A 72089-nucleotide genomic window follows, 5' to 3' on the forward strand; every position below is an offset into this window, starting at 1 on the left:
TGAAAAAGATAGGTATTTAGGAGAGATAAAACAAATTGTGCCCCTATACCATCTAAAGTTTCCCAAAGAAGCCTCTAGCTTTCCAATTAATTGATATATTACCAAATAGTTGTCTAATTAGATTCAATAAGTGTCGAGGCAGTGAGTTGTGAGTTCAACTATTGATCAAGAAAGATATTAGGAAGAGAGAAAACGAATTGTGGCCCTATAGATTCTTAAATGTCTCTATGAAGACTCTTGCATTCAAATTAGTGGATACTTCACCAATTTTCTTTCAAATTTGATTCAATAAATACCAAGCTAGTGACTTGCAGGTTTAACGGGTGAAAAAGAAAGGTATTAGTGAGAGATAAAACTAATTGTGGCACTATTCCTTCTAAAATGTCCGAAAGAGGCAACTAGAATTTTAAATAGTGGATACTACACCAATTTTCTTTCAAATTTGATTCAATAAATCACGTCCTTGGAACTAGTTGGTTTAACGGATGAAAAAGAAGGTATTAGGGCGAGATAAAACGTATTGTGGCCTATACATTCTAAAATTTCCTAAACAGGCCATTAGCATTCCAACTAGTGGATATTTTCCAAAATAGTTGTTAAATTATATTCAATAATGAGGCAGTGAGTTGGGTGTTTAACGAATAATCTAGAAGGATATTAGTGACAGATTAAGTGAATCGTGGCACAATACAGTCTTAAATATCCCAAAGAAGCCACAAGCTTTCCAATTAGTGGATACTTCCCAAATTTTCTTTGAAATTTGATTCAATAAATCACGAGCTAGTGAATTGTGGGTTTAAAGAGTGAAAAAGATAAATAATAGGGAGAGAGAAAATGAATTGTGCCCCTATACCTTCTAAGCTTTCCCGAAGAAGCCTCTTTCTTTCCAATTAATGGATATATTGCCAAATAGTTGTCTAATTAGATTCAATAAATGTCGAGGCAGTGAGTTGTGAGTTCAACTATTGATCAAGGAAGACATTACATAGAGAGAAAACGAATCGTGGCCCTATAGATTCCTAAAATTCCCTATGAAGACACTAGCATTCAAATTAGTGGATACTTCACCAATTTTCTTTCAAATTTGATTCAATAAATTCCGAGCTAGTGACTTGTAGGTTTAACGTGTGAAAAATAAAGGTATTAGTGAGAGATAAAACTAATTGTGGCAATTTTCCTTCTAAAATGTCTAAAAGAAGCAACTAGAATTTAAAATAGTGGATACTTCACCAATTTTCTTTCAAATTTGATTCAATAAATCACGTCCTTGGAACTAGTTGGTTTACCGGGTGACAAAAAAGGTATTAGGGCGAGATAAATCGTATTGTGGCCTATACATTCTAAAATTTCCTAAACAGGCCACTAGCATTCCAATTAGTGGATATTTTACAAAATAGTTGTTAAATTATATGCAATAAGTTCCGAGGCAGTAAGTTGTGTGTTTAACGAATTATCCAGAAAGATATTAGTGAGAGATAAAGCGAATCGTGGCACTATACAGTCTTAAATGTCCCAAAGAACCACAAGCTTTCCAATTAGTGGATACTTCACCAACTTTCTTTCAAATTCGATTCAATAAATTCCGAGCTAGCGACTAGTGGGTTTAACCAGTGAAATAGATAGGTATTAGGGAGAGATAAAACGAATTGTGCCCCCATACCTTCTAAAATTTCCCAAAGAAACCTCTAGCTTTCCAATTAATTGATATATTACCAAATAGCTATCTAATTAGATTCAATACATTCTGAGGAAGTGAGTTGTGAGTTCAACTATTGATCAAGGAAGATTTTACGAAGAGAGAAAATGAATCGTGACCCTATAGATTCTTAAATGTCCCTATAAGGAAACCAGCATTCCAATTAGTTGATACTTCACCAATTTTCTTTCAAATTTGATTCAATAAGTTCCGAGCTATTGACTTGTAGGTTTAACGGGTGAAAAATAAAGGTATTAGTGAGAGATAAAACTAATTGTGGCACTAGTCCTTCTAAAATGTCCGAAAGAAGCATCTAGTATTTTAAATACTGGATACTTCACAAATTTTCTTTCAAATTTGATTCAATAAATCACGTCCTTGGAACTAGTTGGTTTACCGGGTGACAAAAAAGGTATTAGGGCGAGATAAATCGTATTGTGGCCTATACATTCTAAAATTTCCTAAACAGGCCACTAGCATTCCAATTAGTGGATATTTTACAAAATAGTTGTTAAATTATATGCAATAAGTTCCGAGGCAGTAAGTTGTGTGTTTAACGAATTATCCAGAAAGATATTAGTGAGAGATAAAGCGAATCGTGGCACTATACAGTCTTAAATGTCCCAAAGAAGCCACTAGCTTTCCATTTAGTGGATACTTCTCCAATTTTCTTTCAAATTTAATTCAATATATTCCGAGCTAGTGACTTGTTGGTTTAACGAGTGAAAAAGATAGGTATTAGGAAGAGATAAAATGAATTGTGCCCTATACCTTCTAAACTTTCCCAAAGAGGACTCTTACATTCCAATTAATTGATATATTACCATATAGTTGTCTAATTAGATTTAATAAGTTCCGAGCCAGTGAGTTCTGAGTTCAACTACTGATCAAGGAAAAAATTACGAAGCGAGAAAATGAATCGTGGCCCTATAGATTCTTAAATGTCCCTAGGAAGACACTAGCATTCGAATTAGTGGATACTTTGCCAATTTTCTTTCAAATTTGATTCAATAAATTTTCAAGCTATTGACTTGTAGGTTTAACGGGTGAAATAGAAAGGTATTAGTGAGAGATAAAACTCATTATGGCACTATTACTTCTAAAATGTCCGGAAGAAGCAACTATAATTTTAAATAAGGGATACTTTACCAATTTTCTTTCAAATGTGATTCAATAAATCACGTCCTTCGAACTAGTTGGTTTAACGGATGACAAGAAAAAACATATTGTGGCCTATACATTCTAAAATGTCCTAAACAAGCCACTAGCATTCGAATTATTGGATATTTTGCAACATAGTTGTTAAGTTGTATTCAATAAGTTCTGAGGCAGTGAGTTGTGTGTTTAACGAATGATCCAGAAATATATTAGTGAGAGATAAAGCGAATCGTGGCTATATACAGTCTTAAATGTCCCAAAGAAGCCACTATCTTTCCAATTAGTGGATATTTCAAAAATTTTATTTCAAATTTGATTCAATAAACTACGAGCTAGTAACTTCTGGGTTTACCGTGTGACAAAGATAGGTATTATAGAGAGATTAAACGAATTGTGCTATACCTTCTAAACTTTCCCGAAGAAGCCTCTAGCATTCCAATTAATTGATATATTACAAAATAGCTATCTAATTCGATTCAATAAGTACCGAGGCAGTGAGTTCTGAGTTCATCTATTGATCAAGGAAGATATTACGAAGAGAGAAAACGAATCGTGGCCCTATAGATTCTTAAATGCCCCTATGAAGACACTAGCATTCAAATTAGTGGATTCTTCACCAATTTTCTCTCAAATTTTATTCAATAAATTTTTGAGCTAGTGACTTGTAGGTTTAACGGGTGAAAGAGAAAGGTATTAGTGACAGATAAAACTAATTATGGCACTATTCCTTCTAAAATGTCCGAAAGAATCATCTAGAATTTTAAATACTGGATACTTCACAAATTTCTTTCAAATTTGATTCAATAAATCACGTCCTTGAAACTAGCAGGTTTAACGGGTGACAAAAAAGGTTTTAGGGCGAGATAAAACGTAATGTGGCCTATACATTCAAAAATGTCCTAAACAAGCCACTAGCATTCCAATTAGTGGACATTTTACAAAATAGTTATTAAATTATATGCAATAAGTTCCGAGGTTGTGAGTTGTGTGTTTAACGAAAGATCCAGAAAGATATTAGTGATGGATAAAGCGAATCGTGGCACTATACAGTCTTAAATGTCCCAAAAAACCACAAGCTTTCCAATTAGTGGATACTTCACCAACTTTCTTTCAAATTCGATTCAATAAATTCAAAGCTAGTGACTAGTGGGTTTAACCAGTGAAATAGATAGGTATTAGGGAGAGATAAAACGAATTGTGCCCCCATACCTTCTAAAATTTCCCAAAGAAACCTCTAGCTTTCCAATTAATTGATATATTACCAAATAGCTGTCTAATTAGATTCAATACATTCTGAGGAAGTGAGTTGTAAGTTCAACTATTGATCAAGGAAGATTATACGAAGAGAGAAAACGAATCGTGACCCTATAGATTCTTAAATGTCCCTATAAGGAAACCATCATTCCAATTAGTTGATACTTCACCAATTTTCTTTCAAATTTGATTCAATAAGTTCCGAGCTATTGACTTGTAGGTTTAACGGGTGAAAAATAAAGGTATTAGTGAGAGATAAAACTAATTGTGGCACTAGTCCTTCTAAAATGTCTGAAAGAAGCATCTAGAATTTTAAATACTAGATACTTCACAAATTTTCTTTCAAATTTGATTCAATAAATCACGTCCTTGGAACTAGTTGGTTTAACGGGTGACAAAAAAGGTATTAGGGCGAGATAAATCGTATTGTGGCCTATACATTCTAAAATTTCCTAAACAAGCCACTAGCATTCCAATTATTTAATAATTTTACAAAATAGTTGTTAAAGTGTAAGCAATAAGTTCTGAGGTAGTAAGTTGTGTGTTTAACGAATGATCCAGAAAGATATTAGTGAGAGATAAAGCGAATCGTGGCACTATACAGTCTTAAATGTCCCAAAGAAGCCACTAGCTTTCCATTTAGTGGATACTTCACCAATCTTCTTTCAAATTTAATTCAATATATTCCAAGCTAGTGACTTGTTGGTTTAACGAGTGAAAAAGATAGGTATTAGGGAGAGATAAAATGAATTGTTCCCTATACCTTCTAAACTTTCCCAAAGAGGCCTCTTGCATTCCAATTAATTGATATATTACCATATAGTTGTCTAATTAGATTCAAGGAAGAAATTACGAAGAGAGAAAACGAATCGTGGCCCTATAGATTCTTAAATGTCCCTAGGAAGACACTAGCATTCGAATTAGTGGATACTTTGCCAATTTTCTTTCAAATTTGATTCAATAAATTTCGAGCTATTGAATTGTAGGTTAAACGGGTGAAAAAGAAAGGTATTAGTGAGAGATAAAACTAATTGTAGCACTATTCCTTCTAAAATATCCGAAAGAAGCAACTATAATTTTAAATAAGGGATACTTCACCCATTTTCTTTCAAATTTGATTCAATAAATCATGTCCTTGGAACTAGTAGGTTTAACGGGTGACAAGAAAGGTATTAGGGCGAGATAAAACGTATAGTATCCTATACATTCTAAAATTTCCTTAACACACCACTAGCATTCCAATTGGTGGACATTTTATAAAATAATTGTAAAATTATATTCAATATTTTCCAAGGCAGTGAGTTGTGTGTGTAACGAATGATCCAGAAGGATATTAGTGAGAGATAATGCGAATCGTGGCACTATACAGTCTTAAATGTCCCAAAGAAGCCACAAACTTTCCAATTAGTGGATACTTCCCCAATTTTCTTTCAAATTCGATTCAATAAATTATGAGCTAGTGACTTGTGGGTTTAACGAGTGAAAAAGATAGGTATTAGGGAGAGATAAAACGAATTGTGCCCTATACCTTCTAAACTTTCCCAAAGAGGCCTCTTGCATTCCAATTAATTGATTTATTACCATATAGTTGTCTAATTAAATTCAATAAGTTCCAAGCCAGTGAGTTCTGAGTTCAACTATTGATCAAGGAAGAAATTACGAAGAGAGAAAACGAATCGTGGCCATATAGATTCTTAAATGTCCCTATGAAGACACTAGCTTTCTAATTAGTGGATACTTCAACAATTTTCTTTCAAATTTGATTCAATAAATTCTGAACTAGTGACTTGTAGGTTTAACGGGTGAAAAAGAAAGGTATTAGTGAGAGATAAAACTCTTTATGGCACTATTCTTTCTAAAATGTCCGAAAGAAGCAACTAGAATTTTAAATAGTGGATACTTGACCAATTTTCTTTCAAATTTGATTCAATAAATCACGTCCTTGGAACTAGTTGGTTTAACGGGTGACAAAAAAGGTATTAGGGCGAGATAAAACGTAATGTGGCCTATACATTCTAAAATGTCCTAAACAAGCCACTAGAATTCGAATTATTGGATATTTTGCAAAATAGTTGTTAAATTGTATTCAATAAGTTCCGAGGCAGTGAGTTGTGTGTTTAACGAATGATCCAGAAAGATGCGAGAGATAAAGCAAATCGTGGCACTATACAGTCTTAAATGTCCCAAAGAAGCCACTATATTTCCAATTAGTGGATATTTCACCAATTTTCTTTCAAATTTGATTCAATAAATTCCGAGCTAGAAACTTGTGGATTTAACGAGTGAAAAAGATAGGTATTATGAAGAGATAAAACGAATTGTGCCCCTATACCTTCTAAGCTTTCCCAAAGAAGCCTCTAGCATTCCAATTAATTGATATATTACCAAATAGATGTCTAATTAGATTCAATAAGTTCCGAGGCAGTGAGTTCTGAATTCAACTATTGATCAAGGAAGATATTATGTAGAGAGAAAACGAATCGTGGTCCTACAGATTCTTAAATGTCCCTACGAAGACACTAACATTCCAATTAGTGGATACTTCGCCAATTTTCTTTCAAATTTGATTCAATAACATCCGAGCTAGTGACTTGTAGGTTTAATGGGTGCAAAAGAAAGGTATTAATGAGAAATTAAACTAATTGTGGCACTATTCCTTCTAAAATGTCCGAAAGAAGCAACTAGAATTTTAAATAGCGGATATTCACCAATTTTCTTTCAAATTTGATTCTATAAATCACATCCTTGGAACTTGTTTGTTTAACGGGTGACAAAAAAGGTATTAGGGCGAGATAAAACGTATTATAGCCTAAACATTCTAAAATGTCCTTAACACACCACTAGCATTCCAATTAGTGGACATTTTACAAAATAATTGTTAAATTATATTCAATATTTTCCGAGGCAGTGAGTTGTCTATTTAATGAATGATCCAGAAGGATATTAGTGAGAGATAATGCTAATCGTGGCACTGTACAGTCTTCAATGTCCGTAAGAAGCCACAAGCTTTCCAATTAGGGGATACTTCGCCAATTTTCATTCAAATTCGATTCGATAAATTCTAAGCTAGTGACTTGTGGTTATAAGGTGTGAAAAAGATCGGTATTAGGGAGAGATAAAACGAATTGTGCCCCTATACCTTCTAAACTTTCCAATTAATTGATATATTTCCATATTGTTGTCTAATTAGATTCAATAAGTTCCGAGGCAGTGAGTTCTGAGTTCAACTATTGATCAAGGAAGATATTACGAAGAGAGAAAACGAATCGTGGCCCTATAGATTCTTAAATGTCCCTACGAAGACACTAGCATTCAAATTAGTGGATACTTCGCCAATTTTCTCTCAAATTTGATTCAATAAATTCCTAGCTAGTGACTTGTAGGTTTAACGGGTGAAAAAGAAAGGTATTAGTGAGAGATAAAACTAATTGTGGCACTATTCCTTCTAAAAAGTCTGAAAGAAGCAACTAGTATTTTAAATAGTGGATACTTCACCAATTTTCTTTCAAATTTGATTCAATAAATCACGTCCTTGGAACTAGTTGGTTTAATGGGTGACAAAAAAGGTATTAGGGCGAGATAAAATGTATTGTGGCCTATACATTCTAAAATGTCCTAAACAAACCACTAGCATTCCAATTAGTGGATATTTTACAAAATAGTTGTTAAATTATATTCAATAATGTCTGAGGCAGTGAGTTGTGTGTTTAATGAATGATCCAGAAAGATATTAATGAGAGATAAAGCGAATCGTGGCACTCTACAGTCTTAAATGTCCCAAAGAACCACAAGCTTTCCAATTAGAGGATACTTCACCAATTTGCTTTCAAATTTGATTCAATAAATACTGAGCTTGTGACTTATGGGTTTAACGAGTGAAATAGATATGTATTAGGGAGGGATAAAATGAATTGTGCCCCTATACCTTCTAAACTTTCCCAAAGAAGCCTCTAGCATAACAATTAATTGATATACTACTAAATAGTTGTTTAATTAGATTCAATAAGTTCTGAGGCAATTAGTTCTGAGTTCAACTATTGATCAAGGAAGAAATTACGAAGAGAGCAGTAACTCTTGTAGTTGAACATTCAATTCCTTCAACTCTGCTGGAGCCATCCTGTACGGTGCCCTGGACATTGGCTCTGTCCCTGGCGCCAGTTCAATCACAAACTCAATCTCCTTTGTTGGAGGTAACCCTGGCAAGTCCTCTGGAAACACATCCAGAAACTCACAGACGAACCGAGTCTATTCTAGTCCCACTGGCATGACCTTAGTGGTATTTACCACAGTAGCTAAGAACCATATGCATCCTCCCTGCAATAGGTCTCTAGCTCTAAGTACTGATATCATAGGTAGACGGGGTCCATGCACAGTGCCAACCAAAAACAAAGGGGTCCTCACCCTCTGGCTCAAAAGTTACCATCTTCTTCTTACAGTCTATGGATGCCCCATACTTCTCTAGCCAATCCATACCAAGAATTATGTCGAAATCAGTCATCTCTAACTTCACCAAGTCAACTGACAACTCCCTGCCATCCACTGTAACTGGTAGTGGCCTAATCTATATCCTAGATACAACTAACTCTCCAGTAGGCAATACCGTACCAAACCCCACAGAAAAGAAGTCACAAGGTTTACACAACTCATCTATAATCTTACTAGCAACAAAGAAGTGTGTAGCACCCGAGTCAATAAGAACAGTGTAAAAGTTCTAGCACTAGAAAGTTGACCTGTAACCACCGAGGGACTAGCCTCGGCCTCTGTCTGAGTCAAAGTGAACACCCGAGCTGACGTCCGACTGTCCACTTTCTTCGGCTCTTCTTTTCTGGCTCTCAGGCAGTCTTTCTTCAGGTGCCCCGTACTACCACAAACAAATCAGGCCTTCACCCGACACTCCCCAACATGACGCCTCCTACACCTAGGACACTATGGGAATCCCCTCCATATCTCACCGCCACCCCGACGGTCCATTTTAATACCCCGTGGCCTCCTATCTGGCCTTGGAACTAAAACTGAGTCTGGGGTCTTCCTCTTCTAATCAATGGGGCCTCAGCCCCTACCAAAACCTGGAAATGGAGGTCCCGGCCTCCTAGAATCCCTTCTGACTGCATTATCATGCTAGATCTTTTTCTCAGCGCTCTCAACTGTAAGCGCCTTCTCCACAGCCTGTGCATAGGTAGTCACTCCCGGCACAGTAGTAGTGCGAACATCCCGGGCTATCATAGGCTGTAGTCCCTGTAAAAATCTCTCTCTTCTGGTTCCATTAGTGGGCACCAAATCCTTGACAAACTTTTCCAGTCTGTCGAATTTCAAGGCACAATCGGTCACTGACATGTAACCCTGAAATAATGTGCTGAACTCCTCAGCCTTCGCAACCTTAACTGCGTCATTGTAGTATTCTTCGTTGAATAAGGTTCTGAATTCTTCCCACTCCATTGTGGCCCTGCTCTGGTCTGGGATACCACCTCCCACCATATTCGGGCACCTCCCGAAACATATAAGTGGCGCAGGCCACTCTCTTACTACCACCTACCCTCATAAAGTCCAGGATAGTGGTTATCATAGTCATCCACTGCTTATCCTTCAATGGATCAGAACCACCCTAAAAAACTGGGGGGTGCTGCTTCCTGAACCTCTCATATAAGGGTTCCCACCTATCTCCCCCTATCTGGGGTTGTACAACTGCTGATACCTCAGGTTTTACCACTGCTGGCACCGCGGCCTGTTGGTTCCCTGTTGCTGTCTCAAGAGGTGTATCTCTTCTTCCTGCCTCTCTAACCTGGCTTGCATGTCAATAAGCACTTGTTGCCAGTTCTCTGGAGCTGGCGGTGGGGCCTGGCCCTGAACATTCCCTTCACTAGCCTGTAACTCTTGGCCAGCCAATCTCTCTGACCTTAGAGGGTTCATTCTGACACTCTATCCACCCTTACAGAGATCAAATCGACCATTAGGTAAGTCATAACTATACCACTTGCCACCTGACGATCCAAGATCATCAGATAACATACATATACAATGCTAATAAGCATGTCATCCCACAATAAATATATTCATTCATAGTGCTAATAAGCACCTCCTGATATCCATCAACAATTAACAATACACATAGGCATATCCAAATATTTTCCACAAACCCAACATAGCTAATAAGCGTGTTCTTTAGTTCCTGCCAGTAATAACAATACTAATAAGCAGTTCCCTTGCATCCACAAGTAGTAACAATGCTAATAAGCACGTTCTTTAACATTCACACAACAGTCAAGGGCCAGTCCCAATCAGATAATCTCATGCTTCCTAAACAAGCATGTAGATAAGGCATTCATATCATGTTTAAGCATTTAAACATATAAACATTTAACAGTTACCGAACCCTGAGTCGAGCTTGTCTTTAGTGGCGAGTGTACATGCCCGGCCAGTCTTCAGGAACCCTTAAACATTGGCAGCTCTGATACCAAGTTGTAACGCCCTCCTAATCCAAGACCGTTACACTGTGTACGTAAAATTGTGTCAAATCTGCTAATCAGGTCATTTGGCTTAAAACGTGTAACTAAGGTTAGTGACAAGGGTTAGGCTTAAAAATCTTGGTCAAAGAACCATTGAATTTTATTCCAAAATTTTTATATAACATGGGATCCCAAAATATTACACACAACTATTAAAAAGGATAAATACATATCAAAAGTTACATCAGTCGGCCTAAGCGGCAAAACAAGGCTATAACCCTAGTTCCTCTAAGATAAACCCCGGCCATGATGGTCGAGCAGCCGCATATGTACACGCCACCACCGAAACTCTCCAACTCATGGCTGGTCAAGATTTCCCTTTCCTTTTCCTACACCACAAAGCACCTGTGAGTCGAGGCTCAGCAAGAAAACAGAACATGTGACAACAGAAAATATAACTTTAAAATAACCATTAACATTAATTCACACGATCATTGGATCAATCTGGGGTCGTCGCCCTATTCAGTCGTCTTTTAAGCCAACTCTCGGGCCTATGCCCTAGCTACGTGACCATAGAGTCACCTGGGGCCTCGCCCTTAGCTCTGTCTCACTAGCCATAGAGCTAGCCAAACCCATGTGGTTCACCTTCGACCTTAGAGTCGATCAACGTAATAGTACATTGCTGGTTTAGGCCAAAGCCTTTCGACCAGCACACAGTGCGCTATTTCCGTCCTTGACTCATAAGTCAAGCCCTGATCCATAATTACATACCTTGCTTATAAGGAACAGATGTGGATAGGCACAACCCGACAATTAAGCACATATTCATGCTAATCATTTAATCCCATTGGGTAATCATTTCCATAGCACTTAAGCATTCATCAACAATCATTTAAAACAATAGCCCAACATAACCAAACCAGGGGCCCAAGCCCTAACCATAATCAAATACAATAAACGGGCCAAGCCTTAATCATAATAACATATAATGAACAGGTCGAGCCCTAATCACACACAACACGTTCTGGGTGCAGTTTTCTTACCTTAGGTCCAAGCAAGTGTAAATAAGAACGACCCTCGAGCACGATCCTGGTTTCGAGCCCTTAGCGATACCCTAAGTCACAACCATAAAATAGGATTCTATCAATATCGAGCGATCAAAGGCTTCCGGACCAAGTCCTAGCCTTCGGGGCCTTGGGTTCCACCAAACTGGGTAGTGAAAACAATCCCGAGCCCTAAAGAAAAAAAGTATTATTTTGGAAACAAACTCCCCAGGAAAAATTGCCCAGGCGGGCCGCGACTTGCCCCACTACGATCGCGGCCCTCTCCCTGTCTAGCCTCATCTTCCTCTCTGTCCATAGGCACGGGCCGCAACTTGGCCAATCAAGTCGAGGCGCGCCCCCCAGGCAGAGGCCTCTCAAGGCACCTGGTTCAAGCTGAGTCGCGACTTATCAAGAACAAAGTCGCGACTTGGCCCCTCGAACCCAGAAAATCCTCCATTTTCAAAATCACCCTAATATCATAATTCAATCATTCCAACAATACTAACATGTTCCCGGCAACAAAACTCAACAAAACTTAGCCTTAAAACTCATCAAAACCACACCTTCAATCTTTGAACTTCAAAGGCTCAAGAACACTTAAAAACCAGCCAAGAAACACAGAATTTTACTGCCCAAAACAATAATTCAAGGCTTACTGATACGAACCACACCAACGATTGTGGTGAAACCTGACACCAAATATGGCAGCCACCAAGAACACACGAAATGGGAATGAAGAACCGCGACCCAATGCTTAGCCAAGCACGAACCTTGGTATGAGGAAGACGCCACAAACGGGGATGGGAATCCGTTCGATAAGTCAGGTTGAACGCCACAAGGAACCCCTTGATAAGTTCTAATAGTTTCTTCAAGAACTCAAGAAGAAAAACTCACAAATTTCATTTCATCATAATCTGCCTTTCCCAAACGTTTACAAGGCCTAATATAGCCGAAAATTACATCAAAGACAAGCCCCTTTGTCTTCCTAATGAAAACCGAAAATTACAAAAAAAAAAGACTATTGGACTCACACAAGTCAAGTGTTTGACTTTTCACAAAATAAACAAAGACTAAATAAAAACGTGATTAAGTGACTGATTAAAATAAAAATACAAGATGCCAAAATCCAATAAAACTCATTACAAGAAGCTAAATATTGATCAAGCTCCTAAACTGGTGTCCTCATCATTCCCCCCCCCCCCCCCCCCCTCTTGACTTGGATCAACTAGAACTTGACTTGGATCAACTGGAACTTGACTTGGATCTTTAGTCTTGGTGTCCTCATCATTCCCCCCCTCTTGAGAAAGATTTGACCTCAAATCGTCACCTGCATCAAAAGGACTCAAATCAGAAACATTAAAAGTAGTACTAATAGTATACTCACCTGGTAAATCGAGTCTGTAGGCATTGTCATTGATCATTTCTAGCACTTGAAACGGCCCATCTCCTCGAGGTAGCAATTTGGAACGTCTTTGTGCTGGGAATCGCTCTTTCCTCATGTGTAACCATACCCAATCACCGGGATCAAAAACCTGCTTGTGACGACCCTTGTTAGCATCAAGTTGGTTAGTGTTTAAAAGAGCCTCCTTGTACATGAGCTTAACCTCACTTTTTTTTGCATAAAAATTATTTTGTTTTCTCTCTAACTTTCCCTCATTGATCGAACTCTTCTCTTTCTTTTCTCTCTCATTTGATTCGACCCTTTTCTCTTTTTGTCTCTCTTTTTTCTCACCCTCATTCATCTTTTCACTCTCCTTCTTTTGCTCACTCAATTTTTTTTTATCACTCAATTTTTGCAACCTCACTTGGTCTTCATATACTTGCTTTGGCGTCAATGGAGCTAGAGTGATAGTTTATTGACGGAACGTGAATGAGTACTTGTTGGTGAAGCCATCATGCTGGACTCGCCGATCAAATAGCCAAGGCCTTCCTAGAAGGAGGTGTCCAGCTTGCATTAGAACCACATCGCACAATACCTCATCCTCATATTTGCCAATTCGAAATGATACCAGGACCTATTTTGTAACCCTCACTTCACCACTATCATTCAACCACTGCAACTTGTATGGACGAGGATGTTTAAGCGTTGGGAGTCCCAGCTTCTCAACCATGGAAGAACTAGCAACGTTAGTAGAACTACCTCCATCAATAATCACACTACATACCTTGGCTTTCACATGACAACGAGTGTGAAATATGTTCTCCCGCTGCACCTCTTCTTCCTCTTCTTTTGCTTGCAAATTTAAGGCTCGTCGTGTGACTAGTGCAAGCATCTCACCAGATTCTGGCCCATATTCTTCATCATCTATAGAAGCATCTTCCAATGGTGGCATGTCAGCAAGATCATCTTCATCTTCAGAATCTACCTCGCCATTTTCTCGAATCACCATAACTCTCTTGTTTGGACATTGGCTAGCTATGTGTCCTCGCCCCTGACATTTGAAACACTTTATCTCACTAGAATGGGATGAAGTAGGGGCTGTTTTACCTTGAGAGGCTGTGGTTGTGGTGGCTGGTTTTGGCTCGGTTTTAGGCTTGGGCGTGAAAGGGTTTTCTTCCTTCTTTGGATAGTTCGACCGCCAAGGTGTTGCACTTGAATTTTGTGGGATTTGTCTCGGATTTGAACTTGTACTACCCCTCTTGAGCTGCCTCTCAACTTTGATTGCCGTATGCACCAAATCTTCTAATTCCACATAATGGTGTAGCTCAATCGGATTAGCAATCTCTCGGTTCAACCCATTCAAAAACCTTGCCATTGTCGCCTCCTGATCCTCTTCCACATTGGCTCTAATCATAGCCATCTCCATCTCTTTGTAATACTCATCAACACTCTTGGAACCTTTGACGAAGACCCTGCAACTTAAGGTATAGATCCCTATAGTAATGAGCTGGTACAAAACGTCGCCTCATCACCCTCTTCATACCATCCCAAGTCTCAATAGGACGATCTCCATTTCGCCTCCTGTTGATGCACAACTGATCCCACCAAACAACAGCATAATCAGTAAATTCAATTGCAGCAAGTTTTACCTTCTTCACTTCGGAGTAGTTGTGACAATCAAAAACCAACTCCATCTTCTTTTCCCACTCAAGGTATGCATTGGGATCACTCTTCCCTTGAAATGCGGGGATTCTCATTTTGATCTTTCCCAAATTATTATCTACCCAGTTCCTACCTTCTCTATCTCGGCCATACCTCCTATAATTTCCCTCTGACATCCTATCATACTCTTCCTCTAAATCTCCCCCTTCAAACTCTCTTTCACCCTCAACATCCCGTTGTTGCACCCTATTCCTCCGAGCCCTCCATGGCGTTCCCTCTTCTACCTTATCCAACCTCTCATGTATCTGCTCACACTCCGCCCTCATCATCCTTCACATCTCCCCAATTAATGCTTGCATTTGTAGATTCGGAACCTCAGGTGGCGGAATATCATTGCTTGCATTTTTCTCTGGATTTTGTGCCATGATGGAAATCTGCAAAAATAAGGTTAGAATAATATGGAGAAAATACCTCACCACACTCCCTCACGTGTCTCGCTCGAACAATATTTTCACTCAAATCCCCTCGTGTTTCACTCAATTTCAATGGCTTTTACCCTCAAATAGGCTCACACCTCTGCCTTTTTCCACTCGTATTCTTCTTTAAGTTCTTTCAAAACTAATCCAACGGTAATATGGAGTATTCAAGCAGCAAATCCAACCAAACAAACCAAACGAACACCGATGAAAACTGGTGAAAAATAACGAAAAAATAATGATTTTTGGAACACTTGTGTGGGGTTTTGGCCAAAAGGCCTCTAGACCATAAGGAACAAGATTAGAACAAAAATTTTTAAGAGAGGTTTCCAGACTTTTTTTTTTTTTTTTTGGGTTCGGATCCTCTTGATTTTTCTTCTTCTTTCTTTCTTTCTTTTTTTGTTTTTTTTTATTTCTCAAATGCAGATACAAGGAACGATTCGAAAACAAAACGAATCAAATTTCACAAGAGAAACAATAGAGACTCAATGCAGATTCGGATTTCGCAAAAAGAAAAGAGAAAACTCAACCCACATTCGGATTTCACAATAAGAATAAGAGAAATTCAATCCCAATTCAGATTTCACAATAAGAACAAGAGAAAACTCAATCCCAATTCAGATTTCACAATAAGAACAAGAGAAACTCAAAGTCCCAACACAAATATGTGATTCAACCAATAAGAACAAAACCAAAATAGTTTGTGGCACTATAACATTCTCGGATTTCACAACAAATAAAGGAACCAATTGACACAAGGAAACAATTGAAACAAGATTTGTGGCTCGGATTTCACAACAAATAAGGAACCAATTGACACAAGGAAACAATTGAAACAAGATTTGTGGCTCGGATTTCACAGCAAATAAGGGAAACAAGGAAATAATTGAAACAAGGAAATAATTGAAACAAGGAAACAATTGAAATAAGGAAATCAACAAGCTCTAGAATAGTTTCGGATTTCACAACAAATAAGGGAAACAAGGAAACAATTGAAACAAGGAAATTAACAAGCTCTAGAATAGAAAAAAAAAAAACACGACTAGATGAACACGAATTGAATATAGGAACACGAATTGATTTTTATTTTATTTATTTTGAGAAACCCTAATATAAGAACACGAATTGAATAGAAAAACAAAAAGGAAAGGATAGGCCAAACCGGATGATCCTAAGCTCTGATACCAACTGATACAAACCACACCAACGATTGTGGTGAAACCCGACACCAAATATGGCAGCCACCAAGAACACACGAAATGGGAATGAAGAACCGCGACCCAATGCTTAGCCAAGCACGAACCTTGGTATGAGGAAGACGCCACAAACGGGGATGGGAATCCGTTTGATAAGTCAGGTTGAACGCCACAAGGAACCCCTTGATAAGTTCTAATAGTTTCTTCAAGAACTCAAGAAGAAAAACTCACAAATTTCATTTCATCATAATCTGCCTTTCCCAAACGTTTACAAGGTCTAATATAGCCGAAAATTACATCAAAGACAAGCCCCTTTGTCTTCCTAATGAAAACCGAAAATTACAAAAAAAAGACTATTGGACTCACACAAGTCAAGTGTTTGACTTTTCACAAAATAAACAAAGACTAAATAAAAACGTGATAAAGTGACTGATTAAAATAAAAATACAAGATGCCAAAATCCAATAAGACTCATTACAAGAAGCTAAATATTGATCAAGCTCCTAAACTGGTGTCCTCATCATTCCCCCCCTCTTGACTTGGATCAACTGGAACTTGACTTGGATCTTTAGTCTTGGTGTCCTCATCACTTACCTCTACTGAAGATTAAATCCCCATGATGCTACTGAGTTAATCCCCAAGATTTAGACTTCAATTATGAGATTCCTAGCCTTAGCTCATCAATGGTTTGTCTTTGAAAAGTCTAGAGTGCTCCAAAAGTGAAAGAGAAGGAAAAGAATCAGTTTTGAGAAAGCTATATGTGTTTCCTACCTCTTGTCTTATCTAACTTGACTAACTTAAGCTTATCCCAAGGCTCAAGGTACCAAAAATGTCCCCGATGGCAAAATAGTAAATTTCCTCAATATTCCCTCCTAAACACTCTAATTCCAAATATATCTCCAAATATTTATTTTCATAACCCGATAATCAATTAAATATCTAATACCCAAAATACCCTTTGACTCGCCCTGAGTCGGGCATCGGATCTCGTTGTGACTTTCCTGCTAACTTGCTCCCTAGGATCGCCTCGTGCCGAGTAACCTAAATAAACCCACATAATAATGTGGTCTCTCACATATATTACATATATGCACACAAATACACACTTATACCCACAACGGGCCAAATTACCAAATTGCCCTTCTAATAAGAAGCGGGCCCACATGCATATTTAATATCCTTAAATATGCGCATTTAATCATATTATCACATAGTCCACATAATTACAATTAATATAACAATTAAACACGTAATTCCATATATTGTCATCCCGACCCCCTAATCAAGGTCCTAAGCCTTATTAGGTAATTTTGGGACGTTACACCTTGGGTTGCCAGAGTAGCCCCCGTGGAGTTAATCATCTCTTGTAGAGCAGCAATATTACCCTCCTGAGTGGCCACCTGGTTGCAGAGTGCCACCACCTCAGGCGTCTCCTTCACGTCCATGGACTGAGGATATTCCTCCTCATAATATTCGTCTTCTATGTCGTCGTAATTGGGATTTTCATCTCAAGGAGGTCCTGGGGTGGTGGAAGGCTAGTTTCTCCTCCCTCAACTCTAGCAGGAAAAGTTGTATCATCTGGTGCGCTTCTCCGAGTAGTCACCATGTTTAAGTTCTTCAAGTTTTCTTCAAACTCTCAACGAAAGCACCAAAATATTGACTGCCTTTTTCGCTACCAACTAAATTAGAGAGCATAAATAAATTAATACAAAAGAACACAAGGGTTTTACATTGTTCAAGCTATAAAAAAGCCCTAGCGAGTTTATGGTATTTAATGAGCTTGAACCTTATTTTAGCAAGCTTCAATGGTGATTCTCAAGCATGGTATACTCTAAGTTACAAAGTTTCTCTATCTAAAATATCGAACCCCCTACAAGATACCCCCAGCCCTATTTATAGAGGTTGAGGTCATTAATGTTAATCATTTATCATTAATACAATTTCCCCCATCCTGGGGTATTAATCTTGAGTTAATATAAAAAGGATTGCACTAAATAAAGACTACGGCCCAGGCAGATTGCACGGGGCCCATTGCAGAAAGCCACGCACCAACTTTATGGGGAACATATCTATGACTGTGAGGGTGCGGCGCACGTTTACCCATGTTAGGCGGTTTTGTGGGAAATTCCAATTGTCAAGTGTACGAACTCGACACCACTAATTGAGGCTCACCAAAAGTTGTCAGACGATCTTCTGGTGGCCTATGCCCACAGTGACTGACACCTGGTAGCCACTCCAGGTCTGAGGACCAGAATCCTACACCGGGGAGATAGGTGAGTAAGAAGAGCCTCTCGGGACGTGGTCTCATACAGAGACATCATCTCCTCGCGAACAGACCTCGGGACATGGCCTCTCTTGGAGACATCTACGATTGGGAGATTAGCTTGGGGCATTCTAGAGATGTGGCCTCACCCGGAGACGTCCTCGCCTCGAGGACAGACCTCAGGGCATGACCTTGCTTGGAGACACCCACGTCTTGGTCAAACTGGGTTGCTTGGAAGAGTTCACACTCCGAGAACCTTACGACTTGCCTTGTCACCAATTACTCCTAATTGACACGTGTCTGATGGTGAAAAACACAGACAACAGAAAGAATTGAGAGAAAAGGAGAAAAAGCTTCTCGAAAGGTGATTGTTAGAATCATCAATCCTGTTTTTCTTCTCTTCTACTCGTTATTACTTTCATGTTTTTAATTTCAAATTTTGATACTCAAGTTTCTATGGAGTAGTTCTTTTCAAGTTAAGCGTTATTTCAATGCCCTAGATATGATTATCATGAATTAATAGTAGTTCGATTTCTTTCATTCTGATTTTTTAAATTGTTCGTATGTTTCTGCAATAATTGTTTATGATTATTACTTGTATCTTGTTTGGACGGCCGCTGAATATGATAGATTTTAAATTGATTGCCATCTTTATTCAATACATTTTAGTAACAAGCTTAATCTCTCTAATCAGATTTATTAATCTCATGTTGGCGAAAAACTGCATCCACCTATCTTTATTGTAAATTTACATAAATATCCTTACTTCCTTACTTTTTATATAAAATAAAACTATATTTCTTTTCCTTTTAAATTAAATTAACTAAATAATCCCCAAAAGCAATCCCCAAAAGCATGCCTCTAACGCACCACACAACCCCAGATCATTTATTACGCATTAAAGATAGTTGACCAATTGTACTTGTATGGCTTATTAGCTAGAAAGGTCTTAATGGCATTATAGTAAATTGCAAACCTTTCCTCCTATAAATCAGATAGGAAAACCCCATTAGGGGAGGATTCTAAGGACTTGTAAGAAAGATGATTTAATCCAAAGGACTTGTAAGAAAGATGATTTAATAATGGGAAATTTCATGCTCTATGCATGATGATATACTTAAATTAAAAAATATGACAACATTATTAGCCATCCCAAAAATATTTTTTTGCTAAATTTTGACTATAGTACCCCTTCTCTCTCTCTTTCTACCAAGGTGGTACCACCACCACCACTACTACCTCACATTGAAGCTTTTTTTTTTCTCTCACAAATTGTCTCTCATTCTTATCTATACCCGCGACCATCCCCTTGGATTGAACCACCATGGCCATTAACACCTCCATTGAATGAATCATCGAAATTGTATATTGTACACACAATATTTAAGATTTTATATGATCCAAACTAGTAGATCTCAAAGAAATACCAAAATTAAAAAAAAAAATCATCTGAAACGAACATTTTAGTAAAAAGATATGAATCACCAAAGTTTTCGGCAAATTTCAGCGTCATACACATCACATTTGCATCATTTTTGGCCAAAAATCAAAGATTTCATGAATGCATGGCAAAAACATCGCATTTGTATCATTTTTGGCCAAAAATCAAAGATTTCATGAATGCACCGCAGAGGCATCGTATTTGTATCGTTTTTTGTCAAAAATCAAGATTTCATGAATGCATCGCAGAAGCATCACATACCCATCATACCTGCATCGCATTTGCATCATTTTTGGCAATGCTTATGCATATGCAATCTTTGATGAATGCGTATTTTTTTGGTCATATCTGCATCGCATACCCATCATATCTGCATCGCACTTGCATCATTTTTGGCAATGCTTATGCATATGCAATGTTTGTGCGATGCTCTGTGCTGACATTTAACAAAAACTTTAGTGATTCATATCTTTTCACTCAAATGTCTGTATCAAATTATTTTATAAAATTTTGGTATTTTTTCGAGATTTACAAGTTTAGATCGTATAAAATCTTAAATTTTGTTTGTACAACATACATTTTTATGATTCATTCAATGGTGGTGTTAATGGCGATGGTGCTTCAATCAAAGGGGATGGTTGTGGGTAGAAATTAGAAGGAGAAAGAATAAGGAGAGACAATTTGTGAGAGAAAAATATAGCTTCAATATGAGGTAGTGGTGGTGGTGCCACCTTGAGAGAGCATGAGAGATAGGTTGTGAGAGAAGAATTAATGACAAGGGTACAATAGTCAAAATTTTAGAAAAAAACCTATTTTTGAGATGCCTAATATTGTTGTCATAATTTTTAATTTGTGTATCATCATTCCTAAATCATACCCACATAGACATCTTTGCATGCTCTTTGGCTTAAATTGTAATCTTCAAAAATTTCAATTTACATAGTAAGAGGTCTGACAAAAAAAAGTTAGTTTTGTGAAATACTACTCGCAAGTCTTCAAATTTTAAAGAAATAATAGTACTAATCATATTACGAGTTCTCATTAGTTATGTTGATTACCAATAGGCAAGTAGTCTAAAAGAACAAAACTTGTGACTGAAGGCAGCACATAGGATAGTACATCTATACATGTTAGGATACACAGATGCCTGCAAGCTCTAGTTGTGCAACCGCAGCATTAATGGCATCTATAACATCCATCTTACCCCTACTCACTGCTTCATCCATTGGAGTTCTCTCATAGCTGCACACATAACCCTTAACAATAATGACTTATGCACATAAATAAACTTCATCAAATTACAAAATACTATACTAAAACTCTGTAATTGATATCAATACCACAGTAACACTCAACCAAAATGTTTATATTAACATCCCTTACAGTCTCGCCATTAAATTTTTATTTAACCAATAATGATGATTTTCTTTTTAACCAAGTATTAGTTGTTTGAGTTGAAGAACATAGCTGAAAGGTAACTTCTCTTTTCTTAGTCATGCCCATTTAGAGATTTTCCATTAAGAATGTCACTGTAATATCAACATTTTACCTTACCACAAGAGCATTTAACACAATTTCCTTTTGAAGTTTAAAATGAAAAAGGCGTACCTATTAAGTGCACTTACGCTAGCTCCTGCCAAGATTAATTTCTTAACCACCTGTGAAGAGGAAAAATTTCAGTCAATGAACTTGAAAATAGGATAATAACTGCTTGTATATTAAATTTGATAATACCTCAACATGCCCATTAAGGCAAGCCCAGTGTAAAGGTGTATTATTCTCCGCATTAGTAGGATTAAGATCCTGCTTAGAAGAAGAATATTATTATTAAACAAAACACACCTATACAAGGAAAAGGAAAAAGACACTATCTTTCTGAACATGTGAAAGAAAATAAATTGGCGTAACTCGCCATTGTGTTGTGAAATTTCTATATCTTCATCTTAATTAAAATATTATACAGTATCACCTCACTGAGGTGACAAAAGACCGTTGCTACATTTAGTTTCCAATAATGGTAGCACAAAAGAATCAGAATATATCACAGAAAAATCTAATTCTTCCTTTCTGTGCTTTTTCTTTTAGGGCCCGTTTGTTTGATGGTAATGGGCTAGAAAGGAAAAGAATGGAATGTTAATGGGTCGGATTCTTTTGTTTGGTTGGAAATAACAAATTTAGAAAAGAATTCCATTGTAATGCTTATCCCTAAAACTAACGGAATAACTTTTCCAATTTTGAGTCAGTGGAATTATAATTCAATTCCACTGCTTATCATCATCTCTCTCCATCATCTGGGTCTTCTTCTTCTTCTCCATCATCTGGGTCTTCTTCTCTTCTTTCTCTCTCTACCAGAAAAAAAATGGGAACACTGAAATTTGATATCACGAATCTCTCCATGGTTTCTCTGCCTCGTTCTCACCGCCGCCGCCGATGAATCCGCCGTTATGTCGAAGCTTTTCGCCGCAATATCTCCGGCTCCGAAGGGCTGGTCGTCCACCGCCGACTACTGCTCCGCCTGGGAAGGCATAAAGTGTAGCTCTGGCCAAGTCACCGCCATCAACTTGAGAGATATGTCTCTCACCGGAACTCTACCTTCCGATCTCGGTACTCTCTCAGCTCACCACCCTCTCTCTCCAAGGCAACCATTTCAAGGGTGCTTTCCCTTCCATGGCCAATCTTTCTCTCCTCGAAACAATCTACCTTGACAGTAACAATTTCACTTCGATTCCTTCTAGTTTTACCTCCGAGTTTCGCTGGATCTGGGATTCGGAATATATGGCTTAATAATCAGCAAATGGGGCTTTCGGGTACCATTGAAGTGTTGGCGAACATGACTAGTTTGTACCAGGTTTGGCTCCATAAGAACCTATTCACTGGTCCAATTCCGGACCTTTCGCATTTGGATACACTATTCGATCTTCAGCTCCGTGATAACTTGTTAACCGGCATTGTTCCGACTAGTTTGTCGTCAATTCCGAGCCTGCGAAACATTACTTTGGCGAACAATAAATTGCAGGGTCCTATGCCTTCGTTCCCTAAGTCTGTCACCAATGTTGAACTCGACGGAACAAACAGTTTCTGTAAGGACACTCCCGGACCTTGTGGTGCTCAGGTGACGGCTTTGCTTGATGTTGCAGGAGATTTGGGCTATCCAACGGTGTTAGCAAATTCACGGAAAACCAATGATGCTTGCTCAGATTGGAGTTTTGTTATCTGTGATTCGAATGGGAATGTTATCGCTGTGAATTTTCAAAAGCAGCGTTTTGTGGGGACGATCTCACCGGCTTTTGCTAATCTTACATCTTTAAAGAATTTGTACCTGAATGATAACAGTTTGACTGGTTCGATTCCGAAGACCTTGACCCTTTTGCCTCAGCTTCAGGTTCTTGATGTTTCTAATAACAATCTTACTGGAGAAATTCCCACTTTTCTCAGCTTCAGCGTTATTATATTGCTTTATTTTTAAAAAATATAAAATAGTGTTTAGTGATAATTAAAGTAAATTGCATTTGACATTAAAAAAATATTTCACAAAAATAAATTCTTATTGATAATTTTAATATTTTGTAGTGTTCAAAAGTGGAATTATTATGCTTAAAAAAAAGTAGGATTATTAAATATTATTTTGTAAAAAAAGAATATGAAAAAAAAAGTAACGCCATTGTTGGTAAATCTATATATATATATATATATTTAGTATGTTTATTTTAATTTATTAATCATATTTTAAGCACTTTAAATTTATTCCATTCCATAGTCAACCAAACATAAGAATAGGTATTCAATCATTGATTCCATTATTCTAACCAAACAACATAATCGCATTACCTTTCTTATTCCTATTCCTATTCCTATTCCTATTCCTATTCCTATTCCATTGTTTTCGTAACCTCCAACCAAACGCCACCTTAGAATTTCATTGTAGTAAACAGATATTCACTTCTTTTATAGTTTGTTCTTACAGCAGGAGGAAGTTGGTTCTTTATACTTGAGTTTCAAAATTAAATAAACAACAGATATGAACATTTATTGGAAACCCAAGGACAGTACCATGCTTTCGCGCAGAGGATCTGGAATGTCTAGTACATCAGTTTTCAAGAACCACAATAGGGCATCATATTTACACCCCAAGAATAAATATAGACACTCCAATTAATTAAAAAAAAAATTTAAAATCATTTTTAACACTTTTTCTCAATATTATTTTTACATTCTTTGATTTCTTTTGTTGTTTATTTCAATAATTTATTCTATCTTGTTTTCATAATTTTTCTTAAATAGTGTATAATTTTTTTGAAAAAAAAACCTCTTACTTTAACAAGATTTTATATTTTGTGTTTTAATTTTTTTTATTTAAAAATTATATTATTTATATGTATTTTTTAGAATATGACAAAAAAAATAGAAAAATGTAAGCATAAGTTGAAAAAAATATATATTATATATTAATTTTTAATAAAAATGAAGTGTTTTAATCAAATTTTGGGATGCAAAGCCAAATATAATGCCCCACCACAATATAATGCTATCGCAGCCAATTGACAGGCTTCAAGGAATCGAACTAAATCAGCCGTGTATAGTAACTTAAACAAATAGCCACATGAAGAAGAAGAAAATAAAATGAATGTTGGTAGGACAAGAATCTCACCACTCTTTTACTGATTAGGTATTCCACAATGTCAAGATATCCATTAGCACAAGCCATATGTAGTGCTGCAAGAAAATGTCAAAGTTACGTTAACTATCAACTTATGAAAACAATCGCTGCACATATCTCACTCTCAATTAATATATTTTCTCTCCCCATTGAAAAATTAATAATAAATAAATTTCTGACGAATTAATAATATGCTGATAAGCATAAATCAGAATCAGCATCACCAAAAAAAGTCAGGACATTCATCCAGACTCTAGAGAGTACAAAAAAAGAACAGAAATAAAGCTAGATACGTGAATTCCCTTTAAGGTGTCAATAAACAAGTTCGAACAGTCGGTCAAAATCATGCACATGCAAAGCTCAACAAAGCATACTTGGCGTAGAAAATATATTTATCCCCTCTATTACTCTTTATGATGTCCTTCATGTCCCAAATCTATCGTGTAATCTCCTTTCGGTCAATAAAGTCACTCGAGATCAGCAAAGTTTTGCCTCTTTCTCACCATTCTGTTGTACTTTTCAGATATGTCTTTGGGGAAGATGATTGGGAGTGCAAAGACATATAGTGGGTTATATTACATTGATCCGATTTCTCCTATGCAAGTCAATAAAACTCTTGTTTCTGGTTGTATTGCTTCTCGTAATAATGATATTATGCAGTGGCATTATTGGCTAGGACACCCTAGTTTTTCCTATTTAAAATATCTCTTTCCTAAGTTATTACAAAATAAAAATTTGAGCTCTTCAAGTGTGACATTTGTCAGTTTGCTAAACATCCACGTGCTATTTTTCGTTCTGTACCTTACAAACCAACCCAGCTCTTTACTCTTATTCATAGTGATATATGAAGACCATCTAGAATAACCAATGCCACATATACTAGATGGTTCTTCACTTTTATTGACGACCACACACGTGTTAGCTAGTTTTCTTCTTAAACAGAAATTTGATGCTGCCACGACATTTATAAACTTCCATTATAATAAAAAATCAGTTCAATGCTAATCTTCATGTATTGCACACAGATAATGGCACTGAATATTTTAATTCCATCTTAGGATTATCTTCTATCTCATGGCATCATTCATAAGAGTTCATGTGTAGGCACACCCCAGTAAAAAAATGGGATTGCCGAGCACAAAAATAGACACGTGTTGGAGGTTGCTAGGGCCTTAATGTTTACCACATCTGACCCTAAGTATTTTTGGGGTGAGGCTACCCTTACTGCTGTCTACCTCATCAATCGTATGCCCTCTCGAGTGTTGAATTTTCACACTCCACTCTCTATCCTTCCTAAAACATATCCACATACTCATCTTGTGTTGACAGCCAGGAAATAAAATCACAAAAGTATGCAATATTAGTTGTAGTTTTAGATGTGATAGCTAGTCTTTTATTGTATATAAGTTTCCTTATTTATAGGATTTTTATTCTTTGACATTTATTGTGATTATTCTGTACAATCCATATAAAAGGCATACCTAGTATTGATCGAATATACAAGAAAAGCAGTTTCAAATCTTCTCTCATTTTATTCTTTATGGTATCAGAGTTGTAAGGTTCAATCTTCTCTCTCTTCTGACCACCCTTTGTTTTTCCTCCATTTTTTCCAGCGGTCATTCCTCAACTCTCAGGCGACGTTCAAGGTGTTCCAGGCGAAGTCGTCTCTCTCTAGCACCACTCAAGTCGTCCCTCCTTCCCAGTCACATCTCTTTGCCTTCTCCGATCGTCCTTGTTCGACGATTCTTTTTAGGGCTCCGACGATATTCAGCTTCTGGCATCTTCTGCGGCTCCAGCAACATCCTCGACAATCCTCTAGTCCAGTGTGCCCTCGGTCTAGACTTCCTCTCTGCCACTGCTCACGCCGGCATAGCTCTCCGTTTGGTCCAGCCCTTGGTTTGTCGCTCCCATTTGTCATCCCTCTCAGTCGCAATCAACTCAAGCGTAACTCTCAGTCACTGACAGCACAGTTGCACCCTCAAGAACTTGATTTTCAAATCGTATCCACCCGAAGCCCTCAACACTTTGAAAGTTCCATTGCCACCTACCAGCCCTAGACACGTTATGCATGTCAAACAATGAAGAAATTTCATCCCAAATTGGCCTACCCAATCTCAGGCCCATAATCAATCCACCATTGCCTCTATCAAGTCTAGGCCCACAATCCCTAATCCATCTTCCTTAGAAACCAAGTTTGTTCCCGACTCTCATAGTACCTCGACTGCACATTCTGGAAATTTTTCTTCCGCTTTCCAAACACAATGGATAATTGATTCTGGTGCCTCTGATCATATGACCAGTTTATATTCTTTGTTTGAATCCTATACTCCATGTTTTAATCCTTCTAGTGTCAGAATGGCAGATGACACACTCTCTCTAATTGCAGGAATTGGTACCATTAAATTGTCGGTTGATTTAATCCTCAATTCGTTCCTTCATGTTCCCTCTTTAACATGCAATTTAATTAATGTCAGTAAGCTGACTACTGACAATCGTTGCCTTGCTAAAACTTTTTCCAATTCTTGTCAATTTCAGGAACTATCGTCAGGAAGGACGATTGGCAGTGCTAGGATTCAAGGTGGACTTTATTTCTTTGAAAATCGTCAACCGATAATACAGCAACCTTGTTCATCTAGTTCGGCTTCTAATTCTATCTCTACAATAAACTCTGTTTCTGCTTCAAACTCCAGCAAAATTATGTTATGACATTATCTACTAAGTCATCCAAGTTTTTCATATTTAAAACATTTGTTTTCATGATTATTTTTCCAATAATAATTATGGTTCCTTGCAATGTGATATTTTGTCAATTGACTAAGCACACACAAGCTGTTTTTCCTAAAAACATTATACTCCAACCCGCCCTTTCTCTTTAATTGATAGTGATCTGTGGGGACCTTCAAAAGTCACTACTTCTCATGGTCATCAATAGTTTATCACATTTATTAATGACTGCACACACCTTACTTGGGTGTATCTCCTCAAACACAAGTCTGATACATTTCATGTGTTTTAAAATTTCTATAACATGATTCAAACAAAATTTCAAACATCTATACGTATATTACGAATGGATAATGGCACAAAATATTTCAATTCCATCTTAGGACCCTACCTCTCCAAAAAAGGCTTTATTCATCAAAGTTCATATGTCGATGCCCCTCAACAGAATGGCATTGTTGAACGAAAGAATCGTCATCTCTTAGAAGTTGCCCGAGCTCTACTTTTTACTATGCATGTTCCTAAGCACTTTTGGGGCGATGTCATCCTTACCGCTGTTTATCTCATCAATCGTCTCCCTAGTCGTCCAATTGGTTTTCGGACACCATATTCTTCTTCACACTTCATATCCTCTTCTATCTTCAAACCCTCTTTCTGTCAAAACCTTTGGGAGTATCTCCATATTCACCCTAAGGATTGCACCAAACTTGATCCTAGGGCCATTAAAACTGTCTTCATTGGTTATTCTTCTACTCAAAAAGGCTATCGGTGCTACTGTCCTCTTAACAAAAAAAAATCTTCATCTCCAGAGATGTTAATCTTTTTTTAAAACACTCCATACTTCTCCCCCACCTCGATTCAGGGGGAGACCAAGACTAATCAAGAGAACGAAGCTCAGTGGTAATGGGGATTAGAACTACCTCTGAGTCAATCCATAATTCCATTACATCCCACAAACTTCTATCTTCCATAATCGACCCACCCTCCAACAAATTCAAATTTAAAAGACCTTGCCTTATCTTCTGAATTAATAGAAACAAATACACATCCTTCAAAGAACACCCAAACACTAAGAAGTCAAAAGTATCAAACCACAAACTGAGAAGAACCACGGAAGACAGATGCAAGAAGGACCGAGTAGGGCTGAAAAAGGAGCGGAAGCTGACCGTTGCCGAAAACACGGTCCCCACGCGCGGCGATTCTGACAGTCGAACTCCGGGGTTGTGACGATCAGCGGCTGGGTAATCCGTCTATGTGGGCGGTGAGAACAAAGACGCACTCCAAATAGGGTTTCCGAAAAAGGAATCCTAAAACAAAGAATCAAACCCAAAAACACAAACACTAATTATGAATCTCAATATTGGAACCCTAATCAAATATGCTCTGATACCATGTACAAAATGGTGAATGAATTGTGTATTTTATTCATGTAAATAACATGTATTTATACAACATTAGAGAAACTAAACTAGGAAAGTTGGAGAGAAATTAGGAAACTAAAATAATTACAGTTGACCATAATTTCTAGCTAATATATTCTAACACTTACAAACAAACTTGGACTTATTAACATTTACAGTCAAGCTTGAAGGGGAGTGTTGACAGCCAGGAAATAAAATCACAATGATATGCAAAATTAGTTGTAGTTTTAGAAGTGATAGCTATATTATTTTATTGTATATAAGTTTCCTTCTTTATAGGATTTTTATTATTTGACATTTATTGTGATTATTCTGTACAGTCCCTATAAAAAGGGATACCTAGTGTTGGTCGAATATACAAGAAAAACAGTTTCAAATCTTCTCTCATTTTATTCTCTATCTTGTTTCAATCTCCCCTTAAAAATGTTTGGTTGCACTTCCTATTTCCATGTTCCAGGTCCAAATCGATCCAAATTTGATCCACATGCTAATACAAGATTCAAAACTTGGTTTGAACAGTCCCTTTGTAAAAATGTCAGCAGTCTGTAAAAACGTTGGCATAAAGGGCAAGCAAATAGATCCTGTCTCAAGATTTTCCTTGATGAAATGACGATCAATCTCCACATGCTTTGTTTGATCATGTTGGATGGGGTTCTTAGCAATACTGATGGCAGCCTTGTTATCACAATAAAGTTTCATCGAAAGCTCACAATAGGTAGCTTTAGTTCCCCCATGATTGTTGTAGCCAAATCACCTCACATAGTCTGTTTACTATTGCTCTGAATTCAGCCTCAACACTACTCCGAGCAACAACACATTGTTTCTTGCTTCGCCATGTAACCAAATTTCCCCACACATAAGAACAATAACCAGAAGTTTACCTCCTATCTGTTACAAACCCAGCCCAATCTGCATCAGTATACGCTTCAATAGCTCAGCAACTACTCTTCCGAAATATAAGGCCCTGTACCAGGTGATCCTTTGAGGTACCGAAGAATCTTGTAAACTGCATCCATGCGAACCTTCTTGGGAGAATGCATAAATTGGCTCACCAATCCTACGGCAAAAGCAATGTTAGGCCTAGTATGGGATAAGTAAATCAATCTCCCAACCAACTTTTGATATCGGGTTATATCAACTCCTTTGTCACCATTACCTAGTTTCACATTTGGATCAACTGGTGTGTCAATAGGTCTGCACCCACTCATCCCAGTGTCTTTGAGTAGGTCAAGAATGTACTTCCTCTGGCTAACTGCTATTCCTTCCTTTGACCGGGCAATTTCTATTCCCAAAAAATATTTAAGACTCCCAAGGTCTTGAATTTTAAACTCATCTACTAAGCACTTATTTAATCTATTCATCTCTTTTACATCATCTCCAATTAGGATTATGTCGTCAACGTACACAATGAGAATAGCAATTTTTCCTTCACCATTCCTTCTAAAAAACAAAGTGTGATCAATCTATCCTTGAGTAAACCCTTACTTCTTTACTGATTTTGTGAACCTTTCGAACCAAGCATGTGATGACTGCTTCAACCCATAGAGACTTCTGTAATTTGCAGACTTTGGATCCAGTCTTTTCCTCGAAACCAGGAGGGGCATCCATGTATACCTCTTCTGTGAGGTTGCCATTCAAGAATGCATTGTTAACATCCAATTGCTGCAGTTGCTACTGCAAGCTTACAGCAATGGAGAGCAATACTCGGATAGTATTAAGTTTTGCTATTGGGGCAAATGTCTCTGAATAGTCGATACCATATCTTTGAGTGAACCCCCCGTGGCAACTAGTCTCACCTTGTACCTTTCCAAAGTTCCATCAGACTTGAATTTTACTGTAAAGACTCATTTGCAAGCCACTGTTTTCTTTTCCTTTGGTAACTCCATCACTTCCCACGTCTAATTCCTTTCCAGAGATCGCATCTTCTCTAGGGCAGCTTCTTTCCATTCTGTAACCTGTAAAGCATCTTTAATACTCTTTGGAATTTCCACATTAGCGAGTCGAGTAATGAAAGCATGAAAACAAGGCGACAAATTTTGATAGGAAACAAAATTGGACAATGGATACAAAGGATGCCTAGTGCATTCCCTTGTTCTTTTTCGAATGGCAATAGGAATACCTAGATCATACATAGTAGGATTTTCAAGAATGGAGTCAGAACCTGAGTTTTCTGGATCTGGACTTGGGGTCTCTTCATGGCTTTGCTGAAGTGTTTCAGACAATACTCTAGACTTTGGTTCCCTTCGTGTAAAAAATCTGCCAAACCTGTTTGTAATGTTATTTTCAGTTCTATCAGGACTAATATATGTTGGCGCCATGTTTTCATTATTTAAAACTTCTGTTGAAATATTTTCATGAGAATTCATCCCCTTGTCAATTTCAAGCACATCAGTACTTTTATTAATTCATTTTCACCAACCTGATTTTCATTATTACCTTGAGAAAGATTTTGATGTTCAAAAAAAGTAGTAGAATCAGAGTTTGGATTTATGTTTCCCACAAAGTCTGAAAAAGGAATAACTGATTCTTTAGAAAAATAAAATAAATCACTAGAATTTTGAATGTGAAAATCCAGATTTTTTCCTCACCTCTAGTAGAATCTTCCTCTCTGTGCTCCCCCTAAAGATGAAACTTAAAATATGACTGTTGTTCAAAAAACTGAGCATCAAATGTCAAAATATTTTTTAGTCAAGAGATCATAGCACTTGTATCCTTTTTGTGTGGGAGAGTACCCTAAAAAACACACTTCTTCCCTCTTGGGTCAAATTTTCCTTGATTTAAATCTTTGTTATGAATGAAAACAGTGCATCCGAAAATTTTAATAGGTAAAGAGTGTTGAAGTCTAGACTGTGGAAATTTTTTAAAGAACATGGTCACAGGTTTTTCAAAATTCAGTGTTTTGGAAGGCATCCTATTGATGAGATAGGTGGCTGCTAGGATGGCATCACCCCATAAAATTTTGGGCACTTTATGTGCAAACAACAATGCTCTAGCTACCTCTAAAAGATGGCGATTTTCCCTTTCAGTAATACCATTTTGTTGAGGGGTACCTACACAAGTGCTTTGTTGAAAAATACCATGAGTAGCAAAAAAAACTCCAAAAATTTGTGTAAAATATTCCCTACCATTGTCACTACGTAACACTTTAATTTTTGTGTCAAATTAAGTTTGTATCATGTTATAAAACTTCTTAAAAATTCCTTCTACTTCAGATTTTTGTTTCATAAGATAAACCCAGCTCATTCATGTATGATCATCAATAAAAGTGACAAACCACCTTTCCCGTAGGAATTAAAATATTTGAAGGCCCCCAAATATCACTATGAAAGAGTGAAAACGGTATTGATGGTATATATAAGAATGAGGAGAATAAGTAGAACGATGCATTTTTGCTAAAGCACAAATCTCACATTGAAATAAGGATGGATCTTTATTGAAAAATAAACTAGGAAACAAGCGTTTTAAATAATGAAAACTAGGATGTCCTAGATGAAAATGCCATAACATAATATCTGTCTTATTAGAACCAGAAATAACACCAAAACATTGAGAAGCTGAATTTTGAAGAGATCCATCATCAAAGTAATAAAGTCCACCACTTAGTCCCCAAGGCCAGATCCTGAAATTCACAGTGAAAAGGATAAAAATCAACATGACAGTTTTGATCACGAGTTAATTTACTGACTGATAGCAAATTACACGACAACTCAGGGACATGAAACACATCTTTTAGTATTAAGGATGAAGCATTTTTTATGTCACCCGTCCCTCCAATGGCTGAAAAAGAACCATCAGCCACTTTGATTTTTTTATTTCCTGCACATGGATTATAGGAATGAAAGAGACGAGAAGAACTAGTCATGTGATTTGTAGCCCCAGTCTATTACCCAAGGTCCCAAAGCAAACTACCTTGATTGGCACATGAACATGAAGGAGAACCTAAAAGTTGTAGAGAATTAAAGAGTTTTAAGAGATGCTCTATTTGCTCCGTGGTGAATGGAGATTGACTAGGATTCCTGGGGGTAGAATTGGGCTCTGCAGAGGTTTCAGAACTAGTGTTCAGTGCCTTGGCTTTTTTCCCTTTTTTTCCAGCCCGGCTGCCAATTTGATGGTTTACCATGGATTTTCCAACATGTCTCCTTCGTGTGCCAGTGGCGTTTGCAGTGACCACACCAAGGTTTCTTCCTTTTGTCAGATTCAGAATCATGGCCTTTTGTGACTAGAGTCGATACCTCATGTTCTGAAAATTGAGAGATAGTTCCTCCCATCATTCGTTTGCGTCCTTCTTCCTGTCGCACCACAGAGTATACTTCACAAATTGATGGAAGTGGACACCGCCCTATGATCCGACTTTTGACATCATCAAACCCTGTATTAATGCCTACTAAGAACATATAAATTCTGTCAGTTTCCTCACGTTTCTTATATCGAGCCAAATCTTTGGGATTTTCCCACTCATCATTGTAACAGAGGTCGAGTTCCTGCCACAGTACCAACATGTTGTTGTAGAACGTTGTGACATCCGAGTCGCCTTATTTGGAGTTCCACAATCGTATCTTCAAAGGCTTGGGAATGGTTTTCCACATCAGAATACGTCTCACGCACCGCTTCCCATATTTCTTTGGTAGACATAAAAAGATATGGATTCCTCCATAAAGTTAAGAAGCCAGGTGGTAATTAGAGAATTTTCTAATCTCCATCTCCGGAATGTAGTGTCAGATTCCTTTGGTTGAGACTCCTCCCCTGTCGAATAACCTAATTTTCCCCTGCCATCAATAGCTAATTTCACATATTGGGCTCATTTTAAGTAGTTCTTACCATTTAACCTAATAGTAGTGATTTGAATGGAAGCATTGGTGTTGAAATCAGCAGTATTTTGGGTGTTTTGGATGGCAAGAGGTGCGGCTGTGGTAGGGGATGAAGGTGGAGTTTGGTCGGCTGAATTTTTGGACATGGTGGTCTGATTTCAGTAAACCCTAAACCTAAGCTCTGATACCATATAAGTTTGGAGGAAAAAATATATTCTTTATTGATATTAAAACTGAGAATTATACATAGGTATTTATAGAATACATAGTTGACTAATAGCTAGGGAAAATCAGCACTATATAAGGAAGGAAATAGTTGTACAATCTATTCCTAGAAAGTTTCTAAAAAAATATAAGATAATCTCTAATTAATTCACATTTTTCTACAATATTCAATACTGGTATAATACCTCAACACACTCGGCCACCAAGTGTACTCCATTTCAAGCTTTATATGGTAGGGATCCTCCCCCTGATAAAGTACACACCCCATTCCTCACTTGTTTCAGTAGTAGATGTGTTGTTGGAGGACTGAGATGCAATCCTTGAAGACCTCCACATGCACCTCCTTCGGGCTTAGCATAGAATGAAGCACTACGCAGACACCAAACAGTACCATGAGGAGTATGAAGTGGGTGATATGGTCAACCTGAAACTTAGACCTTACAGGCAGCAATCTTTAGCTGAAAGAAGATATGAGAAGTTGGCTGCCAAATATTGTGGCCCTTTCAAGGTGTTGACTCAAGTTTGGGTAGTGGCCTATAGACTTGAACTCCCAAGCACAGCTGCTCTACACCTTGTCTTTCATGTCTCCCAACTCCAGAGGGCTCACAGATTGTCTTCTTCATCCTTTCCTCCCCAACTTTCTCCAGATTTAGAGATGAAGGTAGAACCAGAAGTTGTGTTGGATATAAAGGCAGCAAGCATCCAATGGTTGTGGTGAATTGGAGGTTCTCATCAAATGGAATTCATTACCTAATTTTGAGGCAACTTGGGAAGATTATGAGATGATTCTCACCTGAGTTTCACCTTGAGGACAAGGTGAAAGTGTGACCCCAGGGTATTGATAGACCTACAATTAGGCTCACTTATACCAGGCGCCCCAAAATTAACAACAATAGTTCAGTAATGTGTTGAATCAGTTGTTAGTAGCAGAGGTGGCATTTTTTTTTTACTGAGTTGTCTACTGCAAGTGTGTTTAGTGGTTAGTTAGTAAGAAAGCCTTGTACAGCTTAGCATATAAATACTTTGACTAGTTAATTGTATAGGTATCGATCATTTTGTAATTATTTGAGTAAATTTACTCAGGGAGACACCCAAACGTCTCGAATAGCTTGAAACAATAAAATACCAGATTTTTCCCTAATATCAATAAAATACCTTTCTCAAATTCTTTCAAGAACTAAGTTTGTAGTTTAGGCTACAAATAACTAAGCATGGGTCATCACTTTATCTCTCCAAAAAAAAAAACAAGGTTCAAATTCACCTAAGAATAAGATACCTTTAGCAATAAAAAGGTGGAGATAAACAAAACTCTGAACATTTACCTAAACTATTTGTTAAAGCCACTACAGTCCGAAGAAAAGAAAAGGAATCTCTAATGATAAAAGTTTTATATAATTGAAGAGATTTTATGTAATACCATAATGGTGAAGACTGCAGAAGAAAGAGATGTATGCAAAAAGACATTAAAAGAGGGATGACAACTGTGTATTGTTCTATTTGCTTTTCATGAGACAGAAAATGAAATAATATAAAAAAAAACGTGGTAAACAGATTAAGGTGAAGAGATGACTTATAACTTGTCCTCTAAAGAAAGTCAGCAGAAAGAATCCTTGAGTTTTGTTATGTGTACAGTATGCTACACCCAAGAGTGATAGCTCAAATAGTGATGCCCATGGTTTTCTCCCACAAGGTTTTGAAGTTCAAGTCCCTAGTGAGTACTTAGATAGTAATTACTTCTATTCCTCAAATATTGTAGAATTAAGCAAGGAGTTTAGTTTCAAAAAAAGAAAAAGAAAAATGTACACTGTACACTACAAGTAATTATCCATGGATTGTAAAAGGGGAACATAAATTTTGTGAATATGTATTTCTTTCTCTTACTTGTGAATTTGTATAAGGGACCAAACCTTGTTGGGTGAAGACCCGAGAGATGAATGCACGCATGTTATTACTTAGCAACTTTATCCCATATAATTGGTAAATATACACTCTGATTGTTCAAACACCAGGCCCAAAAGTTGATTTTCACTCATTCATTGAACTATAAGACCTAAGAATCACACCCACAGGAGAGACAAAATTCAACTATCTTATCGGCACTAGGTAACATACATGTACTACATGACATTATAAAACTTGTTGCTAAAATACTCTTTCAGGAGATTATATATTTGCAAAAACCGAATTTCTGTAAAGAATCATTGTGACAGAGCAAAGAGGAGCCCATGCAAACTTGCAAAAATACAAAATAGAAACTCACCATCTTGCTGTAGCATATTGTCAGCAATTTTTATCATCAGCAGATGAAAAAGGTGAAAGTAAACAAAAAAAATAAAGATTCAGTCCATACACTTTTTACAATTCAAGAAACAGTTAATTTTTTGGCCTCTCATTCTAAAAAGTACCCTTTCAGCAAATTAACATGTAAACCACACCATATTTTATTGTTAAAACCCAAAGCTGACCATGAACAATGAAAAGACACTTTAGGACTGAAGAATATGGTAAAGATTTCAGAGGAGAAATATTATTTTGTATATTTTATTGACAGAAAAAGTTCATTAAATATGCAGATGACAAGAAGGTAACAAATACTCTCTTAATTGTACAGATATTCTTGGTCAACTCTAATATCCTAGAATTAGGGAAATCAACTAAAAAAAGAAACAAATAATTATGCTTCCCTTGTGGGAATGATATACCGATTAAATACAAAAGGTTCTACAATTCAAAATCTAGCTGATTTGGTACACGATTTCCAACACTCCCCTCAAGCTGGACAAAAGATATCTTTCATGGCCCACTTGCCAATTACATTTTCAAACTACTTGGTTAGTAATCTTTTTAGTGAGAATGTTTGCAATCTGGTCAGTAGTAGGATATAAGGCAAATCAATGAGTCTGTTCTCCAACTTCTTTATTTCCACAATTTGCTTCGAGGTTTGAACATGGAGAACTGGATTACGAGCAATTAGGATGGTTGATTTGTTATCACAGTAGACCTTTATTGGTAGTTGAATTCCCACTTTTATTTCTTCGAGAAGTATCCACAATGTCACAGATGTCGAGAGCAATTACTCTAAATACAGCTTCAGCACTATTTCGCACCACCACGCTTTGTATCTTACTACGCCACCAACTAACCAAGTTTCCTCCCACAAAGATGCAGTAGCCTGAGGTTGATCTTCAATCAGTGATACTTCCTACCCAATCAGCATCTGTGGAAACTTCCACTTGAGGAGTATCACTCTTCCTTAACAGCAAACCTTTTCCTAGAGTACCTTAGTATCATCTTGACTACATCGAAATGTTCTACTCTAGGAGAATACATGAATTCACTCACAACACTTACTACAAAGGCAATATTTGGACAAGTGTGAGACAAGTATATCAGCTTTCCCACTAATCGCTGATACTATTCCTATTATACGTGTTCTAAACTTTTTGGCTGAACCTTTATATTGGATTCCACAGGTGTTTCAGCAGTACTTGCACTGTGAGACAAATAGCCCTTCTTTCGATCTAGCGAACGCCATACCAAGGAAATATTTGAGGTTTTCAAAGTCTTTGACTTCAAAATCATTCGCCAACTTTTATCTCTAAAAGCGGATGTGATCATCATCAGTTAATAGTATACTGATCATCAACATAAACAATTAACACCACTAACTTCCCATCTTTAGAGTGTTTGTAAAACATGATGTCATCAATTTGACTTTGGTTATAGCCATGTCCTTTTATTGCCTTCCCAAATAGTTTGAACCAAGCCCATGGCGACTGATTAAGTCCGCACAAAACTATTTTAGTTTACACACCTTTCAATTTTCAAATTTTCCTTCAAACCCAGGAGGTAACTCCATGAACACCTCTTCTAACTCTCCATTTAGAAAGGCATTCTTGATGTCTAGCTAATAAAACACCCAATTTTGATGAACTACTAGAGACAACAAGATGCGGACTGAGTTCTACGGGAATCGCTTTTGCTTTCTTTTCCTCTGACTAAGATGTTTCAGTTCGCCAGGTTGCCTCTTTGCAACAGGATAGAATCTTTCCTTGTAATCAATGCCATAGGTTTGGGTAAAGCCTTTTGCCACCGGCCTCGCTTTGTATCTCTCTATGTTCCAAAACTGCTAATTTCCAATTCGAATCATCTAGTGCATCCTAGATGTTTCTTCAAACAAACACGTGAAAAATATTAGAAGTAAATGATCTGTGAGTTTTGGATAATAAGGTGTTTGGTACACAACCTAGTTCATTTTCTAACTGCAATAGGCCAGTCTATATCAGAAACAAATAGGATGATTAGTAATTTTAGGAGAAGAATTATCTAAGACATCCAAGTTACCATTTTTCGGAGGAGACAATTGACTTGGAACAATCAATAAATCTTTATTATTTTGATGAAATCTTCGCTTGGAATATACGCAAAGCTCAGGATTATTTGGTGGTATTTCTTTTTTGCTTGTATCTTAGCCTATGGAGAAGTTAGCTCATCAACGATTTCATTGGTTGGAATATTTGAGTTACCATTTAGGATCTGGTTTTCTTCTCTTTTGTTACTGTAGTTTCAAACCCAATAGATTTTAGATGATTAGAAAACAAGTAAATCCTAGGTATAGAAGTAGCGGTATTTAAATCCCAAAACTTATCTACATAACCTTTTCCCCTTAAGATGAGTTATATCAAAATATGGTATTTTTTCAAGAATTATTACATCCATACTAATATGGATTTTTTTTGTTACAGGATTCTAGATCTTGTGGCCCTTATTTAAAGTATAGCCCAAAAAGTGCATTTTTCTGCTCTAGGTTCTAACTTCAAGCGAAGATGTGAGGAATATGATCAAAAACTATGCAGCCAAATATCTTTAAATCAAGTTTTAAAATCAAGTGACTGGCTGGAAACAGATTTTAAATCACAAAGGAGTTTAATATTTCAACACACGGCCAGACAATCTATTTATTAAATAACATCAAGTTAAAACAGCATCATCCCACAAATACTTAGGTACATGCATAGAAAACATTAGAGCTCTACTTACTTCAAGTCAATGGCAATTTTTTTGTTCGACAATGTCGCTTTGTTGAGGGGTGTCACAACATGTAGATTGGTGAACAATACCTTTAAATTATAAAAGACTCCCTAAGTATTGATTAAAATACTCAGTGCCATTATCAGTTCAAAGAATGCTCATTTTAGTTTGAAATTGGTTTTCAATCATTTTGTAAAAATCCTTATACAAGTTTACAACTTTAGATTTAGCATTCATGAGATAAACCCAACATAATTGAGTATGGTCATCAATGAAAGTGACAAACTATTTTTTCCCAGACAAAGTGGTAACCTTTGAAGGTCCCCAAACATCGTTATGAATTAGATAGAAAGGGCGAGATATGTGATACATAATAGGTTTATAAGAGGTACGATGACTTTTATATAAATAGCAATGTTCACATTAAAGAGACCTGAAAACCACACTTTTGAACAATAAAGAGACCTAACCTCAGAGAACACCTCGCCAATTTGGGATAATGGTTGCCTACCAATGATGTGTCCCCATACTTCATCAAACTTGACTCTAAGGCCAATAATTAATTTAAAGATTCGGTCACTCTCAATTTTTTTCTGATGATGATCAAAGTCTTCAGTGTTCTTCCAATCATAGTCATGATAGACCAGTATTAAAATATACTTGTGGTCGGAGAGATAGGAACAAGAGGAGGAACTTGTAATAAATTGATTTATTTAATTAATTATTGCAACACCTAAGCAAAGGGGTACTTTTGTCATTTCATGTATTTTTAATTGGTCTATGAATAGCAAAGTAAGGCCCTAGCTGAGGGAGTTAGATTATTGTGTAAAGATTGTAGAGCTGAGCTCTTGATGGACAGATTGAGAACCAGGAAGTTGTCATCCTTATCGACCCAGGAGTAACTCACAATTTCGTTTCTCAAGATTTGGTTCACGAGCTTCAGATTCCTATCCAAAGACAGAAAATTACGGAGTGTCAATGGGAACGGGTGAAAAAGTTACAGGGAATGGGATATGCAAGGGAATCACGTTGCAAGTGCAAGGATTAGAAAATTTGGAAGATTACTTGCCGCTGAAACTAGGCATCTCAGATATCATTTTGGGCATACTATGGCTAGAAAATCTTGAAGGAACTCACTCAGATTGGAAGGAACAATGAATGTATTTTTAGTTAGGAAAAAGAAAGATAGAATTGAAGGGAGAGCCTGACCTAGGCTGATCCTTGGTATCCTTAAAATCCATGCTGAAGACTATAAAAGAGGAAAAGATGGGGTACATAGTGGAGCTGAATAAAGCGGAAGGGAAACCCCAAGGCAGCAAGGAAGTACCAGAATTTTTACAACAAATTCTTAATGATTTCCAAGATGTTCATCAGCCACTGAAAGATTTTCCACCTTTTAGAAGACATGAACACTATCACCATCATGGAAGACACCAATCCAATAAGTGTTCGACCCTACCGCTACCCGCATTTCTAGAAGGAAGAAACTGAGAAACTAATAGCTGAAATGATGAAAAATGGGATCATTCAACCAAGCTGTAGTCCTTACTCTAGCCTAGTCTTATTGGTGAAAATGAAAGATGGCACTTTGAGGTTTTGTGTTGACTACCTTGCTCCGAATAAAGCCAACATTTCATACAAGTATCCTGTTCCAGTAATAGACGAGGTGCACGGTGCTGCCATCTTTACAAAGTTGGACCTCAAGACGAGATATCACCAAATCTAGATGAAACCCAAAGACATTCCCAAAACTGCACGAATTTTTTGTGATGCCATGAACGACATATTCCGTTCATTCCTAAGGAAGTTTGTCTTAGTATTTTTTGATGACATTCTAATTTATAGTCCCAATGTGGAAGCTCATAAGCACCGTTTGAATATTGTTCTAGAAATATTAAGGAAACACTATTTGTATATTAATTATAAAAAGTGTGAATTTGGTAAGACCACCATCACTTACTTGGGTCATATAATTTTTTGTGCAGGGGTTGCGATTGATCCAAGCCAATGTTTGAAATACCGCTTTTACGCCTCAAGGCGTTTTGTTTTTGTGAGGCGAGGCATACGCCTCAAGGCGCATTGAGGCGTAAGCCTCAAATATTTAATTAAAAAAATATTTTTAGAACACCTAAAAATATACGGTAAGAAGAATGTGTCTTATAAAACTCAAACATAGAATAAAAAATGTCATAAAACTCAAACATACCATAAAATGTATGATAAAACTCAAACATAAACATCTCATAAATTATCTAAATTTCTAAAATAAAGTTAACTTTTGTTTCTAGAACTAGAATCCTAGATTCTACAATCCTAGAACAAACTTTTATCAATTTTTTGGGCCTATTTAGATCAGTTGTGTTTTAGTTTGATTTTGGGCCTTTTTGGGCATAAAAAAATGTCCATATGACAATACACCCCGAGGCATACACCTCTCTCAATTTCCGCTTCAGTCACCCCAACTCGGCGCCTCACTACAGTGAGGCGTACGCCTCACCTCTGCTAGGCAAGGCGCACGCCTTGGTGCGTTTTTTTCCGCCTCAAAACCGCCTTTTAAACATTGATCCAAGCAAGATATAGGCAATGAAAGCTTGGCCAACTCCCAAAAATTGAAGGGATTACGAGGATCCCTTGGGATGATGTTAGGCCTCCATTGACTTATGTCTATAGTAGAAAGGGTATAAAAGGGAAACGTGTTGCTGATGTAGGGGAATAAGATTTTAGACAGTTAGTTATAGGAGAAGGGACTGTCTAGGAGGGGGTGCACAGTAAGAATTAGTAAGGGGTATATCCAAATCCAGCAAGGAGGGAATCGGGTAGGAAGAGAGTTGAGGATTGTAACCTGTTTGGGGGAGAGAACTAGGCTCTCGAATTCCTAGATATCAATACAATCAAGGCTCACCCATTCTTTTTCTCTTTCATTTCCATTTTCTATTCTATTTTCTGGGCTGTTTGCAATTATCTGTGCAGGTTCATCCTATCAAATTGGTATCAGAGATTAGATCCAAATGGGACCTAAGAAGGCTGATAATCCGAATGAGATGTAGGAGGACAAGCTGGAAGCAGTGCAATCAGAATTTCAGAAAAGGCTCACAGAGGTTAGATCTGATTTTCAGCAATTACCCAGGGAAATCGACTTGCTGAAAACAGAAATTCAAAGGCTACCTGCGATTGAGAAGAAGATGGACTATCTAGTTACTCACTTAGCTCAGCTGATGCAAGTAGCAGGGAAGGCGACAGTGGAGGGGACAGCGACCACCATTGATCGTCAAAGGCGCGCAGTTGAGGGCGAATCGCACCAGCTGCCGACTACTCATTCTCCGATGCCTCATCCAAGTCCATCGCACTCGAGGCAATCTGAACAGCCACCACAAGCAGTCGGCCAGGCCGATTCTTCATATGCGGGTCTGGACCACGATCAAGATTATCGGCCTCCACGAATGGAGTTGCCACTCTTTGCGGGAGAGAATCCGGAGGGGTGGATTTACAAAGTGGAACGCTATTTTTTGCTGAGCCGTATGACGGAACCGGTTATGCTAGAGGCGGCCATCGTGGGTTTGGAAGGCGATGCGTTGACATGGTTTCAGTGGGAACACCAATGGCGGCCAATAACATCTTGGGCGACCCTTAAAGAAAGACTGTTAATGCGATTTCGAGCCGCACCTATCGGATTAGTTTCGGAAGAGTTTATGTCCCTGGTTCAAACTTCTACAGTCAGAGAATATCGATTGAAGTGGGAAGCATTAGCCTCCAGGGTCCCCGATGTACCTGAACATATCTTAGAAGGGAGCTTTGTGAAGGGTTTGAGAGACGACATCAGAGGGGCTCTGCATATTTTACAGCCCTCAGGGTTGGCTAACATTATGGAGACTGCACAAAGGGTGGAAGAAGGCAATCAGTTCTGGGCTTCGGGTCTAAACCCTAGATCTCACCTTTCTCGGCCCACTTCCAGTTGGGGCCCACTCGTTGCTGGCCGGCCCAACCCCATTCCCCATTCGCTTCGTTCTGGATCTAATTTCCAGCCACCATCGATGCCTTTCCAGCCACCCCTGTCGCCGACCACCGTACCCAGCGCGCCTAAATCGGGGAAGCTGCCGAATGTGCGCCGCCTATCTGAGGCTGAATATCAGGAGAAGAAAGCCAGAGGGGTTTGTTTCAAATGTGACAAGAAATTCCACAGGGGCCATGAGTGTGAACAAAAATCACTCCAGATTTTGTTAACTGTAGATGAGGACGAGGAAACAGTGATGAATGAGACACCACCATTATTGCCAGAATCCGAGGAGGCAGGGGGCTCTGATGAAACGCTTGCAACACTATCTCTTAACTCGCTGGTTGGGATTTCATCGGCGCACACCATGAAACTGGCGAGGCGAATTGGACAGCGAACGGTGACGGTATTGATCGATAGCGGGGCGACACACAACTTTCTTTCGACAGAAATCGTTTCGGCAGCAGCGATTCCCATCACACCCACATCATGTTTTCCAACCGGCTTAGCTGTGTCCCTTCGACTCCCCTAGCTGTTCCCTGTCAACTGGACCTTTCAAACGAGAACTTCTTTTCACCGGGAGGCGGAGGCGATTGGAGTGGGCTACACGTCAACTGCTGCCTGGATTGCATATCTTCCCCATGGGCTAATAGGAATGCTGGGAGCTTGGCCCGTGATTGAGATGTTACGGCATATTACTGGGCACCGAAGGCAAAGTAAGGGCAGAGGGTATTTGTGCTCAAGTCGAGTTGGATCTTGGACCATTGAGAGTAGTAATGGATTTCTTACCACTAGAATTGGGTGGTGCGGATGTAATTCTCGGAATTAAGTGGTTAGAGACTTTGGGTAATATGCACGTTAATTGGAAGACTCTTGTCATGAAGTTTGAAGTAGCGGGTTCTTGGATTACTTTACAAGGAGACCCAAGCCTCTGTAAATCGCCAATTTCGCTGAAAGTTATGATCCATACAGTTGAACAAGAGGGTGGTGGTTTTTGGGTGCAATTATACTCGCTGGCCGCGATTTCAGAGGCGAATTCAGCGACTATTCCGACAGAAGTTGCCCAGATTTTGCAGAAATATCAGCCTGTTTTTTCTGTACCGCAAGGCCTTCCACCATCGCGGACCAAGGAGCACACTATTACGTTGAAGGAGGGAGTAGGGCCAGTTTCGGTAAGGCCATATCGCTACGCACAAGTACAAAAGGATGGGATTGAAAAGCTCGTGACAGAGATGTTGAATGCTGGCATAATACGCCCAAGTGCAAGTCCTTTCTCAAGCCCAGTTTTATTAGTTCGGAAAAAAGATGGGAGTTGGAGGTTTTGTGTAGATTACCGGGCGTTAAATAGAGAAACAGTGGCTGATAAATTTCCAATACCAGTAATAGATGAACTATTGATGAGTTACATGGAGCCCGGATATTCACTAAGCTGGATTTGAGGTCCGGTTACCATCAAATTCGCATGGCTGCCCAAGATGTACAAAAAACAGCATTCCGCACCCACGAGGGCCACTGCGAATTTCTTGTAATGCCATTTGGGCTCACAAACGCCCCAGCCACTTTCCAAGGATTGATGAATGAGTTGTTTAGAGCCTTTTTGCGTAAGTTTGTACTTGTATTTTTTGACGATATTTTGATTTACAGCGGGTCATTGGAAGAGCACGTCAGGCATTTGGAGCTGGTTTTACAAAAATTACAGGGGCAGCAACTCTATGTTAATGCAAAAAAGTGCTTGTTCGGCCAGCCAAAAGTAGAGTATTTGGGGCACATTATTTCTAAGCAGGGAGTGGCCGCCGATCCAGCAAAGTTAGAAGCAATGGCCAGCTGGCCGACCCCTAAAAACATCAAAAGCTTGCGTGGTTTTCTTGGCCTCAGAGGATACTACCGCAAATTTGTGCAGGGATATGGAAGTATAGCTCGCCCATTGACGGACCAACTCAAAAAAGATGCTTTTGGCTGGACTGTGGAGGCCCAAGAAGCATTTGAAAAGCTGAAAGAACGAATGTGTACAGTGCTAGTTTTAGCTCTTCCTGATTTTTTTTCAGCACCTTTTATTGTTGAAGCCGACGCTTCCGAGACCGGTTTGGGGGCTGTTTTAATGAAAAAAAATAGACCAGTAGCTTTTTTCAGCCAAATACTTTCAGCAAGGGGGCGCACGAAATCTGTCTATGAAAGGGAGTAAATGGCTATCGTGTTAGCCATTCAAAAATGGAGACCGTATTTACTGGGCAGAAAGTTTATTGTGAAGACTGATCAAAGGAGCTTAAAATACCTTTTGAAGCAGAGATTAATGGCGACTGAACATCAAAAATGGCTGACGAAGATATTGGGTTATGACTTTGAAATATTATATAGACCGGGGCGTGAGAACAAGGCAGTTGATGCACTTTCGCGGATGCATGAAGAACCGGTATTGCTGGCCATTTCAGCCCCAAATATTCTGTCCATTCCAGATTTACAGGCTCATATCTCTTCAGATCCGACGCTGTCCAAAATACTAAAAGAGCTGGAAGAGGGAAAAGAAAGTGGCGGGTACACTTTATCACAGGGCTATCTCAAGTTCAAAGGGTGTTCAGTAATTCCAGCAACATCTCCATTCATTCCAATCATCCTCCAAGAGTACCACGGCAGCAATTTAGGCGGACATTCAGGGATTTTTCGCACATTTCAGCGAATCGCCGAGCACCTTTACTGGCCAGGAATGCGCAGAGATATTCATAAGTTTGTAACAGAATGTCGTGTTTGTCAGCAACAAAAGTTGCCGCGCAATCCCCAGCGGGTCTACTCCAGCCATTGCCCGTTCCAGACCAGATTTGGGAGGATATCTCAATGGATTTCATTGAGGGATTACCACTTTCGAATGGCTTTGACTCCATTTTTGTCGTAGTGGACAGATTGAGTAAGTATGGGCATTTTGTACCATTGCGACACCCATTTACAGCAGCTACAGTTGCTGCCATTTTTGTAAGGGAGAAAGTTAAATTACATGGTATTCCTAGATCTATTGTGTCGGATCGAGACAAGATTTTTCTCAGCCTATTTTGGAAGGAGCTCTTCAAGTTACAAGGGACATCATTGAATCGTAGCACAGCCTATCACCCACAATCGGACGGCCAAACGGAGGTCGTTAATAGGTGTTTGGAGACTTATCTTCGCTACTTTGTAAGTTCTAAACCCAGCAAGTGGTCTACATGGATTCCTTGGGCCGAATATTGGTACAACACCACCTTTCATGTCTCGATAGGTATGACACCTTTCAAAGCTGTTTATCACCGCGATCCTCCTCCAATCATTCGACTTGAGCAGTACCGTACGCCCATTTCAGTAGTGGAGCAGAATTTGAAGGAGCGGGATGACATCCTGGTTTTGTTAAAGGACAATTTGCAGCGGGCTCAGCAGAAAATGAAATTTCAGGCGGATAAGAAGCGAAGAGATGTTCAGTTCAATGTAGGAGACTTTGTGTATGTGAAGATGAGACCTTACCGCCAGCGGACAGTAGCAAAACGAGTGAATGAAAAGTTGGCTCCAAGATTTTTTGGGCCATTTCAGGTGCTGGAAAAAATCGGCCAGGCAACTTATAAGCTGAAATTGCCTCCTAAAGCATCGATACATCCTGTTTTTCATGTATCGTTACTCCGGGCAGCGCTGGGACCTACTCAGACAGCCACTCCACTTCCCCCAAGTTTGAAGGCTGATCTGGAATGGTTTTTAGAACCAGGAGCGGTGTTGGAAATACGGCCAGGGATACACAAGACAGCCCCACAAGCGTTGATCAAGTGGAAAAATCTGCCAGAATTCGAAGCTACTTGGGAAGATTTTAGCGTCATACAGGAGCAATTTCCAGACTTTCACCTTGAGGACAAGGTGCAACTTCGAGGGGACGGTATTGTTAGGCCTCCATTGACTTATGTCTATAGTAGAAAGGGTATAAAAGGGACACGTGTTGCTGATGTAGGGGAATAAGATTTTAGACAGTTAGTTATAGGAGAAGGGACTGTCTAGGAGGGGGTGCACAGTAAGAATTGGTAAGGGGTATATCCAAATCCAGCAAGGAGGGAATCGGGTCGGAAGAGAGTTGAGGATTGTAACCTGTTTGGGGGAGAGAACTAGGCTCTCGAATTCCTAGATATCAATACAATCAAGGCTCACCCATTCTTTTCTCTTTCATTTCCATTTTCTATTCTATTTTCTGGGCTGTTTGCAATTATCTGTGCAGGTTCATCCTATCAGATGACTGGCTATTATCGTAAATTTGTAGCAGGTTACTCAAAGATTGCTCTACCACTGACTGAACAACTCAAAAAAGACAAGTTTGGTTGGAACCATAAAGCTGAAGAAGCATTTAGAAAGCTAAAACAAGCCATGATACAAGCACCTGTCCTAGCGATGCCAGATTTTTCCAAGCCCTTTACTATAGAAACTAATGCTTCCGGCTATGGTTTAGGAGTTGTATTGTTACAAGAGCAGCGCCCAATCTCCTTCTATAGCCACACATTGGGTACTCAAGCAAGACAAAAATCAGTATACGAGAAGGAATTGATGGCCATCGTCTTTGCAGTTCAAAAATTGAGACCTTATTTACTATACAGGCGGTTCATTGTTAAAACAGATCAACAGAGCTTTAAAATACTTGTTGAAACATAGAGTAATAGGAGCGGATTACCAAAGATGGATTTTGAAGCTGATGGGATTTGAATTCGACATCCATTATCGCACAGGGGCTAGCAATAAAGTAGCACACGCTCTATCAAGAATCCACGAGAATGTGGAGTGTGCCGCCCTCACAGTTTCCCAATGGCAACACTGGGATCAACTCAAGTCAGAAATAAATTCAGATAAATTTATCCAGTCCATAAAAACTGACTTAAACACTGACAACTAGTCACATGTGGGTTTCTCACTTGAACAAGACATGTTGTACAATAAAGGGAGACTTGCAATACCTAAAAACTCGACATTGATTCCCAAAATCATAGCTGATTTCCACAGCTCGTCAATAGGAGGCCACTCCGGGGAGATAAAGTCTTATCAAAGAGCTAAAGCTAAATTTTTTTGGGAAGGCATGAGGAAAGATATCATCAACTTTGTTAAAGGCTGTCAAGTTTGCAAAAAGAACAAATACTTAGCCACCACCCCAGTCGGGCTGCTCCAACCAATAGTCATTCCAAGTCAAATTTGGGATGAGGTCTCCATGGACTTCATTGAAGGCTTACCCCGTTCGAATGGCTGGACTACCATCCTAGTTGTAGTGGACAAATTGAGCAAATACGCCCATTTTTTTCCACTCGAGCACCCTTACACTACACTATCGGTCGGTAGCTCAAGTATTCACGAAAGAAGTTGTGCGATTTCACGGTATACCTCTCTCCATTATTTCAGGTCGAGACCGAGTCTTTATTAGTTTATTTTGAAAAGAATTATTCAAGATGCAAGGGACGGTATTGAAAAGAAACATAGCCTATCATCCACAAACCAATGGGAAGACGGAAGTGGTAAACAGGTGCCTTGAAACTTATTTGAGATGTTTTTCCTATGAGAACCTGAAGACATTGCAAAACTGGTTGAGTTGGGCTGAATATTGGTACAATACCAATTACCATTCAGCCACCAAATGTTCACCTTTTAAAGTTGTCTATGGCAGAGATCAACCACACCTAATCCGATATGAAGGCAAGACAACCCCAGTTTCAGAAGTTGATAAATTATTGGAAGATCGAGTTGCAAAGATGAACTCAAAATTTACTAAGGGCACAGCAAACTATGAAGAGTTATGCAGACAAGTCAAGGCATCACGATGAGTTTCGACAAGGAGATTTGGTTTACCTCAAAATTAGGCCATACCACCAAAAATCTGTAGCTCAAAGGAGGAACGAAAAGCTAACAGCAAGATGCTATGGACCCTACAAAGTGGAAAGCAAAATCGAAAAGGTGGCTTACAAGCTCGAGTTACCACCAACAACAGCCATACTTCCCGTTTTTCATATCTGCTCCGAAAGGCAGTAGCTACACCAACTATACCGAGTTGGAAATGAACATAGAGTCTGACTTAGATATTCAACAGAAACAAGGCAGTCCCACTAGAGAACAAGAAGTACTTATCAATTGGAGAAACCTACCAGATTTTGAGGCCACTTGGGAAGACTCCCAAATGATACTACACCAATTTCCTGAGTTTCACCTTGAGAACAAGGTGAAAGTTTGGAGGGGGGGAAATGGTAGACCTGAATTAAAATATACTTATGCTCGGAGAGATAGGAACAAGAGGAGGAGCTTGTAATAAATTGGTTTCTTTAATTAATTACTGCAGCAACTAAGCAAAGGGGTACTTTTGTCATTTCATGTATTTTTAATTAGTCTATAAATAGCAAAGGCCCTAACCGAGGGAGTCAGATTACTGTGTAAAGATTGTAGAGCTTAGCTCTTGTGGAAGAGATCCAAACCTCTCGAAAGTTTGGAGTGTTACTTTTGTATTTTCAATTCTTTGTTTCAATAAAGCCTTGAGATCATTTTTAAGTCCAGAAAATTCACTTGATAGGAAGTAAATCCTATCAAGTCGTCAAAGAGATCGAGATCCTACCACATTCTCATCAAAGAATTGAAATACGTTGTCACATCCTCATCTCCTTGTTGAATGCCACCAAGCTTCAATTGCAGTACAAAGATTTGGGACTCATTTCCCATACGAGAGTACATCTAGGTAACCTTAACCAATTATCCCATAGTTCTTTTGTTGTAAAATAACACATAGTTAGCACTAATATCTTCATTCAGAGTTTTCTACATCCCAAACAGCATAATTGGATTCAGTTGGTGCTAGAGCCTTATATCTCCAGTTAGGTACCCAATCGCTCTTCCACGCACATACATCCACCTGATTGAGACCACTGTAAGAAGTTCCGCCCATTGTGCCGAATAGTAGTGATCTTGTAGAAATAACTATTGTATATTTTTGTATTTAATTGTGTCAAATATTTTGAATTAATTCGAAATTATTCCAGCTAGTGAACTCGAATCAATTAGTTTCCTATTATGTATATATTTCTTGATTCTAGGACTAATTAGTTGACCAACGAAAAAGATATCGAGTAATTTTTCCACATATCTGGACTGAATGAGCTTCAGAATGGGTTATTTTGTGGCTGTGGTAATGGCGGGGGTTGATTCATAGACTTCAGACATCTTCTATAGGCTAAACGTGACCTGAACAGTGGCTTCAGACAAGGGAAAGAGAAGGCTCTTATACCATAAAGATTTGAGAAGAGAAATATTGTTTCATATATTTTCTTGAATGAGCAAAAGTCCTTTAAATAGGCAGATTACAAGTAGGTATACAATCCTCTCTTAATTGTACAGATATTCTAGCCTATTTGTAGGCTATTACTTGTAAACAAAAAAGATATTGAGTAATTTTTCTGCAGATCTGAACTGAATGAGCTTCAGAATGGGTTATTTTTGTGGCTGTGGTAATGGCAGGGGTTGATCATAGACTTCAGACATTTTCTATAGGCTAAACGTGACCTGAACAGTGGCTTCAGACAAGGGAAAGAGAAGGCAAAGCAAGACAATTGTTAAGGTCTGCTAATCAGCTACTTTTAGGGCAATGTGAATGAAAAGAAACAATAGAATATACGAAGATGTTGAGAGTAACGAAAAGTGTTATGGGAGACGATTGGACACTAGGTTTGTACAACGTGAAAGATTTTAGAGGAATTCCTTTCTCTGTTTTTCTCAGAGTTTGGAGTTACTTTTCTGTTTCTTTGGAATTCTTGCACTGTACCTTTGTATATTTGCGTTTGTTAATGGATGTTTTCATCCACTTTTCTTGTATTACTCTACCATTAATACAAGTACGATGTTTTGTTTAGAAAAAATTAAAATACATAAAAAGTAGACAACTTAGGGGAGGATTCTAAGCTGAAAACAAAATCTTAAGATATTGTATAAGCACATGTGCGCGCGCCTTTAGTTTCTTTGGAATTCAGGGTTTATTATGCTCTCTACTTAGCAAATTATTGCTTTGTACACATATAATAAAAATCAAACTTCCCATTCAAATAAAATATATATAAAAGAAATTATCAATTCATCTATCCAACAAAATATTAATAAAAAAAATTAAAAAAACATGGTCCATTTCTTCCATGATTCCATCCAAACAAATATAATCATAAATAATTATAATGAATACATGAAGAAAGAAAACTCTAACCTGTTCGACCTAGTGTATCCTTTAAATTGAGAGAAATACCAGTCGAAGCTAAGCTTGTGAGATCATCAATGTCATCGTATCTAGCAGCCTTTTATACCCAAAAAAAAAAACAATCAGATAACATAAACATAGACACATAGCTCGGTTTATATGTGTTTCAAGAAATTAATAATAAAAATAGTTTAAATAACAGAGAAAGAGATACCTCAAGCAAGGCTTCGATATTTTCCAGCGAGGTGGTATCGACGGCAGTCTGCTCTGCCTCGGCTGAGTCCTCCATCCCCATTTTCCAGTTTCTCCAAAACCCCACGGGTTTCGTCTCCGTCGTTTATATTATAGTGGGCTTTAGCTTTGGTCTGGTCTTATTTACTTAAAAATTAGATTGGGTAACCACTTTTATAGTACCCACGTTTTAACTTCTTTATATTTGTACTCATTTTTTTAATCCGTTTAATCCGTTTTCCCATAATACCGTTTAAAAGTATAAGCTGAGTACTCTCCAATTCTTCCCACATTTTCCTCACCTTCTCTCTATTTTCAAAGTTTGATTTTCCTTCGTCTCTGTCGAGCTCCCCCGATCACCACCTTCAAGCTTCCCCTGTCTTCGGGGCCAGAACTGACCACCGATCCCAATGACAGAGCCGACAACAACGATTGAAAGACCCATGTTTGATACTGTTTTATTTAGCAACGAATGAACAGTATATTGTTTCCCTTCTTCACCAACGACAGAGCCAATCCCAATTTTCAAGCCATTTTTGAAGCTTGCTTTCTTGTAATGAGGTATGTAAAAGAGTTTTGTTTAATACTTTGTACCTCATTTGTTTGATGAAAGTTCTCATTAAATTTTGTATGAATAATTTATGTTCTTATATAGTGTTTTTTTTTGTTTGTTTTGATGAAAGTCTTCTTTGCTTTTGGTTTTCAAAAATTATAGATAGTTGGACAATTCTCATATTTGTTGTATAGTTTGTATTTTTTTTCCTATCATTTTTACATTTTGTTCTTGGTTTATGTTTTGTTTCCCCACTTCTTTAAGATTTTTAATTCTATTTTGATATTAAGTTCTTTGTTTTGTATTTTTTGTTTAGTCTAGCTTGGATGATTCATTATTATTTTTTTCATGCACTTCTTGTGTTTGATGAAACTCTTCATCTAAAGTTCATATGTTCAACTTCAAATGTTTTTAGTTTTTTTTTTTCCTTTGGTGTAATTCTTGAATTGGTTGACATTGAAGCATTAAGTTAATAGTTTTTTGTGATTTCTTTATTATTATTGATATTGAGTTGATGTTCTTAAACTTGTGTTTTATAAGAAATAATAAAATTAAATTACTCATGATTTTCTTATGGGAATATCTCTGTAGTCATTTTTTATAGGAATATTTTTTTATTAAAAGAAAGTTAGGTTTGAAAAAGGGTTGGTCGGAAGAAAATAATGAAAATTGTAAGGTTATCATATTCGAACATCTGAATTTTAAATACTCTACCTTTATTTTGTACATTTGATTTTTCATTCATAAATAACCAAGTCTCTTTAAAGTATAATTTTAATCTATATATATGTAATGTGTAAAATCTATTCCAAAATTTTTAAACTCTTAAACCAAAAGGCTTAAAATTTAATCCTCTAAGCTTAAAATTTAAACCGGAAGCAAAGGTTAAATGACATCAAATTTAAATATAAATAGTTGATTATGCATGGTTTTTGTTTTTTCTAGTGGATTTGGGTGTCACAACATGCTTGTGCCATGTGCGACAAGTAAGAGGGTGGACAAGAGCAGCTCATGATCCACCCAACATTTCAAGGTTGGTTAAGAATGAATGAATGAATGCGTGTCATGGTGACCAGATATAGGTGCCAATCAGTACTATTATCACCAATCCAATTCACCTTATCTTACTTCAAACTAAAAATACTTCCTCAATCAATCTCAATGTGGAATTATTGCCAAAATCCATGAGTTTTTGTTTCTAGTGCTCTTCCAACACAACATTGTTCAACATTGGCTCAATTCACTATCATACCTCTCCAACATTGGCTCAATTTATTCACTATCATATTTAGTTAAAAAAAATATAGTTATTTACCCACAAGCTAATTCCAGAGATCTCAAATCATCTGTTTTAAACCACAATCCTTAAATGCATTAAACTTTGAACCACTAGGCTTAAGTGGCATCAAAATTTAAACCTCATTTATGCTTAAATCATAAACCAAGTCTCTTTAATCTAATATTTTATCTATATAATGTTATGTATAAAATCTAGTTCAAAATCTTTAAAATCTTAAACAAAAAGGCTTAAAATTAAAAATACTAGGATCAAAATTTAAAACACTTCCCTTAAATTTTTATCCATTTAAGCTTAAATTATAAACCAAGTATCTTTAAACCCATAGGTTTGAAATTTAAACTACTAAGCTTTAAATTTAAACCACAAGGCTTAAAATTTAAACCACAAGCCTTAAATGGCTTAAAATATGAACCACTAAACTTAAATGGCATCAAAATTTAATCCACAAGGTTTAAGTTTTAATCTTTTAGGCTTAAATCATAAACATACTCTATTTTAATCTATATAATGTAATGTGTTAATCTAATACAAAATCCTTATAATTTTAAAGCAAATGGCTTAAAATTGAAACCACAATTTATAAATTTGAACCACAAGGCTTAAATGGCATCAAATTTAAATCACAATTTATAAATTTTTTATCCATTTAAGCTTAAATTATAAATCAAGTATCTTTAAACCCCTAGATTTGAAATTTTAATCACTAAGCTTTAAATTTAAACCACAAGGCTTAAAATTTAAACCATTTGCCTTAAAATTTAAACCGCAAGCCTTAAATGACTTAATATATGAACCACTAAACTTAAATGGCATCAAAATTTAATCCACAAGGTTTAAGTTTTAATCCTTTAACCTTAAATCATAAGCATACTCTCTTTTAATCTATATAATGTAATGTGCGAATCTAATACAAAATCTTTATAATTTTAAACCAAATGGCTTAATATTTAAACCACTATTTATAAATTTGAACCACAAGGCTTAAATGGCATAATATTCAAACCACAATTTATAATTTTTTATCTATTTAAGCTTAAATTATAAATCAATTATCTTTAAACCCCTAGGTTTGAAATTTAAACTACTAAGCTTTAAATTTAAACCACAAAACTTAAAATTTAAACAGCAAGCCTTAAAAATTCAAACACTATTTTATATATATATGTTAAAATTGTAAGTGGACCAGACTTACTATTCTTATAAGACTCTAAATTCTAGCAAGACACACAGAAAACAGTCCAATATTTGGACTAGCTATATAGGTAGTGAAAAGCATCCATACTGTTTCAAAAAGAATCTTTGAATGATTCAAAAGAGTTTGGTTACCACTAAATTTGTTTAGGCAATTTAATATTATATATATATGAGTTAACATAAATATAAATATATTGTTAAACATGAATATACAATGTTTGACATCATTTTTTGGGACTGAGTTTTTTAGGTGATTTTGAAGAATTATTTTTGTGTGATATTTTGTGCAAATGGCTCCTAAAAAGAAATCAAAGGGATCTACTGAAGCTTCTACTTCTAGGGATAAAAATCCAAGTTTTAACTCTAATAAGTTTGTTGGTGAAGAAGTTGAAAAGAAGTTTGATAGTATGGGAGCAAAGAAAGTGTTGGGTGAACGAGACATGGAGTACGATTCTAGGATAAAGAATGAACCAATTTACGATAATACTCTTGTTAATATTGAGTGGAGAGGGTGACAGACTTTAGTTCATGCCCCTTATGGTGGAAGATGACAATTGGTGTTAAAATTTTATGCTAATCTTCCGGAGCACTGCAAACATAAATGTTTTGTTCGTGGTACATGGGTGCCCTATGACATTAAGACTATAAATGATATTTTCAATTTGGTTACCTTAAATCCTCAAGAGGGCCAGTATGTTAAATTTATAGAAGGACAAATTGATTATGGTGCAGTGATAAATCATTTGTGTAAACCAGAGTCTCAATGGGTTATGTCTAATGGCCAGCCTCGCATTTAAAGAAAGCAGATATGACAAAATAAGCCACTGCTTGGACTTATTTTGTGTGTGCAAATCTTCTTCCAGTTTCTCATTTATGATCTATTACTACTGAGCGTGCACTACTTGTTTATGCCATTATGGAGGGGTACACAATTGATGTTGGCAACGTGATTAATAGTAGCCTCAAACGATTTGGACGGGGAGGCACAACAGGAGGTTTGGGGCATGCAACCACTATTACATTGTTGTGTGAAGAAGCTGGGGCTCCATCATGGACAAATGACCTTCATGTTAAGCCTCTACCTGTTATTACTACTGCTATGGTCAATGAATATGGTGAACAAACTGTCAAACGGATAGCAATAGCTAATTATCAGGTGCCATACCAGAGGAGAATGAAGAAGAAGAGGTTGAACCTATGGCAGAATTCATATCTTCCTATCAATCCCCCTATAGATCCATATATGCAGTACTTGGCTCAACAAAATTCCCATATCATTCTACAAAATGATTATATATCGACAAAATTTGCAATTGATACAGTATTATGCACATCGTAGTCAATATGATGCGGATCACACTAGTCACTAGGGGTGTTCATGGTGCGGTTTTTCTCTAATTTTTTGGACCGCACTGCATATGCGATTTGAAATTTTTTCCAAACCGCAACCCGCACCGCATAGACCTCAAACAGCATAAACTGCACTGCAAAAATGCGGTGTGGTGCGGTGCGATTTTGGCGGTTTATACCTATCACCCAATAATTTAACAATTAAATATTATAATTAAGAAATATTCATAATAAATCTCATATCCATAGAGTGTTTAACAAAATAATTAAATGTACAACAATCTAATAAACTTTAAGCAAAACAATAAAAATATAACAAACTAATAACAAATAAAAAATGTAATATAAAAGTAAATATTATTTTAATGAAGGAGGAATATCTTTAGATTGAAGTAGAATATGTGTTAGCATCCTATGAAACATTATATTTCTTTCTAGATATTGTGTATATTATATTATACTATATAAATATTTATGTATTAACTTTACATGTAGTAAAATTGAAAAAAATAATATCAAGAAGTTAATATATATAATGATGTGGTGCGGTGTGGTTTGAACCGCATTTATAAAATTTAAAACTGCAAACCACACCGCACCGCGCGGTTTGGCAAAAATACAAACCGCAACCGCACCGCAAAGGGTTATAAACCACAAATTGCGGTGCGGTGTGGGCGGTTTGTGCGGTATGGGCAGTTTTATGGACACCCCTACTAGTCACGTCAACTCTTTGCTTGGGAGTTGGGACCAAAATCAACAAGACCATGCCTTCGTTCAGCAGCCACCATTTTTCCCACCGTTTGCTTCCCAGCCACCATTTCCTCAACATCCACCGCAACCCCCCATATTAGTTCATTGATGAACTAGTTAACTCTCCACCATCGTATGCTCAAAAGTTATTTTACAGGAGCTTTTTGTTCATTTAGGTTTTTATTGTGTTTTTTTTTTTTTTTGTTTATCTCATGCTTTGTTTGTATTAATTAACAGGAGAATAAGCACAAGTGAAATGTTAAGTGTAGGGCGAGGTTTTTGGTTTTTTTTTTCAAAGACAAATTCTGTTTATTAAAGAAATGTTGCCAATAAAAATTTTTAAATCTATTATTTGAATCGAGTGTCTTTAAACAATAAGGTTTAAAATATAAATCATTAAGCTTTAAATTTAAAGCACAAGGTTTGAATTTTAAACCTAGTCTCTTTATTCATAAACCAAGTCTATTTAATCTATATAGTATAATAAATTTTTATCCTTTAAGCTTAAATTTTAATCCGAGTCTCTTTAGACCCCAAGGTTTAATATTTAAACCATTATGCTGTAAATTTTTCTCCTTTAAGCTTTAATATCCAAGTCTCTTTAAACAACAATGTTTTTAATCCTTTAGGCCTAAATCATAAACATATTCTCTGTAACGCCCTGGATAGCCAAGACCGCTACACTGTGTACTTACAAAGGTGCAGGACTTGCTAATCAAGTCATTTAGTTAAAAACGCATTTGCTAAAATCATTAACGCGCTAGGGTTAAAAGGTTTTGGTCTCAAAAGATACTTTTCATACAATTAAACATTTTATACATGGGATCCCAAAAGAAATAACATTTAAAAGTCTGTTTACAAAATTTCCAGTGTACAGACAACCACTAGCCATTCTAAAGGCAAAACAGATGTTTATGGTTCTCCTGTCCCTGTCTCCCCTCAACCGTGGCGGCTGAGTAGCTGTTCATGTACATTCTGCTCCTAGAGCTCTCTAAGTCAGGGTTGATCAAGCTTGCCATTGCCTTTACCTGCACCACGAAGCACCCGTGAGCCAAGGCCCAACAAGAAAGCATAACATCATAACACAAGTACTGATAACAATCATAAACCCTTAAAGCATGCTTAAACATTTAGCAATCCCTAATAAACATATAACTCATTGACATAAACATGAATTCACAAGCTTACATTAGCCATTCAGCATATCATATTCAACAATCAACCACAACAACCAGATTACACAATAAATAGGGTCGACACTCTTAGGTCACACCCTCTATTTACCCCACTAACTCCGGCCTGCTTAAACCGAGCTCAATGCATAATAAGCTGTCCTCAACTACTAGTGGCCGAGCCACGCCCTGTGTGCTAATGTAAACTCCGACACTCTTAGGCCGTTTGTCTACTATTTACATGGCATAATACCATCCTCTATAAAGCATACAAAGCAGGGAACCCTTAGTCCCATTATGAATCCACAACCGGGTGCAGTTTTCTTACCTTTAATTTTCAACCGCTTTGGTTATGAGAAATGCCTCTTGAGCACGATCCGTCTCCCGATCCCTAGCTTTTACCTAGTCACAACCAAGATAAGGGATTCCATTAATATTCGATTAAAGGTTTCTGGATAAAGTTCTAGCTTCCGGGACATTGAATTCCACCAAGAACGGTGGTGGAATCGATCCCGAGCATCCTAAGTTAGGTTCCCACGCTTAAAACCTCCAAATAACCAAAAATGCCCTTAAGGGCCGCGACCCCTAAGACCTGTGCCACGGCCCGCCCCCTAAAATAGAGGCTAGGCCTCTCTTACCACAAACACGTGTCGCGGCCCTGCCCGGTGGCGCTACGACGCTCCCCTATTGCAGAGCCTCCTTGGCTCTTCTTTGCTCCGCAGGGCTGCGACACTCTAGAACAGAGCCGCGGCCCAGCCCCTCATGCCCAGAAAATCCACCATTTTTAACATCCCAACCTTGCTCAAAACCACCCCAAAGTACCCTAATTCCAAAACTCATTGATCACAAAACTTCTAACATGATTCTAGCAACATAATCCAGCAAAACCCTAGCTCAGAAACTCATTAAAATCCCATTTTAATTTCTGAAACCCAGAAGCTTAAGAACATAACAACCAGCCATGAAACACCAGAATTCAACCATTAGATCATAGATTCAAGCTTACCTCCACTACAGAACCAACTCCCTTAACGATTTCTGAGCTAAAACCCAAGCTTTCTAGCTTCAATTCAATCCTTAAATTTCAAAACCATAAACACTTTAAAACCCAGCCAAAACACAAAATTGACCACCATGCAAAAAGCTTATATCTTACCTCAGTTCTTGATTGAACTCCTTAGCTGAACACTGGACTAATCCTTCAAGATACCAGCCTAAACCATTGAATTCCTAGCTGAATTCCTTAAGTTTTCTATGGTTTTTCTTTGAGAGAGAAAGGGAAAAAGAGGGAGGGTTGGTTCCTTGTGTTCTACTATGTTCTTAGATTTTACTTAGTCTATCCTTAAGTGATTAAGTTAATCCCAAGGCTTGGAGTGCCGGAAATGTCCCCGAGGGAAAAATGGTAAAATTCCCCAATATTCCCACCTAGACATCCTAACCTCAAATATATCTCCAATTATTTTTTTTGATCAAGAAAAAGGAATTTTATTGATCAAACACACATATTACAGCCAGAAAAACCAGAGCAACACAGCTCTCAATCAATACAGATTAGACAAAAATTGAGTCATTTGATTTGCTCTAGAAGCCATAGACTTAGATCTAAGTTTTAAGCCAAGTATTCTAGCTGAAACAGAGGATTTAATCAAACTGGTAACAGAAGAAACCATAAGACAACTACTGTCAAAATGGCATCTGTTCCGATTATACCATATGTAATAAACTGAAGCTGCTAGAGCTGCTAGAGTGATCCGGTCTCTGAGGTTCTTCCTGTCTGCCTCCAGCCAAATGCACCAATCTGAAAAGTTAGAAGGCCAACAGAGCCCTTGCAACCAATCAAAAACAGACTGCACTACTCTCCTAGAAAAAACACACTCAAAAAATAAATGAGAGTGATTTTTAGGCACAACAGATCGGGCACAACAGAGTGGGAAGAGGAATATGACAGTAGCTTAACAGGTCCCTGGTTGCCAACTTTTGAAGAACAGCTTGCCAAAGAATGAACTTATGATTAGGCACTGAAATAGAACACCATACCGATTTCATGATAGGCTTTGGGCTGCTAAACAAAAATAGATGATACAGTCTAGACAAAACCATATTTCCATTAGCTGATGCAGAAACCAGCAAGGAAAAAGAGAGGTCTTTGCTAATCTTGATCAATTTTTTCCAATACCAACTGGCATCCGAATGCAACTTGTAATCCCAAATATGAGTCCCCTTCAAGTAAATACAGTTAACCCATTTAACCCAGAGCAAATCCTGTTTAGAAGAGATAGCCCAAATGAATTTAGATAACAGCAACCTATTCCAAAGAGGTCCCTCCTTGAAACCTAACCCACCATGACTCTTAGGGCAGAAAACTAGCTCCCAAGATGTAAGATGAAACTTACTCCTATTTCCTTTACCTCCCCAAAGAAATATTCTGCAAAGATGATCAATCTCCTTTAGGACACTCTGAGGTAAGAGGAAGATGCTCATCTAGTAGTTCCTGATACCCAACAAAACAGATTGGATCAACTGGACCCGCCCTGCATAGGAAAGGTTCCTACTAGCCCAAACACAAAGTCTCTGTCTAATCTTCTTTAGTATTAAGTCACAATCCATTGCCTTCCACTTCGTTGGTCTCAAAGGCAGACCAAGATAAGTCAGGGGAAACTCACCTTCATTCAGCTGAAGGATATTCAGCAAACCAGATTTTTCTTGGTCTAAAACCCCACCAAAATAAGCTCTAGATTTGCTTTTATTGATAAGTAGACCTGAAGCAGCTGAAAATTCCTCTAATGTATGCTAAATAATTTGAATGGAACTAGTATTGGCTTTACACACAATAAGTAAATCATCAGCAAAACATAGACTAATTAGATTTAAAGATTTACGTAGTGGGTGAAATTTGAAACCTTTTCCTTTAGCTGCAATTATTTATTTTCATCTCCAATTATTTATTTTCATAACCCGATAACCTAAATAACCATCCAATACCTGAAATACCCCTTGACTTGCCCAAAGTCAAGTATTAAACCCTGTTGTAACTTTCCCGCTAACTAGCTCCCTAGGATTGCCTTAAGTCGCATGCTGTAGATTTACCCACATGATAATGTGGTTCTCACAATTATAACATATAATCACATTTACATTCATATAACCATACAAGCATGCTTATCATATAATCATGCATTAAATTAATAAACACACACACATAAGCCACTTATGCCCTCCCGGCACACTAATCAAGGCCCTTAAGCCATATTAGAGATTTTGGGTCGTTACAACTATCCCCTCCTACTAAGAGTTTCGTCCTCGAAATTTACCTGAATAGCTCGGGATACTGATCCCGCATCACCGTCTCTAGCTCCTAGGTCGCTTCCTCGACCTTGCTATTTTGTAATGACCCAACTACTCTAGACTTTTGGACCATTAATGAAACTATACATACTAATCCTTAATAAAACTTACATTGTGAAAATACCATAACTTTATTAGGAAACTTGTAAAAATAAGAGTTACTTACATAAAATGTCAAGTAGGATATGGGATCCCATTGTTTTAAAAACAAACATAATTTAAAATAAAAAGGAGTTACATAGCAAGTGCGGAAAAATACATGTAAAACCATAAAAAGAAGACTACATCCTCGAAAATTGAACTCTCGACTCCTTGAATCCATTCATCACCGATACACAATCCCCAAGCATCCACGAACCTTACCGCCACTATAGCTATTTTCCTGCACATATAAACAAAAAGGAATGAGCCTAATGCCCAGCAAGGAAAAATCTAACACATAGTTTATATACATAAATTTCATAAGAAACATAAAAACATAACATAACATACATTACACTTATTTCATACACATACTATAATGGCCATTATTACTTGGGGTCCCATAGACTAAACAAGTCATATGCCCATTAGGTTAGTGGGGTCCTACTAGCTAAGCAGGTCATATGCCCATAATCCATTTGGGGCTTGTTAGTCATATGGGTCATATGCCCAAGCCTACATACATACATAACATAACACATTTCATAACATAAAAACATAAGATAACATATAAAACATATAACATATGAATTCTATCCTATTTTCCTTACCAAAATACTAGGATAAGAGGACAGAGGTGGGACTTTGGAACACTCCTAAGAACCATTAAAAAGAGTGAGTATAGAGAAGAAGAGAATTGAAAGGAATGGAAGGACTAAACCATTGAGAAAAATACTTACCAAAACCTTTTTGCTCAAGAACTTAGATTTCCTAACCAAAATAAAGATTAAGGTTAGAGGCTGAGTAGAAGACTATGAGAACTTAAAATAAATAATACCAATGAACTAAGGTGTAGAAATACCTTGAAGACTTGTAGACCAATCTAAACCTCGAACCAAAATACTATGAAACCTTACTTCCCCAAGTGTTTGATAAGCTTATGATGATCAAGCTTATGATTTCCCCACCCAAGTGTTTACACTCTCACACTCACCTAGCAACTTGCAGCCTCTGAACTTAGAGCAAAAGATGAATAATGGATGGGTACTAGGTCCTATTTATAGAGTTTAGGAATGAAAGGATCTTGATTTAACTTGAATAAAATTAATGGCTTTTTAGGTGAAAATAATTTGAATAATCGTTCAGCAGAGGCTGAAGACTCGTTCAAAAAATTGCTGGACTTATCAAAAGGTTGAATGGCTGAATGGAAAACAAATTCAAAAACTTTCAAAATAAGCTGAAGGAGGCGATATATCGCCCCCTATAGGTGATATATCGCCTGGACCAAAATGCCCGAGGCAAACGTGCATCGTTTCGTGTTTTCCGTATCTACGTGCTGCGATATATCGCCCCTATAGCTGCGATATATCGGCATTCGCTGATTATTTAAACAAGAAATTACACATTTTTAGCTTAATTCAAATTGAGTAAACAGCCTTGACTAAGCCCTTAAACGTATTCAAAGCTGTTGACTGACCTTAGAGCATTCAAACTTTACCCTTATTAAATTTAATCCTCAAAATACTTAATCCTTTAATCACCCATACATAACATGTGCTTAAAATCCTATTGGTTCTTATCTAAACCATATAGTATAATAAATATTATCCTTAATATCAGCCATATTAATCAAACCTTAGGTTAACATTAATATTCTTAAACTATAGGTTAAACTTAGAAAATCTACAGGTACTACTATGAGTGTCCAAATAATTCCCGGTCTGAACCAAAAATCCACAGTCATAAAGATAATACTATAAATACTATAATACTACTATCTAACTAGCTAAGTAAAGTTCTTGGACTCTACATATTTCTCCACAACACTTTAATTAACGGAATCGTCTTGTTCCGTAGAACTTTATCCTTCCGGTCCAGAATCTGAACCGGTCGCTCCTCATAGGACAAATCTATCTGTAACTCTAAGTCCTCATACTTCAATACATGCGTCGAATCTGAGACATACTTTCGCAACATAGAGACATGTAATACATCATGAACTCCCGACAGCGATGGTGGCAAGGCCAACCTGTAAGCCACCTGTCCAATCCTTTCTAGAATCTCGAAAGGTCCAAAAAACCGAGGGCTCAGCTTGCCCTTCACTCCAAATCTTCTCACCCCTCGCAGTAGTGAAACTCGCAGAAACACGTGGTCCCCAACCTGAAACTCCACGTCTCTACGCCTAGGATCAGCGTAGCTTTTCCGTGTACTCTGCGAAGCAAGCATTCTGGCTCGGATCTTCTCAATAGCTTCATTTGTCTTCTGAACCATGTCTGGCCCCCAGTATTTTCTCTCACCCATCTCATCCCAATGAATGGGCAACCTACACTTCCTTCCATATAACAACTCATAAGGAGCCATTCCAATCATGGACTAATAACTGTTATTATACGAAAATTCAATCAACGAGAGATACTTACTCCAAGATCCCTCGAAATCAATCACACATGCCCTAAGCATATCCTCCAACACTTGAATCGTCCTCTCAGACTGTCCATCAGTCTGAGGATGAAAAGTTGTGCTAAACTTCAACTGAGTCCCCATAGCTCTCTGCAGAGCTCCCCAGAACTTGGAGGTAAAGATAGGGTCTCGATCAGATACAATGGACTTAGGAACACCATGGAGACGAACTATCTCCCTCACATACAACTCTGCATACTGTTCCACTGTGTAAGTTGACTTCATTGGTAGAAAATGAGCTGACTTGGTGTATCTGTCCACTATTACCCACACCGAGTCACAAAGTCCCACTGTCTTGGGTAGACCTCCCACAAAATCCATTGTAATGTCTTCCCACTTCCACTTAGGAATACTCAAAGGCTGAAGCAACCTTGCTGGTCGCTGATGCTTAGCCTTCACTTGCTGACGTGTCAAACATTTGGCCACATACTCTACCACATTCTTCTTCATCACGGGCCACCAATATAATGTCCGTAGATCTTGACACATCTTCGTGGTACTTGGATGAAGCGAGTATGGCGTAGTGTGAGACTCATCTAGTATCTTTCGTCTGATCTCCTCATCTATTGGAACACAAATCCGCCCTTGATATCGAAGCATACCAGCCTCAGAAACAGAATAATCCTTAGCTACCCCCGCTAAGACATTTTGTCGAACTTCCTGTAGCTGTGCGTCTACCAATTGACCCTCCTTGATCCGCTCTAGCAGGGTCGACTGCAAGGTAATATTGGCTAACTGGCCTACCACCAGCTATATCCTCGCCTGGTCATCTCATCGGCTAACTCTCTAGAGTTCTGAACAGAACTAAATAATTGCCTCGAGCCCCTCTGGCTTAATGCATTTGTCACAACATTGGCTTTCCCTGGGTGGTAAAGAATGTCACAATCATAATCCTTAACCAACTCTAACCAACGCCTTTGCCTCATGTTCAGATCCTTCTGGGTGAAGAAATACTTCAAACTCTTATGGTCAGTGTATATCTCGCACTTCTCCCCATACAAATAATGCCGCCAAACCTTCAGTGCGAATACCACTGCCGCCAGCTCCAAATCACGAGTAGGATACTGCAGTTCATACTCCTTCAGCTGTCGTGATGCATAAGCTATAACCTTCTCATTCTGCATCAACACACAGCCCAAACCCATTCTCGATGCATCACAATAGACTACAAACTTTCCTTCTTCCGAAGGAAGACTCAGAACAGGTGCAGTAACAAGTCGTTGCTTCAATTCCTGAAAACTGTGCTCGCACTTCTCTGACCAAATGAACTTCTGGTTCTTCCGTGTCAACTCTGTCATTGGTGAAGCAATCTTCGAGAATCCTTCTACAAACCGCCTGTAATAACCTGCTAACCCGAGGAAACTCCGCACCTCCGAGGTGTTCCTTGGCCTCGACCAATCTCTCATTGCTTCCACCTTGGACGGATCCACCTTAATCCCTTCTATGCCAACTATATGCCCAAGAAAAGTCACCTCTGGCAACCAAAACTCACACTTCTTAAACTTGGCATATAACCGATGCTCCCTTAATCTCTGTAAGACCTGTCAAAGATGTCGCTCGTGCTCTGCCTCTGAACTGGAGTACACTAAGATGTCGTCGATGAAGACAATGACGAACTGATCCCAGAAGTCCTTGAACACCCTATTCTAGGGGTGTTCATAAAATTTCCCACTCCGCACCGCAATTTGTGGTTTAGAACCCTTCGCGGTGCGGTTACGGTTTGTATTTTTGCCAAATCGCGCGGTGCGGTGCAGTTTGCGGTTTTAAATTTTATAAATGCGATTCAAACCACACCGCACCGCATCATTATATATATTAACTTTTTTATATTATTTTTTTTCAATTTTACTACATTTAAAGTTAATGCATAAATATTTATATAGTATAATATAATATACACAATATCTAGAAAGAAATATAATGTTTCATAAGATGCTAACACATATTATACTTCAATCTAAAGATATTCCTCCTTAATTAAAATAATATTTACGTTTATATTACATTTTTTATTTTTTATTAGTTTGTTATATTTTTATTGTTTTGCTTAAAGTTTATTAGCTTGTTGTACATTTAATTATTTTGTTAAACACTCTATGGTTATGAGATTTATTATGAATCTTTCTTAATTATAATATTTAATTGTTAAATTATTTGGCGATATGTATAAACCGTCAAAACCGCACCGCACCGCATTTTTGCGATGCGATTTATGCGGTTTGAGGTCTATGCAGTGCGGGTTGCGGTTTGGAAAATTGTTCAAACCGCATATGTGATGCGGTCCAAAAAATTAGAGAAAAACCGCACCAACCGCACCACAAACACCCCTACCCTGTTCATTAGATCCATGAAAGCTGCTGGGGCGTTGGTCAAACCAAAAGACATGACCAAGTACTCGTAGTGTCCATACCGCGTTCAGAAGGCCGTCTTCGGTATGTCCTCGTCCTTGATCCTCAGCTGGTGATAACCAGATCGAAGTTCAATCTTTGAGAACACCGTCTTTCCCTGCAGCTAATCGAACAAGTCATCAATCCTTGGTAGATGATACTTATTCTTAATGGTCAACTTATTCAATTTCCTATAGTCTATACACATCCTTAGAGTCCCATCCTTCTTCTTAACAAATAAAACTGGAGCGCCCCATGGAGAGTAACTAGGCCTGATGAATCCCAAATCCAGAAGTTCCTGTAACTGTATCTTCAACTCCTTCAATTTTGCTAGTGCCATCCTATATGGTGCTCTTGATACTGGTTCTATCCCCGGTGCTAACTCGATAACAAACTGAATCTCCCTGCGTGGCGACAACCCTGGAAGCTCCTCAGGAAATAAATCCAAAAACTCACAAACCACCCTGGTCTCTCCCGACCCCGCTGGCAACGTCCTGGTAGTGTCCACTACACTAGCCAGGAAACCTATACATCCACCCTGTAACAAGTCTCTGGCTCTCAATGCAGATATCATGGGTACGTGGGGTCTGCATACCGCACCCACGAAAATAAAAGGATCCTCGCCCTCAGGCTCAAAAGTCACCATCTTCTTCCTGCAGTCAATAGTAGCCCCACCTGACCAGCCAATCCATTCCTAAGATCATGTCAAAGTCCTCCATGTCTAACTCAAACAGATCCACCGAATGCTCCCTATTATCAACCATCACTGGCAGTGCCCTAATCCATCTCCTAGAAACTACCAGTTCCCCAGTAGGCAATAAAGTCCCAAACCCCGCAGTCCGATACTCACTAGGTCTACACAGTCTATCAATCACTTTACTAGAAACAAAGGAATGTGTAGCACTAGAATCAATCAATACAAAAAAAGGAGAGCTAGCGCTAGAAAGCTGACCTGTCACTACCGAGGGACTAGCCTTGGCCTCTGCCTGCATCAATGTGAACACTCGAGTTGGAGTCAAGCTATCTGCCTTTCCTGCTTCCCCTTTCTTCACTGTCGGGCAATCCTTCTTGAGGTGCCCCACCATTCCACACACATAGCAAGCCTTGGTTCGACATTCACCTTGATGGCGTCTTCTACACCTCGGGCACTCCGGATAACTCCTTCATGATTCACTGCCACCCTGACGGCTGCCTTGACCACCCCGACCCCTCCTATCAGGACCAGCAACGGTCGAAGTGTCAGGAGTCTTTCTCTTGAAATCACTGGGGCCTCCGCCCCTACCTGACCCAGAATAAGGAGGCACCACCCTGCGACCCCCGCGCCTCACTGCGCTTTCCTTCCAAATCTTGTTCTTCGCTACCTCAGCGGTAAGAGCCTTCTCAACGGCCTGGACATAAGTTGTTCCCCCATGTACCATTATGATCCTAACATCCTGGGCTATCATAGCATTAAGCCCCCGAATAAACCTGTCTTGCCTGGCTGTATCTGTAGGCACAAGGTCTGGTGCGAACTTCGCGAGTTTGTCAAACTTCAGGGCATATTCTATAACTGTCATGCTGTCCTGAACCAACCCTACAAACTCATTTACCTTCGCTGCCCTGATGGAAACATTATAGTATTTATGGCTGAACAAATATTTAAATCCTTCCCAACTCAAAGCAGTGACGTCCCTGGTCTGTGATGCCACTTCCCACCAAATGCGGGCATCCTCTCTCAACATATACGTGGCATAAGCCACTCTGTCATGTCCCTCTATCCTCATGAAGCCTAGGATAGTAGTAATCATAGTCAGCCACTGCTCGGCCTTCAATGGATCAGGTCCTCCCTTAAAGATTGGGGGTTGCTGCTTCCTGAACCGCTCATATAACGGCTCCCACCTGTTCCCAACCTCTCCTGGCTGTACAACTGGTTCCACTACAGGTGGTACAATAGGGGTAGCACTCCCTGATGGAGCCTGCTGTCGCAACAAGCGAATATGTTCATCTTGACTCTGAAGCCGTGCTTGCATATCTGCCATAAGTTGCTGCCAGTTCTCAAGGACTGGTGGAGGAATCTGGCCCTGGTCATCACCCCCGGTCCCAGACCTAGTGCCGGCTAGTCGAGTAGATTTTATTGGATGCATAGCTATCTAAGTCAATTTGTAATCAACGACTCAGCAATCAGACCATGATGACAGGGTAAAAGCTTCTCCAAAATCCACCAAAGGAATGTAACCAATCACAAACAATCAAGATATAGGCATTTATTCACATGCACTGGCATTGCTAATAAACGTTTCTATACAACAGCTAAGATATAAACATCCATCCATACACAATATGCAGTCCATCATCCATATATTCATTTACATGCACAGCAATGCTAATAAGCATTCCTCAATATCTTTACACAGCAGTCAAGGGCCAAGTCTTATCAGTATCTCATGCTCCCTATTAACTCAATAAATAACAACATTCATAAGTCATTTCAAGCATGCAAGCATATAAACACAAATACACATTACCAAACCCTGAATCGAGCTTGTCTTTGGCAGCGAATGTACATGTCTTGCCGGTCTTCAAGAACCCATAAACCTAGGATGCTCTGATACCAAGTTGTAACGCCCTGAATAGCCAAGACTGCTACATTGTGTACTTACAAAGGTGCAGGACTTGCTAATCAAGTCATTTAGTTAAAAACGTGTTTGCTAAAATCATTAACGCGCTAGGGTTAAAAGGTTTTGGTCTCAAAAGATACTTTTCATACAATTAAACATTTTATACATGGGATCCCAAAAGAAATAACATTTAAAAGTCTGTTTACAAAATTTCCAGTGTACAGACAACCACTAGCCATTCTAAAGGCAAAACAGATGTTTATGGTTCTCTTGTCACTGTCTCCCCTCAACCGTGGCAGCTGAGCAGTTGTTCATGTACATTCTGCTCCTAGAGCTCTCTAAGTCAGGGCTGATCAAACTTGCCCTTGCCTTTACCTACACCACGAAGCACCCGTGAGCCAAGGCCCAACAAGAAAGCATAACATCATAACACAAGTACTGATAACAATCATAAACCCTTAAAGCATGCTTAAACATTTAGCAATCCCTAATAAACATATAACTCATTGACATAAACATGAATTCACAAGCTAACATTAGCCATTCAGCATATCATATTCAACAATCAACCACAACAACCAGATTACACAATAAATAGGGTCGACACTCTTAGGTCGCACCCTCTATTTACCCCACTAACTCCGGCCTGCTTAAACCGAGCTCAATGCATAATAAGCTGTCCTCAACTACTAGTGGCCGAGCCACGCCCTGTGTGCTAATGTAAACTCCGGCACTCTTAGGCCGTTTGTCTACTATTTACATGGCATAATACCATCCTCTATAAAGCATACAAAGCAGGGAACCCTTAGTCCCATTATGAATCCACAACCGGGTGCAGTTTTCTTACCTTTAATTTTCAACCGCTTTGGTTATGAGAAATGCCTCTTGAGCACGATCCGTCTCCCGATCCCTAGCTTTTACCTAGTCACAACCAAGATAAGGGATTCCATTAATATTCGATTAAAGGTTTCTGGATAAAGTTCTAGCTTCCGGGACATCGAATTCCACCAAGAACGGTGGTGGAATCGATCCCGAGCATCCTAAGTTAGGTTCCCACGCTTAAAACCTCCAAATAACCAAAAATTCCCTTAAGGGTCGCGGCCCCTAAGACCTGCGCCGTACCCCCCCCCCCCCCCCCTAAAACAGAGGCTAGGCCTCTCTGACCATAGACACGCGCCGCGGCACTGCCATGTGGCGCTGCGATGCTCCCCTACTGCAAAGCCTCCTTGGCTCTTCTTTGCTTCGCAGGGCCGCGACACTCTAGAACAGAGCCGCGGACCAGCCCCTCGTGCCCAGAAAATCCACCATTTTTAACATCCCAACCTTGCTCAAAACCACCCCAAAGTACCCTAATTCCAAAACCCATTGATCACAAAACTTCTAACATGATTCTAGCAACATAATCCAGCAAAAACCTAGCTTAGAAACTCATTAAAATCCCATTTTAATTTCTGAAACCCAGAAGCTCAAGAACATAACAACCAGCCATGAAACACCATAATTCAACCATTAGATCATAGATTCAAGCTTACCTCCACTGCAGAACCAACTCCCTTAACAATTTATGAGCTAAAACCCAAGCTTTCTAGCTTCAATTCAGTCCTTAAATTTCAAAACCATAAACGCTTTGAAACCTAGCCAAAACACAGAATTAACCACCATGCATAAAGCTTATATCTTACCTCAGTTCTTGATTGAACTCCTTAGCTGAACACTAGAGTAATCCTTCAAGATTCCATCCTAAACCATTGAATTCCCAGCTGAATTCCTTAAGTTTTCTGTGGTTTTTCTTTGAGAGAGAAACGGAGAAAGAGGGAGGGTCGGTTCCTTGTGTTATACTATGTTCTTAGATTTTTCTTAGTCTATCCTCAAGTGATTAAGTTAATCCTGGGGCTCGGGGTGCCAGAAACGTCCCCGAGGGCAAAATGGTAAAATTCCCCAGTATTCCCACCTAGACATCCTAACCTCAAATATATCTCCAATTATTTATTTCCATAACCCGATAACCTAAATAACCATCCAATACCTGAAAATACCCCTTGACTTGCCCAAAGTCAAGTATTAAGCCCCGTTGTGACTTTCCCATTAACTAGCTCCCTATGATCGCCTCAAGTCGCATGCTGCAGATTTACCCACATGATAATGTGGTTCTCACAATTATAACATATAATCATATTTACATTCATATAACCATACAAGCATGCTTATCATATAATCACGCATTAAATTAATAAACACACACACATAAGCCACTTATGCCCTCCCGGCACACTAATCAAGGCCCTTAAGCTGTATTAATAATTTTGGGTCGTTACACTCTCTTTTAATCTATATAATGTAATGTGTTAATCTAATACAAAATCCTTATAATTTTAAACCAAATGGCTTAAAATTTAAACCACAATTTATAAATTTGAACCACAAGGCTTAAATGGCATCAAATTTAAACCACAAATTATAATTTTTTATCGATTTAAGCTTAAATTATAAATCAAGTATCTTTAAACCCCTAGATTTGAAATTTTAACCACTAAGCTTTAAATTTAAACCACAAGGCTTAAAATTTAAACTATTTGCCTTAAAATTTAAACCATTTGCCTTAAAATTTAAACCGCAAGCCTTAAATGACTTAAAATATGAATCACTAAACTTAAATGGCATCAAAATTTAATCCACAAGGTTTAAGTTTTAATCCTTTAGGCTTAAATCATAAACATACTATCTTTTAATCTATATAATGTAATGTGTGAATCTAATAGAAAATCTTTATAATTTTAAACCAAATTGTAACGACCTAAATCCGCTAATAAGGCTTGAGGGCCTTGATTAGCGTGCCAGGAGGGCATGATGGGATTTATGTGTGATTTTAATGATTTAAATGCATGGTTATGATTTAAAGCATGTTATATGACCATTTGTTTATCTGAGATGCATGACTATGTATGTTAGTATGCATGTAGGCCCAGATCGTGTTAGAAGGGCATAATTGTAATTTTGGCCATGTTGGGCATAACTGCATTGATATGTGATGATTGTTGAGACCACAGTGGTATGTGGGTGTATCAGTGATTTGTGACTCGAGGCGATCCCAGTGAGCAGGCTAGCGGAAAGTCTTAGCGGGAATTTATACCCGGCTCGGGGCGAGCCTGGGGGTATGAACAGGAATTCAGAGAAATAGATTGAGATTTATTTTGATGATGGGGGATAATTATTTGGTGATTTATCAGGTATTGGGAAGCAACGGGAAAATATTAGAGACACTTGAGGATTATCGGGAATTGGGTAAATGACTAAAATGGCCCTACTTGGGTAAAAGGGTTTAGAATTAATAGGGAGGGCATTTTGGTCAATTGGCTTTTGAAGATAGAATAAATGAGGCTTTATACACTTAGTGGATTTTTTAGAATAGAGTAAAGGGGCTGAAAAAGAAAGGAAAAAGGAAAGAAAGAAAAGAGAGAAAACTGATGGGTTTTCTAAGGGATCGGTTTGGGGGTTCTAGCACCTCTTCTCTTCATTTTTTCTTGAGGTCAAGCTCAGTGGGG

At 38.1% G+C, this 72089-nt stretch overlaps 1 protein-coding gene across 1 annotated transcript; it reads right to left on the reverse strand.

Moving 5' to 3' along the window:
• Positions 1 to 20903: 20903 nt before the first annotated feature.
• On the reverse strand, positions 20904 to 51458 carry LOC133788728 (uncharacterized). Its single transcript, XM_062226318.1, has 6 exons — positions 51282 to 51458; positions 51077 to 51164; positions 24662 to 24726; positions 21748 to 21816; positions 21622 to 21671; positions 20904 to 21255 (listed from the first exon to the last, which is right to left on the reverse strand). Exons 1-6 carry the CDS (start codon positions 51360 to 51362, stop codon positions 21144 to 21146), a joined length of 465 nt encoding a protein of 154 aa, XP_062082302.1. The 5' UTR covers positions 51363 to 51458; the 3' UTR covers positions 20904 to 21143.
• Positions 51459 to 72089: the final 20631 nt, after the last annotated feature.

This window comes from Humulus lupulus, chromosome 7 (assembly GCF_963169125.1).
Source record: "Humulus lupulus chromosome 7, drHumLupu1.1, whole genome shotgun sequence".
In the NCBI taxonomy this organism is placed as follows: Eukaryota; Viridiplantae; Streptophyta; class Magnoliopsida; order Rosales; family Cannabaceae; genus Humulus; species Humulus lupulus.

Bases quoted from the DNA above. Each gene is read 5' to 3' on its own strand.
- LOC133788728 (XM_062226318.1), bottom strand. From the start codon at position 51,362: ATGGGGATGGAGGACTCAGCCGAGGCAGAGCAGACTGCCGTCGATACC. The intron at 21,817-24,661 runs GTGAGATTCTTG...TCTTCTAAGCAG, and splicing joins ACCTAATCAGTAAAAGAGTG to GATCTTAATCCTACTAATGC. The intron at 21,256-21,621 runs GTACGCCTTTTT...TTATGTGTGCAG, and splicing joins AGCGTAAGTGCACTTAATAG to CTATGAGAGAACTCCAATGG.